The following is a 72,089-nucleotide window of genomic DNA, read 5'->3' as shown; positions in this document are numbered from 1 at the left end:
TCACATGGTTTCTTTGTCAATAGACAGGGGTTTTTGTGCAGTCTACACACCACACAATCACACATGCCAGACTTGCCTGGCACAAAATATTTGCTCATTAAATTCCTGATGAATTAATTTTAGTTATCTTTAGTTTTGATTTATTACTGATCCTTTTTTTCCTTTAAAAGTTTTATTTTTACTGCTTTAAAACACCCTTGAACAATTTCTCTGAAGATGATTGAGCTATCATTTTCCAAACAAGAAGCTCAGGCTTGCAAGATAATTTCAATCTGGGAAGGCTCACAACTCATTCCTCCTCACGAAGATGTCTTACCTGGTCTACTAAAAGAGGACGTATGCTTTTTATTTGAAACTTGACTCTTTCTATAATTAGCTCTTTGAAGGAATAAGTGGATAATATAGGAGGAGACACAGCTGGAATCATTATTGTTTGTTTTATATGTTTGTTTTGCAGACAACAAGGCCCTGAAAGTAATTTATTCCAAAGCTTAGAGGAATCTGGAAGCATGAAGTTTACAATCACCACCATGCAGTTTGAATCTCATTGTTCCTTTCATTAAACACATCCTTGTGGCTAATCCACTTTGTGGAACTCAGAACCACCTTCTTCTCCCCAAATACCCAAGTGTTCTGCCTTGCACTGGGGGAAGACCATCTCCAGAGGTGGACGACATTTAGAATAATCAAGGAAGTAAGCCATTTGAGGCTTTTTTCTTCCACAGTGTTTAAAGAATTGTCAAAATGCCACTTTTGTCATAATTAAAGTTCTTCAAAATACCAAGATATGTCTTTTGAATGCTGTCTCCTTTATTCCATCACAACAGAGCCCTGCACTATAATGAGAGTGTGATGTCCCACACACGCCACAGACTAGAGACAGCAGCTCTGCTGTCAGCCCCTGGTTAGGCCTGTTTTAGACCCTCTCTGGAAGACACTTCAAATCTGGAGAGATTGTGCTGATGAAGTATTTTTGGAACTGTGTTCAAAGAACAGGAAGAATTTAAGTGTCATAGGAAAAGAATCTAGACTTAAATCTGTATCTTCTTCAAGAATTCTTTCCGAGGCTCTTTGGATTGCTTCCTGAAATATTCATATGAGCAAATATCTTGACTTATCATAAAGAAAGTCTGGGATGACATAGTCAAACAAAGTCGTCTCTAAAAGAAGATATAAGCTCCCAGTGGAAACTGAAGTGGCCAGCTGCCATTCAACATTTAGATCTGTTAATAGCAGTAAGTAAATATTAGTGAAAGCAGTTTTTTCATTGACTCCAAGAACTGGGTAAATACACGACCATGGAAATAATTCTCCAAAGAGCAGAGTTAAAAATTTGTGTTGCAAAGACAGAGGACAACTATTTCATGTGGTACCTAAAGCAGGAACAACCTTTGAGTTTCTCCAGGAAATTCACTTTTCCTTTTCTGCACTTAGCTTGCTTTAAAAAAATAAATAGCTTTATTATTAAAGTATAATCAACATACAATAAACTGCATATATTTAAAGTATATAATTTGATGAATTTGAACATATGTGTATACCCATGAAACCATCACCAAAATCAAGGTAATAGACATATCCAACACTTCCAAAGTTTGCTCTGTCCCTTTGGGGATATATATATATATATATATTTTTTTTTTTTTTTTGTAAGAATAGTTAACCTGAGAGCTTTTAAATTTTTAAGGCATAATACATATTGGTGACTTAGGCACTATGCTGGACATCAGATCTCTAGAACTATCCATCTTGCATAACTGAAACTTTAACCAATTAAACAACTCCTCATTTGCCCCTCTCCCTGGCCCCTGATAACCACCATTCTAGTCTCTGCATTGAGTTCATTTGTTTAGGTACTTCATGTAAGTGGAATCATACTGTATGTGTCCTTGTATGACTGGCTTATATCACTTAACAAAATGTCCTCCATGCTCATTCATGTTGTCACGAATGGCTGTATTTCCTTTATTTTTAAGGCTAATATTCCACATTTTCTTTATTCATCTATTGATGACCATTTTGGTTATTTAATAATTTGACTGTTGTGAATAAAGCTTCCATGACATAGGAGTGCAGATATCACCTAGAGAACCTAATTTCAATTCTTTGTGGTTTATGCCTGGGACTGGGATTGCTGGATCATATGGTATTTCCATTTTTAATGTTTTGAGGAGCTTCCATACTGTTATCCATATTGGCTTCACCATTTCACATTCCCAAAACCAATGCATAAGGGTTCCCTTTTCTCTACATCCTTGCAGACACTTGTCTTTTGTTTGTTTGTTTATTTTAATAATAGCCATTCTAACTGGTGCAGAGATTATATCTCATTGTATTTTGATTTGCAATGCCCAGATGAGTGATACTGAGCATCTTTTCATTGGCCATTTGCATGTCTTCTTTGGAAAAAATGTGTTTAATCCTTTGTCCATTTTTAAATTGGGTTACCTTTTTTTTGCTATGAGTTCCTTATATATTTTGGATAATAATCCATTATGAGCTATATGGTTTGCAAGTCTTTTCTCTCATTTTCTTATTCCATAGGTTGGCTTTTCATAATGTTCACTGTTTTCATTGTTGTACAAAACTCTTTAATTTGGCATAGTCCCATTTGCCTATTTTTGCTATTGTTGCTTTTGGTATCATATACAAGAAATCATTGCCATAACCAACGTTAAAAAGCTTTTTCCATATATTTTCTCCTAGGATGTTTGTAGTTATGTTTAAGTCTTTAATACATTTTGAGTTGAGTTTTGTGTATGGTGTAAAATAAAGGTCTCATTTCACTTTTCCATTTGGATATCCAGTTTTTCCAACACCATTTTCATAAAGACACTGTGATTCCATGTGGTTCCACTGTGTATTCTCAAGAATAAAAATATAAAAATAAAAATATATCAATGGCTCAAAGAGCCATTGATTGTATATGTATAGGTTTATTTCTAGGCTTTCTATTATATTCCATTAATTTTGTGTCTGTTTTTATGCCAGCAGTATATATACCTATTCTATTACTATAGCTTTGTAATATATTTGAAATCATTTGCAGTAGCCTCAAAGAGACTAACTACTTAGGAATAAATTTAGCCAAGGAGGTAAAAGATCTATACACTGAGAACTATAAAACATTGATGAAAGAAATTGAAGAAGACACAAATGAATTGAAAGATTAATAGTGTGAAAATGTCCATGCTACCCCTGCCCCCAAATCTACAGAATCAAAGCAATCCTCATTAAAATCTTTATAGCACTGTTCATAATAAAAGAAAGGCAATCCTAAAATTTTAGGGTATCCTAAAATACCCTGAATAGAGAAAGTGAATCTGAAGAAGAAAAACAAAGCTATAGCCATCGCACTTCCTGATTTCATTCTATATCTTTTAATTGGAGAGCTATATCCGTTTATGTTCAAAGAAATTATTGCCAGGTAAGGACTTACTATTACCATTCTGTTAGGTTTTTTTTTTTTTTTTCCCATCTGATTGTGGTTCTTTCATCCTTCTCTCTTTGCCTCTCCTGACATCTTCCTTTGTGATTTGTTGACTTTTCATGCAGTGATATGCTTTGATTTCTTTCTCTCCTTTTCTTTTGTATATCTACTACAGGCGTTTTCTTTGTAACTACCATGAAGCTTATAAAACATCTCATAGTTACAACCGTTTATTTTAGGCAGGTAACAACTTCAATTGCATACGAAATCTCTACATATTGGCCCCTTCCACTTGATGTTATTGATGTCATGCTTACATCTTTTTTTTAAGTATAGTTCAAACACAGTGTCACATTCGTTTCAGATATACAACATAGTGATTCAACAAGTCTGTACATTATGCTATGCTCACCACAAGCCTAGCTAGGGGACCCAGGAAATTTAACAAAAATCCCCTACCCCTGGACAAGCAGAGCAGGACTAACTCCATTTTGTGCTGCACCCGCCACCTCCTGTATGACCCCCACATGACCTTGCTTATTGCTTAAGGTGCTGCCCCACCCTAGTCAAGCTGCTGGGCACACCCTTACCGGAAATCAGCTCATAACAATGTAACCCCGCCTTGTGCCCACCGAAACTGCACGCCAATTCTGACCAGAGTGATAGGCCAGTTCAAATGGTCACTATAGGGTAAATTGTGATTCAATTGGCCACCTGCATGTGGACCGACATGACTGCAACTTTCTATGTGTGTTACAATCCCATTGGCCACTGGCCCCTATAAAGCTGCTCCACCTCTTGGCTTCGGGGTCCAAGTCCCTGCTCCGCTGTGTGGGGTATACCTGGACCCAAGCTCGAGCTTGTAAATAAACCCTCGTGTGTTTGCATAGGTGTGGGCTCCTTGGTGGTTTCTCAGTTTCACAATCTTGGGCACAACACTAGCCACTATCTGTCACCATGCAAAACTATTATAATAACACTGACCATATTCCCCATGCTGAACCTTTTATCATTCATACTTATATCTTTTATACTATATATCCTTTATACTATATATCCATTGGCAAGTTTCTGTACTTGTGGTTACTCTAAATATTTTTATCTTTTAACTTTTATATTAGAGTTAAAAGTGGTTTGCAAGCTTCCACGAGAGTATTTTGTATGTATCTATACACTTGCCTTGACCAATGAGGGCCATCTAAGGAAATTGAAAACAAAGATGGCCAACAAAGAAATGAAAACTAGTAACAACGTAAGTGAAATTTAATGAAATTTAAATCAAACATAAGAGGAATTATAGAAGGAACAGCAGGACACAGGAATGTTGATCCTGTCTCCACTTGAGAGACTCTGAATGTGCAACAAGGGGTATTTACTGAAAGTGAACTTATCAACATAAATGAGGAAAGTGGCTGTAATAAAAAGATAAAGATGTCCCAGACGAAGCAAAGCAGACGAAAAAACTTCACATGAAAGGAAATCTCAGGTGTTTTGTGACATTGAAGGCACAAAAAACACAATGGTGAAAGCTGATCCAAATGTAGAAAGGAGGATGACAATTCAACACAGTGCAGGAAAGAGGCATGTCCATGTTCTAAGTTCTAGGACAAGAAGAAAGTAAGCATTCTTCAAATGACTCTTGACACCTTTTTTTTTTTTTTTTTTTTTTTTTTTTACAAAGAAAACACTTCTAGTCTCAATGTTTCTAATGTTTTACAACTGACATAAGGGAGTTTTTAATGTTTTGATGTAAAGTTTTAAGGGCCATAGAACAATCCAATCATAATATTTTTCCTATTGATTATTCCAATCACTTTGCAAGTTTCAGGCTGGCATCTGCAAAGTGAGGGCTACCTATATTCAAAGGAATTTCAAAAGCTACTAAGTGAATAGTAAATGTGCTTCAACTATGAAACCCAAAAGGAGGCAATTCAAACGTTGGACATCTTTTTTCAATGTATATCAAGGAAAAGGCTTTAAGGCTCTTTAACTAGCTTATGAGTCCCACAGGGAACAGCTAATGGCATGAGAACAGGAAGGTGCTAGAAGAGGACCAGCTTTGGAGAACCAAGAACCAAGAACCTAAATATTGGCTCTTTTGCTCATCATTTCTCCAGTCTTGAGCCCTCATTCACTAACACTTTTGCCTTATCTGTAAAATAAGGATGGTAAAACCAACAGTACAGGTTAGTTCTGCATTTAAAAAAAAATGTGGGTATACATATGAAAAACTATAGTGAATAGTGCTTAGCAGATACTGGGGACCCACAAACTATTGCCATATTTTCTATAACCACAAAAAGCATCAAAACAGAAGTTATAGGGGCACCTGGGTGGCTCAGTGGTTGAGCTTCTGACTTTGGCTCAGGTCGTGATCCTGGGGTCCTGGGATCGAGTCCCCATCAGGCTCCCTTCAGGGAGCCTGCTTATCCCTCTGCCTATGTGTCTGCCTCTCTGTGTGTCTTCATGAATAAATAAATAAAATCATGTAAAAAAAGAAACCAAAAATATAAGTTATAGAAGTAAAAATCCACTGGAGGTAGCAGAGCCCTCTCCCACCCAGCAAGGACAGGAAGCTACCATCTATTACAGGCTAAGTGCATGTCAGGGATTTTGACAGAGAATATCTTACTCAGTACAATAGCATAGCAAGGTGTGACAGAGAATACTTCCAAAGGCAGCCTGCTGATTTAGATGACTCTGAACTTTCTCCTACAGAACACTGCCAGCTCTGGGGGACTACAGTTAGGCCAGTAGCTAGGCTAATCTATCGGGTATCTTGGATTTTCTAATGTAAATTATAGGCATTCCAGGGGTGCCTGTGTGACTTGTCAATTAAGTGTCCGAATCTTGATTTTGGCTTAGGTCATGATCTCAGGGTTGTGAGATCGACCCCTATGTCTGACTCCATGCTCCATGTGACACTGCTTCTCCCTCTCCCTCTGCCCCTTCCCTGCTGTCTCCCCATAAATAAGTAAAAATTTTAAAAAATTACAGGTACCCTAGAAAAAAATTTAAAACTCTACAGTTTCTTTCACATCTAATTATTTTCCCAATTTCACATTCATAGAAAATGTACCTTAGCTTCTCTGCTTCTCATTTTGTTTGAATACACTACAAAGAAAATCAAATTTTAATAACTAGTATTATTATGTGTTTACATATAATGAGGCTATTTCCATGTTCGCACAGATGGTCTAGAATAACTAAACATTATTACAACCAGTTCTTATAAATGTGGAGAGTTTCTACTACTTTCTTTGATCTCTACCAATAAAATGTTATTTTGATATTAATTTTTATAAGAAACTTTTATGCTACACCAGAAATTTGCTAGAATCATAAATTGTTCATGTTTTTTTCAGAGGAGGGTGGGGACAAATGTTTTGATGGTGAGAATGCTCCCTCCTAGAGGTTGAATAAACAGATTTGGGTAGATCGTTAACTGGGTTAATTGGCATCTAAGAGTTGAGTGGATACAGAATCCGCCTTAGAAAGAGCCCTGGGCCTTACTTGTCTCTTCCCCTCATCTCCTGTCACTTAATCACATATTTTTCCTCTAACTCTCCTGAGTTAACAGTCCATGTGCCTAATGTATCATGTTCTTCTCTCTGTGTGTCAAAGCAATGTAATAGTCCAAGAAAAAGATATGGCAGCGGTGGTCATGGCAGAGTGGATGGAGTATGATTAGTAGAGAAGTTAAAGATCCAGGGGAGTAGATCCTGGTACCTTGTGTTCCCCACCTAAATACTTCACCATGACATGAAGACCTTCTGCCGTCTGCCCCTATATCCATCTGCCCATCACCATCACCCACAGTCGCAGGAACTGTGAACTTTGGGCACCTTCCAGGCCCTAGAGATTGCTGCTTGTTCTACATTCCCCTCCCGGTGAGTCTACTTGCCTGACTGGGCTTTCCTCCCCCATCTTGCCTCCTCCATTTCCCAGAGCAAATGTTGCCATACATGGCTTTTCCTAATAGAATTAGCCACTTTTGCTTCATAGTTCAAAATACTCTTTAATATATTTCAGTGATGGTATAACTGGGTAAAAAGAATTGTATTATTTTGTTGTTGGCACCAATTTCCTATTAAGGAGAGAACCATTTTTATTTAGGAAAATACACTGAAAAGCTGCAGCCGACAGCAAATAAGGCCTCAAGAGAAAGCAGGAGCAACACAGAGACAGACTGAAAAACTGTGACCCACAAAAAGCCGGATGCAGCTTGGAGAGAAGAGAGGGCAGAGCAGTTGGGGGATGGGCTGAAGGGATCAAGAAAATGAGGTGGAAGGTGGGAATGTACATCACTAGACTAAGCAGAGACATTGACAAAAAGAAGGATCTGATATTCAACTTAAATTTGTCTACCATGTGGTCATGAGATGCGATGCCCCCGTGCTGTTACTCCCACTCACCTCCAGTGAAAATATGGCACCATGACATGAGTGGAACTTTTCAAGTGTGAAGGAGACAGCTCTGTGACCCCCTGTGTGACTAAGACTGAGAGAAAGGCACGGAGATCAGAGAAAAAAGAATTCTGAATAAAACTGGGTCACCAGAGTTGGCAAGAAAAAAAAAAAAGGAAATAGAAATAGATATACCATCCGTCCCGCATTCAGAATCCCCGCCCAAATCATATACCTCATGTGAACCATATACCAGTAATTTCCCCACCTGTAAAATTAGAGGGAGAAACCAGATGGTCCCTCAGGTGCCCTCCAGCTTTAATATTCTACAAATCTAAACTTTCCACTGAGCTATGGGATACTAATAAAAGTTATGTCCTATTGTAGAAAAATATTTGCTACTCTGAATTAACTTGATTAGTCACCAGAGATGACACAGATAATGACAGTTGTTTAACACCTGGGTGAGGGGGGTATAAAAGAAAATTAAGAGAAGTATCCTCATGGCACCAAACAAAAGCTTGTTCAGATTCTTCTGGCAGTTGTGTGTAGATCTGTTCTAAAAATTACCATGTGTTTTGAAATTACTACTTGAGTGCATACACAATGTGTCATACATTTATGTAATTACATTATTAATATAAAGTTTCCAGTATCTGTGGATACAAACATGCCAACATCAGCAAAAACAGCAGTGTCCCATTCTCTCCAAACTCGGCAATTTAAAGATGGTCAACACAGCCCGTCAAGTAGCGATTGACTCAGAGGGCTTAGTCCAATCGATTGATTAAAATGCAATTATTTGGAAGGAAAATATGAAATTGTTCTTGTCTATCTGCCAGAGGCAATTATCTGATTGTATTTAGGTAACTACAGTCCCAGAGAGCTACCATATGGAAGCACAAGCGTGGGTTTGTTGGTCCTACCCTATTTAAATAATGATGGGTCTGTCTGTTTTGCAATGGGGACAGGGATACAATGAGAGAAAAGATCTATTGTAATCTCTCAACTGAGTAGATATTGATGCTATTTTTTTTAAAGATTTTATTTATTTATTTATTTATTTATTTATTTATTTATTTATGAGAGAGAGAGCATCCCCATATTTATGTTATTAAGTCAATTGGCCATTAGTTGCATTTTAACGGGATGTGTACAGAGCCAGTGGGGTCCTGTGCAGAGGTCCTTGGAAGCCTTTATAAAATATTTGACACCAAGAGTAGAAGTTAAGTGCACAGAATACAGAAAGAGCCTGAGTTCAAGTGCTGACTCCAGGACCCAATGGCTGGGTGACCTTAGTCACTATGCTTCAGTTTATTCTTGTGTAAAACCACGATTCTATTTAATAGCTCCTAACTCTTGTGTTTGTAATTGGGATTCAATGAATTAATACAGATGAAGGATGCAGAACCATGTCGAGTGCACAGCAAGCACTGTACAAATGTAAGCTGTCATTTTCGTTAGAAGATTTTGTCATGAGATTTTAGAAAGAGTATTAATTAGGAGAGAGATAAGCAGGTGTTCTTTGTTATACTATTAGGATAAAAGCAAAGGATTTAAAGACAATATGATGTAATGGTAGGGTGGACACAAGGCATCTGGGTAAACAGAGGATCTACTGTGTCTTTCTTGTCTACTTGACTTGGGACACTATACTAGGCACATTACCTGTGGCAACTTATACAGACTTTCTAACATTCCTAGAAATAGTTACTCTTCTCTCTGCCTTACAGGTGAAGGGATAGAGGGCTCACAACCTGGTAAACAGGCAGTCATGATCAGAATCAAGTCTGCAGACTCCATCCAGCCCCACGGTCGTGGTGCTGCAGGGTGGCACATCCTCTGATTTCGTGGAGGTTGGGGCCACTAAGGCCAACTGTCTGAAGCAAATGTCTTTAAACTCTGTGGTCTCAGGACCACTCTCCCTCATAAAAAAGTATTGAGGACTTAAAAGAGCTTTGATTCCTGGCTTATATCTATCAATGTGATATTAGATATTAAAGCTAAAAAAAAGTTTTAAGTTTGTTTACTAACTTGAAAATGACAATAAACCTAACATATGTTAACACAAATAATGTATATTTCTGAAAGATAACTATATTGACCAAAGCAGGAAACATTTGTGAAGAGAGTGGCATTGTGTGGTTTTCAAAACCTGTGTAATGTCTGAAGAATTATCTGAAAGAAATGATTAGAAAATTTCAGGCAGATGCTCAAACTTGGTAAGCAAAATGCCTGAATTCATATGATTGGACTAGATATAAAACCTATGTTTGAATGTCTTCTAGCTTGGTGAGGGGAGGTATGGCACTAGGGAAACTATGCCAGTACCAACAGTGACTCATGGGCGCTCCCTCATTCTTTTCTGGTTGATGAGTTTTGTTAGGCTCCATCAAAGTCATAGAGTTTTAAATTAAGCTTTACCTAAAAATGACTGATAGGAGGGAAACTTATCTTCAAAGAAAGTTCCAACACTGTGTGATATCTACCTTATGAAAGTTTCTGGACTGCTTGGCAAGAGCAAATTGCCTACAATCACAAATATGAGGAAAGATCTGGAAAAGAAAGAGGAAGATGTGGGAGAGGATAATGCCGGAGATGAGACATGCCGAGTTGGTGACACCAGTGTCTGCACTTGCTTTCCGAACGCCCCAAACTACTCCTTCCAGGTGACTAGGAATCTAGACATTTCTGGCATGTTCTAATATGAAGAACATTGTTGAGATCTGTTTCCTTAGAATTAACTATTTGAGATACAACTGTATATTTTAAGATACACAATCGAGATGAAACTGTGAACAGATAAGGGTATTTATTTACTGCTCCCTCTTCTATGACGGCATTCTTCTTAGCCTATGCAGGGGTCTATCAGATGGTACGGGACACCTGAACTACAAGAGTTTGTGGATTACTACCTTTCATTCACACAAGTGCTAATAGAAAATAGAGTAATATAATATCAGACAAAAATGCTAGCAAAGCATATTTATTTATTAGAGAAGCACTTTGGCCAGTGGTTAAAATTGCAGACCCTGAGACAGATTTCTGAAAGCCAATTCCATTCCTACTGTTTATTACTCCCCATGACCTCGGACGAGTTACATAATCACCCTGTACTTCAGTGCCAGCTCTAAAACGGGAATAACACTAGGGATTTCTAACTTGTAGGGTTGTTGTAAGGATTAAATGAGTTAATATATGTAAAGTGCTCGCAGCCAAGCATTTTATAGAATTTGCTGTCATCGTCATAATCATTACCATCATCATTATTCTATGGTCTAATGGTTCCTCTTAGCTCTGATCTGAAACATCTCCATGACTGTACCTGCCAAGGCAAACACACAGGAAACACTGATGCAGAAGGACAGCCTTTCTAGGAGAAAACTTAACCCTCCAAATCTCTGCTTCTCTAGGATACTTCTGGCACCCAAGGGAATTTTAGATGAGATTCCTCTGAATTCTTTAGTCTGGAAACTGTACATGTCACTAGAGATGAGAGTCCCTTCCAAAAGCTTCTCTGTACTTCATCCATGTTCCTATCCCTAAAGACAAATGATAAGAGCCTGTCTCCATGTTGAAATGTTATCGACATATGCTCTGTTACAACTCCTTATCCCTTTGTTTCATTTCTCATTCTCCTTTTCCTTTCTTTTCTGCCACAAACTCCATATAACCAAATAACTCACAGGGTAACTTTTTATTCTTTCTTGACGATGCCTCTTTTGACTTCGATTTCTCCGCATGTTTAAAACAAGTGATTACCTGTTGGAAAAAACAAAACTTCCGGAGCATCTCCTCTCCAGCCCACACCCTCTGCCCCATTCTTGCCCAGCCAGATGCAGCCTCAAGACACATCCTTGTCTTCCTTATGCGTCAATACTTAATCAAGAGTTCGCCTGTGGCTCACGCTCATTTCAGCAACCTTGGGATATTTTGTACTGAAGGAATGTAGTTGGCAAGTGAAATCATAGCATGACTTAGCAATTCATTTTTATCACAAAGCAGGATTCCAAAGCTGAAATGCATTTCCTACATTGTGGAGAGAGACCCACAGATCCAACACAAACACCACCACCACCACCACCACCACCTCCAGCCAAGACCACCGGCATCAATGCAAACAAGGACCATAAACCGAATGGATGAAGGATTAGCTAGCTAAATGATCGTTTTATATCCCGGTGAGTTTAGCGCACAGATTCCTAAAACAGATGATCCTACTGTTTCCCAAACAAAATCTCCATACACTAGACCCTATCTCTTATGGTTCAGGGGTCCCTTAGAAGCTTCCAAGCCCCGTGAGTTAGGGAAGTGTTGGTTTTGTAAGCCAATAGTGCTGTAATGTTTAATAGCCACCACAGTACTTTTTGTGAAAGACTTCTCTGGATGCAAACCACTCTGATATCTACGGGCTATTCTAAATTGCAAGGTAGGTTAGAAATTGTTTCGCATCAGTGGGAAACTGTGCCCATGTGCTAATTTTGTCTATTTAATTCATATTCCAAAAGGAGAATCGTATTTTATAGAAAGAGATTGTATTTTAAAAATGCATCCTCACTTCGCCTTTCCCAGCTGTCTTTGGCTAAGAGCATTTTAAGCTTTTCATTTTTTCATTTTTTCGGATACTGAGGGTTTTCTCCGAGGCGTTTTTATTTCTAATAAGGTTTTCTATGCCCTCTAGTGGTTGTTTTCTTTCTGGCGTTTGAGGCAAGGTAACGTGCAATTAGGGAGCAAAATTTTGCCTGAGGGGGATAAAGGAGAACCTGCTGTGCACTCATTGTAGTATGTGAAGTCGTTTGGGGATCGTCTTCAGAGAGAGGAAAATCCTAGAACGGCTTCACCTCGCGTTCCACAAAGACAGGTGCAAACTTCCAATTTATTTTTCCAACCTCTTTTCCTGTGCTCCCCAGCACCGGGCTGCGTAAAATTCTGCCTCATTTAGACCGCATTTGATAGTTTATTATAAGAACTGGTTATTTCAGTTGGAAAGCTGACATATTAGGGCCTATTTCTGTCCTGAAACCCTGGCTCCTGGAGAAGCAGCTTCAAAACCCACTCCTCTGAGAAAGTGGAAAATGAATTGTGTCCGTTCTTAAGGCCACTGAGTGCAGCCAGATGGCATTCTGTGGGGTCCTTCCCTCCTGCTTTCAGGTCCGGTGTGCGAGGTAGGGGGCAGGCTCCTCTCACGCTCGGGCTTTGGAAAAGCCAAGGTGATTGGAAAAATCTGTTCTGAGGCGGAACATCTGTGGCTGGGTGGTCAGCGGCAGATTTATTTTGCTAGAGCCTCCAGGCCTCAGTGCGCCTTCTGTAAATTTTGATCCCTAGTAATTATTGGAAATGACACCAACTCTTCCTAATTAACCCCTCTGACATAAACAGAAGGTGTGCTTCGTCTGTGAGTGTCTGTGCAGAGGCCTGCGAGTGGGGAGGGGAACACTCCGTCGCTTGGCTCTCGCCTCCCTTGTTCACCAGGACTCAGAAGCCTGAAAGGATGAGGTGGATCCGTTGAGGCTGGCATTTCCTGTGATCTGAGAGGACATGCTAGCCATGGCTTATCCAATGATAGAAGAAAGGGCCGCTTCTAAGTGTGCAGCCTGGCAGCAGAGGCAGTGTAATATGGCACAAACGTGTCCAATGCAATTGAGATGTGACCACCATCTTTGCCATAATGCTTCCAGAAGATTTTCAAAAGAGAAGTGTGTTAAATGTTTGTATCTTGAAATAGATCTCTCTCTCATACACACACACACACACACACACACACACAGAGTTTACTGTTGAATAATGAGAAAACAAGAACCCCCACGCCCATCACCCTTATGAGGTAATGTCAATCTGCTTTTAACAAATTAATGTGTGAATGTTCTTTCCTAACAGTGCTGTAAGAGAATTACGTCATTCCATCTCCTCACTGCTACTTTGTGTTGTCCAACCTTTGAACACTTAACCCATCTGACGGGAGTGAAATGGCAGCTCTCTGTAGTTCCATTTTACATTTCCCTGAATTCCGAGGAGTTGAAGCAGCTTTCCACGTACCTGTCGGCCACTCATGCTACTTCTGGGAAATAGCTTTTTATGTATTGTTACTTATTGTTTCTACTGAATTCTCTCTTTTATTCAATTGTAAGGGGTTTGTGTGTGTGTGTGTGTATCCTGGCTATGCAGAGTCAGCTGTTTCTATAGCAAATATCTTCAGAGACAGCCTTTCAAGACATTCAATACGTGTTTTTTTGCTCTTTATGGTGTGTTTTTATAAACAGAAACCCCTAATTTTTTATGTATTTGTATTTATCAATTTATTTCTGGGTTGTAACTTTCGTGGCTTGTTTAAAAATCCTCTCCTTTTCAGATTTTCAAAGACAGACTCCTTTACCTTCTAAAGTGTTACTGTATTATCTTTCATATCTGTGGCAAGGAAAGGAAAACTAACTGCCTACTGGCTCCCCCGAACTCATGCCATACCCTTCTCCCCTTTCTGAGGACAGCTACTGCGGGGAAGTAGCTGCTCAGTCAGCAATTAGTTAACTTGTCTTCACAGGGAGATGGAGCCTAAATGACCCGCTCTTGACAATGGAATATGTGTAGAAGTGATGTGGCTGTAATATAAGAAGTGTGTATGCCTTCTCTCTCTCCTCATCCACAAAGGTGCAAGGACTCTGGGATACTGGGATTTGGTGAAGCCACAGATGGAAGGAACAGAGATGCTTGAACCCCTGCACAAAGGTAAATAGCCTACCAACCAGGAACACCTATGTTGGTCAGTCACTTAAGCAAGAAAGAGACCTCTGTTGTATTAACCTCTGGGGGCTATTTTGTTTCATCAGCTAGCATTACCCTAACCAGTATGGAAATTGGTATCTCGAAGTGGGAAGCCCTCTTAATAAACTGTATGCTATATAACATTGACATAATGAGTAGGTGGGAGGCAGCAAGGAAAACAATAAAGCAAGACAGAAATACAGAGAACTCCATTCCATGGTAGCATAAATCTCTGCCTGCTGTAATTCTGAAAATGTATCTGGTGCCTAGTAGATGTGTAGATCTGCAAGCAGTAGTTGGAAGGAGGTAGGAATGTTAGTGTATTGGTTTCTACTCTCTGCTTATAACAAAGTATAAAAAAGAATATGAGTCCTGGCAAGTAGTGGTTGGCTCGAGAACAAAGGCAGAAAGTTATAGAGAGTCCCCAATACTGGCAATACTGTTTCTGCACTCTAAACCAGGATTAAAAGTTAGAATGATGGGTACCTGAGTGGCTTAGTTGGTTAAGCATCTGACTCTTGGTTTCGGCTCAGGTCATGATCTCATGAGTCATGATATCCAGTCCCAAGTTGGGCTCCCGGCTCAGTGTGGAGTCTGCTTGGGATTCTCTCCATCTGCTCTCCCCTACCTCCCCACCTCCCCACCTCAAAAAAATAAAGAAATATTTTTTAAAAGTTAGAATAAAAAGGACTTCGAACAGCAAAAGTCCAGTAGGGGTTCTTAGTTACATAAAGGGTTTTGGCTCTGTGGCAAAGATCGCATCAAGGTTATTTCTTTCCAACTCAAGGTTATTTTATGACATAGCCTCAAGATACTTGTCATTGCATTGAGAGAGTCGACCATGGGAAGTGGAGAGCAAAAAGCCAAGACACACATCAGAGAATTCTATCCAGGGGAGAATTAATATGGTTATTCATACATGGAATTTACTGAAAGCAAATAGATGAGGAATCTAGTAAGTATCTGTGGGAATGATCTTGCTAAATAAACTGAGGTCTGGTTTTAAAAACCCTATGACTATAACTTAGCTCCCATGCCTCCCAATTTGTCCCTGTAGGAAGTTGGCAGTGAAAACAGAACTTTCTCAAGGAGGACATATTCCTCCAGCCCTTTTCATATGGGGCCTTAGGGCAGTGGTTCCCCTAAAGTGTGGTCCCCAGACCAACAGCTTCATCATCACCCAGGAATCTGCTAGAAATGTAAATTACCCAGACTCACTGAATCAGAATTCTAGGGATGGTACCTAGCAATTTGTGCTGCAATAAGCTCTTCAGGAGATTCTGCTGCTTGCTAAAGCTTGAAACCCTTCTCTTAGAGGAAAAACAATCGGGAAGAATGTCCTGTATGGTGGGAACAGCGGAAAGGAAGTTTCTTCTAGAGAACAGAAGTGAGCCTAATCAAGGTAGATAACACCACAGTCTTCCCAATGCCTGCATGGTTGGATTCCAACATTCCCATGACTATCACCTTATTTCTTTTCCTTTTTCTGAAGGAGCTTTTACACTGATATTATCTTTAATTTATTCTGTTTCTATATATTGAGGTGGGGACAGTTGCCAGATAATCATGTCTTTTAATTCCTAAATAGCCAGATAATGAGAATCTCAAGACCATTTGGAGAGAATTGTGACCAGTTACTGCTGATGGAATGGGAGGAAGGTGGTTAAGAGAAGCCTCGCAGGCCCTGGGCAGCATAGACCTCATGAGATGAAAGGTCGAATCACTGTGTGGACACAAGCGACCTCCTGGTCAGGAACACCCACACTGATTTTTTTTTCATGAGTAATAAACTTCTATTATTTTGAGACAATTTCTAGTTCTATTTCTTTCATTGTTATAAGCGTGTTGCATTTTTTATTTTTCATGAGTTAATAAGTTGCTTTATGTCTTAGATGTGTCTCTCTAAAAGAGCACACATTATATTAAATGAAAGGATAGCCCAAAAGTCTTGTTTTTTTAATTGAGATATTTAATATTTTCACATTTATTGTGATTACTGACATATTTGTATTTATTTTTCCACCTTATTTTATTAGCTTCTGTTTGTCCTACGGTTTCTGTTTCTTTTTCCCCTTTCTTGACTTCATTTGAATAAATTGTTATTAATTAATTAATTAATGGCTTGTTGACTCTTTATCTTTTATAGCTTCCAGGTGAAAAGAATTGGATTTATCATAATCCTTGGTTTATGATAGATTTTCATCACTGTTTTTTTTTTTTTTTGACAGTTAGGGGGGGGCAGATGGAGGGAGAGAATCTTAAGCAGTCTCCACACCCAGTGGAGCCCAATATGGGGCTCAACACAGGGCTTGATCTCATAACCCTGAGATCATGACCTGAGCCAAAATCAAGAGTTGGACACTTACCCACTGAGCCACCCAGGGGCCCCTTCATCACTATTCTATGCAAAACCTTCCTTTGTATGATCTATTTGTTTGCTTGTTAAGCAATACAAAAAACACTTGTGACCTAATTGCATGACTGCTTTTACTTTTCCCACATTCTCTTTTCCACGTCCTTTCAGAAAATCTGCTCTTGTATATGTGGGGCTTCTCAGTCTTCCCTCCAGATTTCTTTCTTTTTTTTTTTTTTTTAAAGATTTTATTTATTTATTCATGAGAGAGAGAGAGAGAGAGGCAGAGGGAGGAGCAGGCTCCATGCAGGGAGCCCGATGCAGGACCCAATCCCCGGTCTCTAGGATCAGGCCCCGGGGCCGAAAGAGGCACTAAACCGCTGAGCCACCAGGGCTGCCCCCTCCAGATTTCTTTCTTACTTTTTATTTTCTTGTTTCTTTGGGTTGCATTCCAGATGGGTTTTTTTCTTTCTTTTTTCATTTCCAATTTGTTAATTCTCCTTTTGCTGTGTCCAATGTCCGCTTTTACCAATCCATTGATATTGTTTTTTCAACTTATAGTTATCATTTCTAGAAGTCTGTTTCTCTAAATTTGCTTATTTTATAGTCTCATTTTCAACACTCTTCTCAAAGTTTTCTTAAGTTCTTAAACAAAACACACATTCTATTTTACAACTCAGGCCTGATATTTCTCACATAGGAAACCTTTGGCAACCTGATTCTTTTGTCCACTAACTGATGTATTTCACTCATTGTGCCTTTTTGTTGACACATCTTGGGATTTCTTTTTAAATGTATTTCTCATTTTCCTTGAAAAGTTTACCACAAGGAATTCTTGAAGACCTAGGTTGAAGCTGTGTCCCCTCAGAGAGGTTTCCCATATGCTCTGCCAGTTGCCTGTGGTACTCCCCATCTGGAAATCACTTTAAATGCAATTCTCCACTTGAACTTCAATTTTAACGTCCAGATAACAACAAATTTACATGAGGGCTTGATGCTGACTCTGATTTCTCAGGGGCAGACTTGTTTTCCTTCTATCCAGTGTCAAAATAAATGCAGGCTATTTCACATGCTGCTCCCTTCTGCTTTGTAACCTTATTTATCATTCTTACTAACATGAAGAGTAGAGCCCATTAATATGCAGAGTTTTGCAAGATCTCCTATTGGAATGCCTACTTTTTTGAGCTTCCTACATTATGTCCTATCTCTTACAGTTAGGATGACCATGTATCATTTAAGACACATTTAAGAATAAGAGTGGGTGCTCTTAATAATTAGACCAAGGCAACAGATATTAACTAATGCTGTCTTGGGTGAACCAGGATGTATGATCACCCTACTTATTTCAACACAGATACCAAAACTTAGGCTCAAAACACCAGATACTACTTGGAAAATTGCTGCTTTTGCTGCTTCCTGACTTCTAGTTTCCCATCTGTATATGTATTTTTACCTTTTGTAGATTCTTTACTTTCCTACCAGGTCATTGAGCAGTTTTACGGGTGTTTATGAAAATATTTTATTTAGCCATTTTTGCTGTCTCCAACTGGAGGGTCATGCAGCAGATTTAATTTAGCATGTAATCAGTAACAACAGTCTTCTTCCTTATCTTCAAAGGCAATGCAGAGACTCAGTTTAAGCATGAATTTTCCATACCAGAAACTGGTAAGAATTGGGATTATAAGCAGGTATTTCTTAGTCTAAGAGGGGCTCATTTTTGTTGTTCCATATGTCATACCTTCTAGCACATTGCTAGGAGCTGGAAACACACGTAAATGTGACTATGTGGGACAACTGGGTGGCTCAGTGGTTGAGCGCCTGCCCCTGGCTGAGGGCGTGATCCGCGGTCTGAGGATGGAGTCCCACATCAGGCTCCCTGCCTGGAGCCTGCTTCTCCCTCTGCCTATGTCTCTGCCTTTCTCTCTCTGTGTCTTTCATGAACAAATAAATAAAATCTTTAAAAAAATAAATGTGACTATGTATTGGAGGCATTAAAATCTCTCTGTGGACCAAAAGGACAGAGGGGAGTGGAAGACTGGTAATCCAAATCCTGTGTAATAAAGTGCTCAAAATGCTTCATGAAAAGGAAAGAGAAGTTGTAGGCTGGAGATCCTAGGCTTAGGTAGTTGGAGAGAGGTTCTCAAAGGGTAAACTTTAGGGTACCTAGATGGCATAGTCAGTTGAGTGCCCAGCTCTTGGTTTTAGCTCACACCATGATCTCGGGGTCCTGGGATTCAGCCCAGCATGGATATTGTGCTCAGGACAAAGTATCCTTGAGATTCACTCTCCATCTCCCTCTGTCCCTCTTACTTGTGCGCTCTCTCTCTCTCAAATAAATAAATGAATAAATCTTTAAAAAATGCTGAGCTTCAGCAATACCTTTGTGAATGGTTGAGATTTGAATAGGGCCTTAATATTGGCCTTGCATTAATCCCTTAATATGAATAACATCTAGATTTAGACAGGGAAGCAGCATTATTATTTAAACTTTTAAATGGACTATGTGAATCAGAAAATGTTTTGCAAGAAGAAAGTAGTTTGTTATTTGATACAGAGAGCATCACTTGTGGTGCATATGTAGATTTTTTTGGCTTTCATGGTATAACATTCATATATTTGTAATGGTGCCTCTGATAATGGGATAATACTAAGTTCTTAATACCAAATACTGTGGTATTGTTCATCTCCTAGGTGGATTTAAACAGATAAATGGGGCATTTAAGCATGGACAATTAGTACCCTAAGATATTTCTGTGGATTTGCCACTTAGAACACCCTTCAGGGTTATTGGTGAGAGAGATTTAGATAATTATATATATATTCCTGAAATAATTCCTTTGGATTGAGCTCTTCAGAACATAACTAGAATAATGATAGACTATGATGCAAAATGAACTGGATAAACATTTCACTGAGATTTAAGGTAAATGCAGCATAGCGTAAATAATCAACCTAAAATGTACATGTGAATAATGCAGCTAGTTTGCAAGATAACACGATCTTTAAAAGTAGACTTGCTTACCACTAAGGTTTCTGTCTCCAGAGGGTAGCACAATACTTTGCACATGGTATAGAGGTTTAGAAGATGTTGGTTTGAGTTAACCTGAATAGAGTTAAAAATGATATTGAGTCCTAAAATGCATGCCTCTGTTCTAGAAATCCGTGTACTCAATGAGCAACACTATTAATAAAAAATAAAGAAGATTTTATGCATCTGTTTGATTTTTTAAATGTTTGTAGAAAGTATTGTGATTAATCCGAAAAAACTACATCATTTAGAAACATTAAGGTAGTATTAGTGAGCATTTCTAGAAAGAAAAACAATGTGTTCAGGCTATGAGCATGTTTTCAAATCCCAGAAAACAAATTATATGCTATTATGTAATCACATAACATATACTCTTCTATGATTTCATACCTAATCATAGAGGCAAAATAAGAATAAGGAAATAGGGCAATTTGAAGAAACTCCATGGTTTAGGTGCCCTTAGGAAACTTTTTAGGAAAACCTCTGAAATGAACACAAAATTACAAAAAAATCAGAGAATGCTTCACCTGCACTGAAATCAGGCATTTACTCTGGCATCCTGCTACCAGTCTCTGAGATTTTCTTTCAGTTATCACACAGAATAAATTGAAAGAAGATGCCAGGAGAACTCTCAACTCCCCAGTGCAAAGTCCCTGCCAAGTCATGGGCAGTTAGTGAAAGGTGAGGGGCATGATCCTGCTAATCTCCCCCAGTTCAGTGTTCAGGAGCTCTCTGTTGTTCTTTCAATGGTCATCCCTTTAGAGCCTCCTGGTCTGTCTCCAAGGTGTCTCTGAGAGGATTAATTTATAGGTTTTTTTGAAATTTTCTTATGCTCCCTAGCGTATTTCTGTTTCCCTGCACGCATTTTCCCCTTTTGTTCCTTTTGGGGTCTCCAATTCTATGATGGGCTTTCATCACTTGCCTTGTTATTTGTGGTTGTCCACTGGTTCTGAAGAGTGAGGCATAAAGAAAGGGGGTTGACAAGTGGGTCAACCAGGAGGCAGCCCTGTGAGTGAGTGGGCTGAGCTGTTCCCCAGTGATTAGGATCTAGAATTTTCTCTCCTCTTATTAAGTCAGGAGGGTGTAGTGGTTCTGCAGTAGCTCTGAAGTCAGATTCCCTGGGTGCATGAAGAAAGCAGTGAAAACAGAGCCCACCACATGACTAGTGCTATTAAGTTATATTGGTTCTTGCCATATTTTAATTTCCGTGGAGAAGAACGCACCAATATTCTGCTAGGAAATGCAAACATGAGTTACCAGTGGTATCAGAGCACATGTTTCTATCAGATATTTAGGATCTTGCTTTTCTGTTGCCTTCAGTTGTATCCATTGCCCCCAAGAATCTTCCTGGTTCAGCCTCCCTGAAATGAAAAGCTTTGCATTCTGGTGTGGAAAACGGACAGTCACTGGTTTGCATCGGAGAAAGGAGAGTATCCAGATATGCCATCATTTCTTACTCAGGCTTTAATTTTTTTTTTTTATTTATGATAGTAGCACAGAGAGAGAGAGAGAGAGAGAGAGAGAGAGAGAGAGGCAGAGACACAGGCAGAGGGAGAAGCAGGCTCCATGCACCAGGAACCTGACATGGGATTTGATCCCGGGTCTCCAGGACCGGGCCCTGGGCCAAAGGCAGGTGCTAAACTGCTGCGCCACCCAGGGATCCCCTTACAGGGTTTAAATTAAACTTCTTGGGATGGCTTGGTGGCTCAGAGGTTGAGCGTGTGCCTTTGGCTCAGGGCATGATCCTGGAGTCCCAGAATCGAGTCCCACATCGAGCTCCCTGCATGGAGCTTGCTTCTCCCTCTGCCTGTGTCTCTGCCTCTCTCTCTCTCTCTCTTTCTGTGTCTCTTGTGAATAAATAAATAAAATCTTTTTAAAAAATTAAATAGAATAAAAATAAATTAAACTTCTTGCCACCAGCCCCACTTACAACCCTCTCTGAGAAGTAGCTGGTAGTCCTAATGATGCCTGAGCATTTTGTAGTTAAGCAGATTACATTAGCCTGCCTCTGGATTCTCTGAGGGACCAGCTTTGTTTTCATTTGGCTTCACCATTCAGCCACAGGCTTTCAGTTTCTAAACTTTCCAATATCTTTATAGTTATGTTTCTGTTGTTAATTTTAGTGTTATTTTAGGGGAGGAGATTAGCGTTTCTACCTCCATGTTTATTTTTTATTCTTTTATTTCTTTTTAGATTTTTAAATTTATTCAAGAGAGACACATAGAGAGGCAGAGACATAGGTAGAGGGAGAAGTAGGCTCCCCACAGGGAGCCCAATGTGGGACTCAATCCCAGGACCCTGGGATCATCCCCTGAGCCAAAGGAAGATGCTCAACCACTGAGCCACCCAGGTGCCCCCACCTCCATGTTTAAATTAAAATCTCCCACATTTCAGAAGAGTGAATAGTGGAAAGCATTGGAGAGGCAGGAAGACATCCTACAAGGGCACTGCTCCCTCATCTAGCATAGGTTAAAGTGGAACAGAAGGGACCAGCTCTCCCACTGTTAGCAACAATAGGACTGGACAAAACATATGATCCAATGTGGTCAGACTGGGATCATTGATAAAGCAATACTGTGAGCCCCACAGTCACCACAACTCTCTGTCCATGTGTTAATTTCTGAACTATGCTGCAGAGATCTGAAGTCTAAGCAGAGGACAGCAGTCCAATGGTCCCATTGAGCTAAGAAGGTAGAGGCCAGAGCTTGGCTTTGCTGAAGCATCTGAAATATTTGGAGCAGAGCACCAGGGGTGACAAAATCATGGGGAGTGTAGGGGGAGAAATATATGGAGATTCCCTGTGATTCTTGGGTCTGTATTTGCAAGGAGAGACCATTTGAGATCACCAGCAAGAGGCTATTACGGCATCAGAGAAACGAGTGTTCAAGCAGTTCTAGGGGACATTGCCATTCTGGCCCCGCCAGGAAAGAAAAAATCTCACCAACTAATAACTAATTTCGCTGAGACAGCAGGAAATCATATCTTATTAGTGAAGACCATGCCCCAGAGTAAGTTTTATTTTAAATATGCTTTGGGAAAAAAAAAAAAAAAGCCTAAAGCCAAGTCTTGTCAAGACCAGAGGAGAAACAGAATTTGGTATTTGGATCCAGCTATATTAGAAGGGTATGGAAAACATCTCGGTTTTTTTTTTTGTTTTGTTTTTTTGTTTTTTGTTTTTTGTTTTTTACAAATCTGTTATTTAAAAAATTGGAAAATCAGGTCAACACAATTTTAAAGTGATTAGCAAGTAATTGATGTGTCTACCAGAGAAAAGCCAACAATCTTCATAGGACAATAATAGAATCTAGAGTCTCTACAATGATGTATTCGCAATATCCTATATTCAGTTAAAAAAAAGATTAGACATGCAAAACAGAATAATGTATCTCTCAGCCAAGAAAAATTTTTTTAAAGGGAATTAGAAACTAGCCTTGGGACACCTGGGTGGCTCAATCAGTTAAGCTTCCGACTCTTCATTTCAGCTCAGGTCCTGATCTTGGGTTGTGAGATTGAGCCCCAAGTTGGGCTCCATGCTCAGCAGGGAGTCTGCTTGTCCCTCTCCCTCTGCTCCTTACCACACTTATGCATGCTCTTGCTCTCTCTCACTTACTCTCTTAAATAAATAACTAAAAATCTTAAGAAAGAAAGAAACCAACCAATCAACCAACCTCAGGGTCACTTTACATTGTTACTATTGTGATGTTAGTCAATTGATCTTAAAAAAACAATACTGGTCAGATGCCCAAAAGCCTTCCAAACCATGTCCTTGTCCTAATCCCAGGAACCTATAAATATACTACATTATACAGAAAAGGGGACTTGGAGGATGTGATTCAGTTATGGATTTTGAGATGAGGAGATCATTCTGAGTTATCTGGGTGGGCCCAGTGTAATTGCAAGAGTTATAAGAAAAGGGAAAGCAGGAAATCAGAGTCAGACAGGGGAGATTTTTTAGCTAGAAGCACAAGTCAGAGAGATTGGAAGCTGTGCTGCTGGCTTTGAAGATGGAAGGAGGGGCCATGAGCCAAGGAACAAGGTGGCGGGTGTCCAGAAGCTGGGAAATGCAAGGAAATGGCTTCCCATCTAGAGCCTCCAGAAGTAAGGCTAGGACTGTCAGCTCCTTGAAGTTAGTCCAGTGAAGCTGATTTTGGACTTCTGACCTCCAAAAGAGAGTAAATTTATGTTGTTTTAAGTCACTAAATTTGTCGTAATATGTCACAGCATCCAGAGGAAAGTAATACAAACCAGATGCTAGATTGAACAGACGAGGATGTTAAAGGAGTGTTTAAATATGTTTAAAGAGCTAAAGAAGAATGACTTATTTAGTGAATGAAGAAATTTCAGAAGAGAAGTGGAATTAAAAAGAAATTTTACAATTGAAAAGTAAAGTGACTGAAATAAAAACCTCTCAGGGGAGCGCCTTTGATTCCTACAAAAGCAATTTGTGTCATTCAGGCAAAGATTAATGGATGTGCAAGGAGACAGGATTACACGACCAATGAACATGAGTAAAATGGTGAGCAAAAGAAGCAGAGCCAATGGCTATATGATATTGGAGTCAATAAGCATGGACTTTAAAATAACTGATTGTTCAGTTCTAGAAAGCACAGTGAAAGGGACAAAATAGATCAAAAGACCAAAAAAACAAAAACAAAAACCCAAAAACAAAAAAACAAAACCCTCACGGAAGCAGTAGACTAAAGAGAACCAAAAGTACACTGCATAAATTAAAAAAATACAAAATCTGAAATTAGGAATTCAATGCATGGGTTTCATAGCAGATTGTATACAGTACAAGCCAGGATTAATGAAAGATAAATAGATAATATTCAGACTGAAGCATGGAAAGGGAAATAGAATCAAAAGAAAACAGATCAATGTGCATAATAATATATTTTCTTCCTAGAAACTCAATAACGGAAAGGGCTCTCACCCATCAGGGATTTTTGCATTGGGGCCTTGTATCATTTGATATCACCTGGACTCACCGTGGAACATCAGGTGGACTATATCCAAGGGTCTTGCTAGGTAGAATTTAAGAATAAAATTAATATTTTTTTAAATTTTTATTTATTTATGATAGTCACAGAGAGATAGAGAGAGAGGCAGAGACACAGGCAGAGGGAGAAGCAGGCTCCATGCACCGGGAGCCCGACGTGGGATTCGATCCCGGGTCTCCAGGATCGCGCCCTGGGCCAAAGGCAGGCGCTAAACCGCTGCGCCACCCAGGGATCCCAAGAATAAAATTAGAACAGAAAGTTAAGGTTTACCTTCAAGTGCTACATGGCCTTGTAGTTATTAACGTCTGTTCTACCTCCTTTCAGAGCCTTCTAGGGGAAAGTTAAAGTGCCCTGCTCTGGTCCAAGAGGACACACAGAGGCACCCAGGTAGGTCTGTAGAAGCGAGGCAGCAGTAAGGCAAGCTCCTTCCCCAAGGGTGCAGCTCTAACCCTGTACCTCATACACATGCTTGTGAACCTTGAAGCGATAAAGAAAAATGTGGCCCATCTAGTAAGGCTCCCTCTCCTGGAGGGAGCCCTGGAGGGGCTGCTTACTGATGTCTTTTATCCCTTACTTGTGTCTTCCCAAAGGAGGAGGAGGAGCTAAGTCTGATCAGTGGGTCAGGGTTCAAAGTGAATTGGTCAACCACAGTGTATGGGTTAAAGATCTTTTTCATATATTTTATTTATTTATTTATTCATGAGAGACACACACAGAGAGAGAGACACAGAGAGAGAGAGAGAGAGAGACAGAGACAGAGACAGAGACACATGCAGAGGGAGAAGCAGGCTCCATGCAGGGAGCCCGAAGTGGCACTCGATCCCGGATCTCCAGGATCAGGCCCTGGGCTGAAGGCGGCGCTAAACCGCTTAAGCCAACCGGGCTGACCCTCCTTTTTTAAAAAAAAAAAAAAAATTTATTTATTTATTCATGAGACACACACACACACACACACAGAGGTTAAAGATCTTTACAGAGAAGCTATAATGAACAAAAGCAGAAGAGTGTGAGAGTGGTAAAAAGTCATCATTGTGAAAGCCCTAGTGGGTCCAGACAAGGATAAGCAATGAGTGATAAATTACAAAGTGCAAAGGAGGCTGGAGGTCTCTAGGGTACGAGCATGAGGCTGATGCATCCTGAAACTCCTGCTCAATCGTTAAATGGACAGTGCCCCTTCTGAGGTGGAGAACTGTTCCGGTGGTGAGAAAACAGAAGGAATGAGAGGAGGGAGGGAAGGAAGGAGGAAGGCAAAAGAGAGAGAGGGAGGGGCCCCTGGGTGGTTTGCTCCTTGAGCATCTGCATTTGGCTCAGGGCATGATTCCGAGATCCAGGATCCAGTCCCACATCGGACTCCCTGCATGGAGCCTGCTTCTCCCTCTGCCTGTGTCTCTGCCTCTCTCTCTCTCTCTCTCTCTCTCTCTCGTTCTCTCTCTCTGTGTGTGTGTGTCTCTCATGAATAAATAAATAAAATCTTAAAAAAGAGAGAGAGCAAGGGAGGAGGGCGGGAGAGAAGGTGGGAGAAAAGAATCTGCCTCTAATCTAAACTCCAATTTACACCAAGCACAGGGCATGGAGGGACATGACAAACAGCAAAATGGAATTAAGACAGCCAAATTCACAAAGAGGAAAACTTCACAGGACAAATGACTCAATTTCTTCAGAAAATAGATGACAACAAATAAAGGAAAGGAAATCTAATAGATTAACAGAAATTTAATAGACCTCTCAACCCCATGTGATACATGGGCCTTGTTTGGACCCTGATTTGAAAAAAAAAAAAAAAAAAGTAAAAAGACATGTTTGAGGTAACCAAGAAAGAAAATAAGTTTTCGATACTAGATAATATTGAGGAATAATTTTTAAAAGATCTATTTATTTATTCATGAGAGACACAGAAAGAGAGAGAGGCAGAGACACAGGCAGAGGGAGAAGCAGGCTCCCTGTGGGAAGCTCGATGTGGGACTCCATCCTAGGACCCCAGGATCATGACCTGAGCCGAAGGCACATGTTCAACCGCTGAGCCACCCAGGCGTCCCTTGAGGAATCACTTTTTATTTTGTTTTGGTTTTCCATTTTTTGAAAGAGATAGATGTTGAAGCATTTATAGGTAAATCCATTATGTTTTCTACAATTTGCTTTTAAATACTCTAGCACAAAAGTGTGGAAAAGGATAGGCGAAACAAGAAGAGGATGTTGATCACTGGTGAAATTCTGAAGTCAGGGATACGTGGGGTCATTTTGCTACTTTATCTAATTCTTTGACCATTTATTTATTTACTATTTATTTATTATCTTTTTAAAGAGATTTTGTTTCTTCATGAGAGAGAGAGATGCAGAGACATAGGCAGAGGGAGAAGCAGACTCCCTGCGGGGAGCCTAGTGTGGGACTCGATCCCAGGACCCTGGGATCATGACCTGAGGCGAAGGCAGATGCTCAACCACTGAACCACCAGGGCACCCCTCTTTGACCATTTAGTTTTCCATGATATCCAGTTAAAAACAAAGTGGAGGGCCTACTGTGTTTCCAAAATTTGGAACAGGGTTTTCTGGATTCCCTGCCTTCAAGTGAAATGGGCCTAACTTGAACATGGCTTCCTTACGTGGGGAACAGTCTGAGCAGCTCCCGCTCTGGCAGATATTCCAGACTCTGCTCTTTTGTCCTCATACTTTCTTGGCCTACAAGTATGAGGCAAGGTCATCTGGGTCCCATTCTAGTCTCGAAAGTATCATCAATCTCTTTTTTTGGCTTTGGTTCCAAACACAATTAGCCCAGAACTCTTTACTTTGGAAAATAAAACTGACCCTTTGAATCCAATTTAGCTTGGATCTTTGTGATTATATTCTATCAGCAGAACCCTGGAGGGCAGACAGTCTTCTGCACCTGACCCATAACTGCAGGGAGCAGGCCAGATAAGAGAAGGACAATACAGTCAAATAAGGGAAGGTATTCTGAGGATAAAGGAAAATTATGCATGTTCTCAAACTAAGGTATTAGAAATGTTAATAAGTTGAGAAAGTGGGATTAAATGTCAGAGCAAGGTCCCTAAGAGAGCAGAATAAGGACCAAAGACACAGTGGAAGAATTAGTATCAGAATGGGAAATGATAAAAAAAAAAAAAAAAGAAAGGGAAATGATTTATTGTTCTGTACATTGGTGGGAAGAAAGAAAAGGAAAAAAGATTCTATAGGGACAAGTTGAGATAGACCTAAGGGAAGTGGAGGTAGCTTTTTTTCTGGTGGGCAAAATCTTTGAAATAAGGAAAGATAAAGACAGAGGGAGAGGAAAGGGTTTTGCGTCCAGGGCTAGAATAACAATAGCTATGGTATAGGGACGCCTGGGTGGGCTCAGGGCTCAGTGGTTTAGCATCCGCCTTTGCCTTAGTGTGTGATCCCAGGGTCTCGGGATCGAGTCCTGCATTGAACTCTCTGCAGGGAGCCTGCTTCTCCCTCTGTCTATGTCTCTGTCTCTCTCTGTGTGTCTCTCAGGAATAACTAAATAAGTAACCTTAAAAAAAATAGCTGCAGTATAAAGGCTAACCTGGCCACACATTTGTGAGGGTCCCAGAGCTGGTCTGGGCATTTGGGAGACAGGAGAGGACAGCTACACAACCTCCAGGTTTCCAGTGGACCTCTGGAGGCTGCTCCATGCTGTGTGGCCAGCGTGTGTGAGCAAGTCAAGCCCTCCAGTCAAAGGGTTCATTCCTCACGCTATAGAAAGGCACCAGAAGGTGGATGGTGGAGACAGTGTCATCATCCAGAAACGCCCATATGCGGAGCCATTGGTTTTCATCTTTCTTCCCCCTGCATGCCTGGCACAGGCTCCTAGAAATGTCCTCACTCAGGTCTAAGTCAGATTTAACGTTCTAGAAGCACCTGAAAGTCATAAAGCCTTCCTACGGTACTCCTTCTTCTGTTTGAACCATCTATTCCAGCCTTATTCTAAAACTGACTCTTAAATTTTTTTTTCTCCCTAAACACAGAGAACATAAGCTTCCTGTAAATATGATGGTGGTAAAGCTGCGTTTTCACAGAAAAATATTACCAGCTTATTCAGTGATTCTAAATTAGTTTATTAATTGTATCAACACATTTACTAAGGTTTTAAATATCCAGACTAGGCATTTTCTCAAATATTTACACTTAGGGATAATTAAGCACACACATAACTCAAAAATAGCTCTAGCTGTTACAATAAATAGATAACATATTTTAAAGAGTTACAAAAAAAGAAAGGTATCTAAAGAGAATTGGTGTTTCCTGGGATGGTTTTCCACAGAAATCAAAACAATGTTAGATTTTACTTATTACCCAATATGTACAGGATATTTAAAAGTACTTCTGTTCCCCTAAAGAGGCCCCTCCTTTCTTTCCCAGGATGTGTTGATAATCACTAATACAACTTGGTAATTTTCCTCAGTTCAGTTACAACTTTTAAAATGGTCTACAGCAATAAAGACATAATGCCCCCAAATATCTCATGGGTATGTCAGCCACCTGCATCAAGATCTTTGAATTGTCTCAAGTGTATTGTACTGGCAGGCTTGAATCTACAAAACTGATGAAAGCCTAGTGAGACACACAGTTTAATCATCTCAAAGCAAAGTTTTGAGGAAAAAAAGTCCTAAAGATATGAAATGAAAACAAACAGAATACTGGAAAAGAGACAAGTACTGTCTTGGATAGTCTAAGGGTTCAATACAGACAAGGCCTAATATGAAAGAACAGGAAACCAAGGGTGAGAAGAGTGGATTTCTCCAGTCTTGGCATTAAGTTAACTGGGTCAAGTGTGTGAACTTTCAATTTTTATAAAAGTACTAAAACTAGTAGTTTTCTTTTTTGAAGATTTTATTTATTCATTTGAGAGAGACAGAAAGGAAGAGAGAGTACGAGTGGGGGGAGAGGCAGAGGAAGAGAGAGCAGCAGACTCCTCCCTGAGCATAGAGTCCCATGCAGGGCTCAATCCCAGGACCCTGAGATGATGACCTGAGCTGAAGGAAGAGGCTTAACGGACTGAGCCACCCACATGCCCCAAAACTAGTAGTTTTATTTCTATATAGTAAGTTGGTGAGACTAGATGTTTTTCAAGATGTCCCTGAGTTCCAATAGTTTTGATTCTACATGTGAATCTTCTACTGATAAGCGCATGTCCCATTCTTATATTGACTCTAGGGAAGATCTCAATAAACAGGCTGCCAAGAACTCCTGGTAGCCCAGTCCTAGCTTTGGCACATAGTTACCTGGACATACAATATTTACTGAGAGTCACTGAGAGAGTTATTCTGGACTTCTTAGAAGTTAAATTCTCAGCAGGCCTTCTTCATGGTTAACTAGCTGAAGTACGTCAAGGGTTGTTTGAGTAACTGATTTTTTTTGCTTGCTCTAGATCCCCACTTGCTTTACATCTCACCATCGAGCAGATGGCCTGCTGAAAATTGTCACTGACCACCACGTACAGTAGCAGGTTACCAAAGGTGTTCAGGGCAGCCAAGGGTCTAGAAACAATGTAAGCTTCGTGGATCTGATTCTCAATGGAGCAGCTGATTGAAAGCAGGCGAGATTCGATCCGGATGACCCTCAAGATGTGGAAGGGTAAAAAGCATATATAAAACACGAGGAGGAGCAGAATGGTTAGCCTTCTAGCTTTCTGCTTAAGGCAGCTGTGATTGTGAGGTCCTTGGGTTAGGGTGTAGATGATCATCGTATAGCAAAGTGTCACTATCACCAGGGGAAGGCAGAAAGTAGTTGCTGTCAAAATTAGATTGTACCATTTGATGGTGGTGAGGTCATCCGAACTAGTGAGGTCAAGGCAGGCAGATCTGTTGGTCCCGGTGGTGGATGTGATCAGGAAGGTCATGGGAATGACAGCCACCAGTGAAATGATCCACACCACAGCACAGGCCACCACGGCCCATCGAGTTTTGTGAATGGAAAAGCAGCTCATTGGGTGAATGATCACAAAATACCGGAAGATGCTAAAGCAGGTTAGGAAGAGGATGCTGCTGTACAGGTTGAAATGGAAGCCGAAGCGGATAAACTTGCACATGAAATCCCCAAAGACCCAGTTTTCACCGCTGGCATAGTAGTGAATCAGGAAAGGGAAGCTGGTCAGGTACAGCAGGTCTGTGCAGGCCAGGTTCAGCATAATGACCGTGCTGCCTTTCCAGGGCCGCATTTTGAAAATGTAAGTGGAAATTGCTACTGCATTCCCTGGAAAGCCCACCAGGAAGATGATGCTATAAATAACAGGGAGGTAGTGCCTCTTGAGTGGGATTTTTTCATCAGTGCAATTTCCGAACGGTGCTGCATAATCGGAGAAGTCAGAAGCATTTGCAAAATTGTCTAGTGGCTCATTCATGGCTGTCTCCTTTCATCTTGCAGGAAAACAAGAGTTCGGTTTGGCAATTCAAATCGACTTTGAAATAACTCGCTGATAAAGGAAAATAGAAAACATTAATGATGGGGTAATGAAAACAATGATCTTCTTTTAAATGAAAATTGCTCTAAGATCCTAAATTTGCCACTTCTTTCTCTTTAATCTCAAAGAGACCCTGTGGAGAAGAGATTGAATTTCTAAGAAAACTATTGTGAGGCAAGACATCTAATAATAATATAAAAGTTAAATTACCACCAGAACTAAAATGAAGGATTGGAAAAAACAAATGCAAATAGATGTGGAAAACCATTTGGAGGGATCCCTGGGTGGCGCAGCGGTTTGGCGCCTGCCTTTGGCCCAGGGCGCGATCCTGGAGACCCGGGATCGAATCCCACATCAGGCTCCCGGTGCATGGAGCCTGCTTCTCCCTCCGCCTGTGTCTCTGCCTCTCTCTCTCTCTGTGTGACTATCATAAATAAATAAAAAATTAAAAAAAAAAAAAAGAAAAAAAGAAAACCATTTGGCAAGGTTGCTGTTTGGGGAAGCCATAGGGTGTCACCATTAGAGGCTTCACAACAAGACCCACAATTAATCAAGCGGGAGGCACTGCACCCATCGTGTTACCTCTAAACTTCACAAGATGCTGAGAAGTGTTTCTTATTATCTCTATTTTACAGAAGAAACAAAGATTGAGGGAGGTTTTGCAACCTGTCCCTGGTAAGGCATCTAGTGGCACAGCTGGGGTTCGGACCTGTGTTTGTCTGATTTAGAAGCTCTCCTCTATTCCACCTAAGCTCACTGTGCCCTTTCCAATCAGATTCCCCCAAATGTGTGATGGAACAGGATATGGGAGGGCATGACAAGACAGGATACTGGCCATTTTTTAAATGTAGATCTCATGCCTTGCCCCACCGTATGTATGGTGGATTTCATTTTCAAGTATCGGCTCTTCCAACCTATTTTACTAGCTAACATAATTTGTTCATGGGAGGGCATGTCTGTTTGCTGGGGGGAGGACGAGCAGCAGATTCACGCAGCGGTAAGAGCTTTGGGCTCTGTAGCCAGCCTGCCTGACCTCGATTCTCAGTTTCGCCGCTGAGAACTTGTGTGTCCCTAATCACATGGCTGAGCCCTCCAGGGCTGGGAGCAGTGGGATTTGAACTTCTTTCTTATTACTTATTAGTCTTTTCTAAAATTCTGTCAGTGAACTTCTGCGATGAGAAAAGCATGAAGATTATTCCAAAGAAGAATTCCTGAAAATTAGCTTTTTATTTGGTTGTAAATAGATGTTGGTAAAATGCATCCACTTACACATTTATGGAGTGCCCACTGTGTATTAATTAGGCACTCTGCCAATTCCTAGAGATACAAAATGAATAACACACACAGATGTATAAGCCACTCTCACAGTCTACCAGGGGAGATGGACATGGACATAATTTTAACGAAATATAACCCTACCACATGGAGCTGTCTCTATATATATATATGCAAGAAAAACACATGGTAAGCACTCAATAAATGTTGGGTAGTTGTTCATCACTAAGTCCTTTGATAGATGAATAGAACGAAGCCCCTGAGACCACAAGGAAGCGCGGGGATGGCTACCTGGTGAAGGGGGGAGGGCACTAAAGGAAGGTCATTAGGAAGGAATATTTAAGCTGAAGGTAGCGATAGGAAGGGAAAGACATTCTGGGCAAAGGGAATAGCATGTGCAAAGCCACTGAGATATATGAAGAGTTCAGAAGGCTCAGGGGAGCTCAAGTAGCTCGGCATGGCTGTTGTATTAGGGAGCAGCGGGAATGAAGCCCAGAAGAAAAAGTAGCTGATAACAAAAATAATAGTGCCTCCTGTGTACAAGGCACTACTACTCTAAGTGTCCTACGTGTATAAATCCATTCAGTCCTCATGGTCACCTGGCAAAGTAGTTCTGTGATCACGCCCATTTTACAGAGGAAATTGAGGCAGTAAGAAGTGGTGACTTGCTCAAGGTCACCCTGCTGGTTGGGAGTGAACCAAGACAGACTAGGGCAGTCTGTGTGCAGAGCTAGGCTGCCTCTCACAATGCATAGGCAAGAATTGAGATAAGTGCTCTAAAATCACAAGGTCGAATTTGACTGTATCCCGGAAGGGCTAAGTAAATCAAACATCATAAATTGTGTGATGCCGGGCTAAACTGTCAATGATAATGGTACTCACCTCTTTGGGTTGAGAGAGGTTAAGTGAGTAAATATATTAATGTACATTAAGTGTTTTGAAGGATGCTTGGCACATACTGTTATATCACTGTCTGCCATCATCATTACTATTACCTGGTGCCAAAATCTATAATTTCAAGCTTTCCCTCAGTGTAGTAAAGAAATATATTTCAGACTGGCCCAACTTCACTAATCTGAAACCGGTAGGAGCCTCCCCTGTTTGTTGGCCTTGAATTCACTCTTCCAGCTCCCACTCCAGATGCAGATGAGGATGCCTATAAACATTTATGACTTTATTCCATATGGATTGGGGAAAGACTAGCCTAGGGGTATGAAACACGCCACCGGGCAGCCGTTAGGATCCTCCAGGGAAGAGGCCAGTGCTCGCTGGGACTGTGTATTACAGATGTAAAACAAACATTTCCCTCCTTGTCAAGTTAATTTGCTCTCCCTGGACACAATATTCCTAGCACTATGACCTACACAGTACTGGAGGTGATAGGAGTCAGGCACTGCTGACCAGCAGGGGTGCTCTGAGCCCAGGAAACTGCAGACAGCTTTTTCCTTGGCCAGGTTCTTTAAATGGGCTCATGTGCAAGTATTTAAACCTGAAAGAAAGAGGTCATGGTCAGAGAGTCCCTGAGGCAGCACTTCCAGAAATCACTTCTTAGTAAGTCCTGGTTCAAGCCCACGCTGCTTGTCTGTCAACTCTCTGAAAGCAGAAACATGGAATCACCTGGAAGCCCAAGGGCTGACACGAAGAAAGTGCTCAATATATACTTACTGGAAAAAAGAACAATGAGTGACATCAGCAAAATTTTATCTTGAGCTGAAGGATTAATGAAGTGGCAAATATTATTTTTTTAAAGTTTGCTTCTTTAACCACTTTTTAAATAAGAAGCACAAATATAATTTCTGTCACGGCCCAATAAGCCCCTGGTCATGTGATGGGCCCATTTTAAATAACAATCACATCAGGAAAAGACAGGTTGTAGGTAGAAACAACCACCTCATTGTTTTGAAAAACAACAGTTCAGATTTAATGAAGACAGAATAACCAATTGTAAGGGAGGAGAGGTTGACTAAGAAATGTAACCCCTCTTCCATAAACCTCAGCAAAAGAGTGGTTTGAGTTTACAAAATAAGGGTCAAGTTTGGAACAGTGGACAAAACTGTTCAGGATGTGAGCAAAGTAGAATGAGGCAGGTTCCAGGGTCCTGTGCAATTCCCGGCCACCACCCAGGGCGCCACATGTAAACAAAAGAATCATTTACATTCAAAGGACATTGAAGAATAATGTGATGTGTTCCCTACTTTTTGCTACAACAGTGGATCTCAATCAGAGAGAGGTTACAGACCACCTAGAATTACGGACTCTATAAATGAAAAATAATGATCCATTACGTTTCAACGTAACCAGATATGTGTTTGAACTAAATAACACACAAGCAAAAGCAAACACCAAAGATTTGGCATATTTTATAAAGAAAAAAAAACATATCATTTTGGCTCTAATTTTTTTCTCTGAGATTGGGAAGAGACTGTGATCGCTTGAGGCTAGTTGCAGGACATCAGTGTTTTGAACACACACAGCTTGAGGACTGCTACCCTAAATGCCAACTTGCCCGTGACCCTCAGAGATGGGGATATCAGGCTTCAGCACATATGGAAGACAGGACCAGAAATAATTCTACTCAAGTGGCAGCACAGTCTACTTTATGTCACAGCACACTGTTGCCCGTGAGGTGGGAACAGTGGGATTAATGGTGAAATGCGATTTTTCCAGGGTTATCTGTTAATTTTGCCGTAAGCTCCTAATGCAACTTCCCCGACCCCACCACGTCAGAGTTCCTTTACCTCCCCACACACACCCTAGGTTTTTCTGGTGCTATTTCAAGGCTGAGTTAACATTCTTTCCTCTTCTCAAGCTGCCAGTAAACCAGGGACATATAAACTTGAAACACGGCACCTCTCACATTCCTTCAGAGTCCTTGGAAACTGCAGCTGGGGTTGCATTTGGTTATCAAGAAGAGCCGCAGAGAGACATTTCATTCACAAAGATTCATCTTCCTTTCCTGCTCTACATATCTGTAAACTAATTTGATTTCATAATAGTGAAAAACAGACGAACCCTTAACCCAGGCAAATGTGAGAGGCACATGAATGCTGTCCTCCCAGAATTTGAAGGAATCCATCCCTCTCCCTAACCCCTCCCTCAGTCCCAGCTCTCAAATAAGAACAGGCCACTCAGTTACCCTAAAGACGGTCAGTACTCCTAGTGTTGATGGGGCCCAAAGCTCTGATTTTAGCTATTTGATCTTTAAATAAAATCTATGGATGCTCTCCTGGGAAAACTACATGTAGGGACACACAGAAATTTCACAAAGAATTTGGAGGTTTAGGGATAGTACTTAACTTGATCATTAAATCCCCGGCACAATAAAGCAAAGAAAGGCCTAGAGGGGAGGGGCTGTTCCTTTACTGGTCAGGGAGGGAGACTGTGGGGCAGTGTCTTTTTATGGACTTGGCTAACACCAGGAAGATGCAGTAAGAGCTAGGGAAGCATCCAGAAGCCACAATCAACCAGGTCGGAGGTGAACTCCTGCCCCAAAGCACCTACCAAGGACACCCATGCTTGGTCCTGGAAAAGGCACAAGATGGGACTGACAGGCGGGAACTTCTTGGGATGCACCTCGGGCCCTCCTGGCCTTTCGTCGTCCCTGCGGGGCTGCGGGGTACTCCTGCTGCCTCCCCGAGGAGGCGTCGGCCCCCTCCCCGCCCCCGCCTGTCCCCCCCTGGCCGGCCGCAGAGACGTGCCCAGGGCTGCGGTCCCCAGGCTCGGGGCGCCCCGCGGCCCTCCGGGATCAGCGCAGGCGCCCGCCCCGGCTCCCTCCGCCCTCGGGCAGCTCGGACCTCCGCTCACCTGCACCGGTGCGCGGCCGCCTGTGCCCCGCGCGGCCGTCGGAGCGCGGCTGCGCCCCCGCGGCTGGACCCGCGAGCGAGGCCGCCCCGCCCCGCCCCGCCCCTCCCACCCCCGCGAGCCGGGCGGCAGGTGCGCGCGCTGGGTCCCGCCCGGCAGACCGCCCCCCGCAGGCTCCCTCGCCCGCTCGGGGAGGGGGGCGGGGACGGCCGCTGGCACTCCCGGGGACCCCTGGACATCCTCCACGCCGCAAGGGGAGGGGGTTTTGCAGAGCTGGGCTCTCGCCCCAGGAGGGCTGGGGTCCTCTTGTCTGGCCCCAGAGCAATCACCACCGTCGCCGGCTTGCCCGCAGTTCACGGCCTTTTATCTAGCTTGGAAAGGAAGCAGCTCCAGTCCGACCCTCTAAATGAAAGACTTCCACTGAAGTGTCTTTCCACCGTATCCAATTACAGGCCTGTCCTCCACCACTCTGCAAAGTCGTTTAAAAATAGTTTGGAGCTGTGAGAAGAGCATTGTCTGGATGCCCAGATCTAGGTCGAAGCCCTCTTGCCATAGGACTTGGGAACAGCCTCTTGCCTTCTCTGAAACTTAGCCACTTCCTCCAAGATAACGGGGCTCTGAGCCATTGGACTCCACGGTCCCGGTCCCCTCCAGCATTAAAGACGGGTTTCCTGCATTGCCTAACGGAGAGGGGTGGAGAAAGTGCCTTCTGCACTCTGCCACGGATGAGCATAGAATGCCCATTTGCAATTCCATGTTGGTGGGCAGTAAAACAACCAGTCCATTCTGTGGGCATGCAAGCCCGGTGAAGCAAGAATGGTAAACCAGGCATTCCAGAGCCCAAGGAGAAGACTCCCCGCTAGCTGATGGTTGGGACAGCACTATAGTAGCCTTTTAAATTTTATGCTTATCGTTATTATTATTTGAGTCCCGGCCTTTCCAGGGAAATACTTTGCATTAGGATAAAAATTATTCTCCAGTTTTGCTGTTTTTAATCACTTTCTCAATTCCTCATTTGGAACTATTTGACCCTGTTTTATGCCAATCCATCCACACATTTCATTCATCAGACATTTGCTGCTTGATTATTCTGTATCAGGTATTGAGGAGAAAAGGAATAAGACATGATCTCTGCCTTCTAGAAACTCATGTACACACACACACACACACACACACACACACACAAACCAGTCAATTTAAAAAGTGATTAGTGTTGACACGGTAAATAAGGGTGCTAGAAGGTGCATAATCCAAGTATAAGAGAAAGAGAGGTCAGGAAAAGCTTCCAAGACATTGGAATAATTTTCTATGATGAGTGGATTTCCAGGTAAAGAGGAAATGGCTGAAAGAAATTATTTAAGAACAAGTGTTAGGTGCTATAATCTTAAATGTGCAAGGGACATTTAAAAATATCCAGTTCTGGGAATATAAAATGGTGCAGCCACTATAAAAAAAAAACAGTATAATGGTTCCTCAAAAAATTAAAAATAGAATTACCATGTGTCCAGCAATTCTATTTCTGGGTGAATACCCAAAGAATTGAAAGTAGAGAGTCAGGGAGATATTTGTACATCTATGTTCATAACAATATTATTCACAATAACCAAAATGTGGAAGCAACACACATGTGGTATGTACAGATAATGGAATATTATTCTGCTTTAGAAAAGAAGGAACCTTCTGATACAGTCTATGACATGGATAAATCTTGAGAATATGATGGTAAGTGAAAAAAAAAAAAAAGCCAGTCACAGAAGGACAAATACCATATTTGTTCTGCTTGTATGAGATACTTAGAGTAGTCAAATTCATGGAGACAGAATAGAGCCACCATTTTATCAGAAAACAATGTGTTATAATCTGACACTCTAAATTGGCTCTATCAACAAGATGATTATTATGAGTGAACTGCCTTTTCTTTTATTGTTTACCTGTAAATATAACTTCTTACTACAATTCAAAATTCTCACCTACAAAGTAGTCATTTGCAGGGAAAAAATACTAACCAATATAGATCTTAATCATTCTCTAATCAAAAAATATATCATTTACACATCTTTAAAACAATTTGAATAAGAAAATGATATCACTAATTTAGACTATGCTTAAGCTTCAAACTTAGGTCCATTTAGCAGCGTAAGTCAAAGACCTACAGGGTGAAATTAAACTTCCATTTAAAATTGGTCTCTTGCCCAGATTCAGAAATGCACTTTCTTCTTTTAAAGAAACATTCAATAGAACAGGTTTCCAGCACTTACATTCACAGTTATGTGAGCAACACAGGTGCCACTTGCAATGTGCTGCAATTGCTCCTTCAAACCAGAGGATGGGACTTATCTTCAAGAAAATCTGGATTCTCAGAATTTCTCTAGTTAAGAAGCACTGACACCTTAAAGCCTCCTGCTCCAAAAAGCTCTGCAGAATTCTGCAGAGAAGGTAGATTCAAGTAGCATTCTCTGAAGAGCCATTGATTATTGAGTAGTGGGCTGGCAGGAGAAAGGAGTAACACATTAGCACTAGCCTTAGCTCTTACTCAGTTGGGTGAGAAAGGGACACGTGGTTGGTGACAATACAGACCATTCCATTTCTTTCTCCCCTGGTTATCCTGACCCAAATGTCAAATGATCATGTTTCCAGCCAGTGTTTCAACTATGGCTGCTGAACTTATATTTCCGGACCATTTTATTAACCATGTGTTTTATTTCCTATATTCTGATGTTTTGACAGTAGGGGCTTTGCTGACCTGGGAGAGATTGCCTCTCCCAGGGTTAGGCAATTTTTAGGGAGAGTAAACTCACTAGAGAGTGTACTTTCAAATGCAGAGCAGTCAACCCAGAGCTCATATCCTCAACTACCTCCTTTATCAGGCTCTCAACTGTGGGTCACTATCCCTCTGCCCTAATCATCCCCAAGACCAGGTACCAGACAAATAGGGATAGCTCCTGTGCTCTAGAGCCCACTGAAATTATTCAAACTAGCCAATCCTAAATCTGCTTCCTCTGCCTTGCCTGTTCCTTCCCACAGAAAATGCAGTAAAGTTCCTCCTCTCTTTTTGCCTCCTGTCCAACCCCAATGCTTGCCTGTGTGTCCCAAACCCTAGTGTGGTGTGCTCCCTCCTCTTGGGATCTGTGAACATAACAATCTTTTCAATCATTTCCTGATCTACTGACCTCGCCATACCTGAATAATAACAAACCTGTATTTTGAAACACCCTTTATAGCCTTGTCAGACTTTTTTGTAACTTCAGACACAATATATCTTGGTATGATAGCAGTGTTCTCATGAGATTAATTGTCTTGATTTTAAAAAATGGTTAACTTGTTTTCTAATGCCTTTAAAATGGATTGCTCAGTGAAAATGCGCTGTTTAAATAAAGCAGGTTTTTGATCTATGCTCTACTAGGCAACAAATTCAATTACTGTGATGCCTTCCAGATTCCTGCAATATTTCTCCAATGAAGAAGACATTCTGGTGTGGTGGACAGAAGCCCAGAAGTTTGAAGCCTGAATTTCAGTGTTTAGAAAGCAACTCAATTATCTGGAAAAAGAAATTCCCTTTGTGGGCTTCCATCCAGGAAAAGCAGAGGTTGGACAAGACATTCTCTATGGCCAGTTCCAGATTAAAGGGATCTTAGTTGTGAAAACCTAGGAGACGCTCAAAGCGTTGTTTCTTAGAAAAGCAGATATGACTTTGCTATGCCAATGTGAGTCATCTGCTATGCTTCTCTGTGAACATCGTTGGATGATTTTTAAGTGTTTTCAAAACGATGCATTGTTGTGAAGACTTCTTTGAAAAAGTGGCTTTTCTGGGAAATTTGAGACTCTTGGGAAAGAAATTGACTAGATTATCTATCTTTAGATCTAATCCCAGTAAAATTTGGAAGATGGGTAGGGTCTTCTGAGTGGATAAAGAGCCAGGCAATTAGTACAGGTAGACTGTTGGCCAAGCAGAGGATGGGATTGTTACTCTGCTCAGGAGTTTTAATGTGAAGTATGGTGACCAGTGGAAATAGAAATGGAGATTAAAGACAAAGAAAATATGGTATAGAAGAGGAGTATTAAACAAGCCAGAGAGAAAGGCATCATTAAAAAGCATTATTTTGCCTTTCCTGGTACAGGGTCCCTATATCCCATCTTTCTGACCATACTAACTACTCTATGACTCAGAAAGACATTAAAAGACTTAGAGATATGACAAGATTTACAAAATACTAACTACTTTATGAGTCTCTTTGCCCGGAAGTACTTTTTTTTTTCCTGGATACTTGCTGTACTTGTAGTCAGCAAGATTGTTTACTAGTTTAATAAACTGTAATTGTTTTTATTAACTTGAGTCTTGCCTAAGTCAACAAGATTGTCTCCATCTTGTTGGAGGGGACTTTATAGTCTCCTCTTTGACTCTCCAACAGCATGTTACATAGATACATAGCAGGCATTAACAATTGCCTATTGTTTTGGCAGTTGTTACTATAACCATGAAACTGATTCCTCATTTGATCTTAATTAAATACTAAGTTCTTTGGGCTTTCAGTTACAAATTGAGACCAAGCAGTTTCCCACTGGTGTCTGTCCAATCAGTTGAGCATATGAAAAGAACACAGAGAGAGAAAAAGGCCAAGATATGAACAGAATGCAAACTAAGTTGACAGATTGAATGGGGTGATGAGGAAATCACTGCTGACCTGAGAACCATCGTAGTCACATGATAGGGGCTGCCGCTATTTTGTGCAATGGGTAGAAGAGTAAAACAGGAGGAAAGAGATGAGGATGGAGTTTGAAGGCTGACATGTTTAAAGGAGAATTCTTTATTTATTCCTTCTTTAGGCTTAAGGTACTCTAAGCATGGTGTTGACTGAGGAAAATTTAAAAAGCCAAAGGAGAAAAGATTGGAAAGATAATTAATGGACAGGAGATAAGATCATGGTGAGGAGGTATGACTCAGCAAATAATAAATGTGTTTGAATCCTGGCTTCTACCTTTACAAACTGCTTAGCTTCTCTCTCTAAACCTCATTTTGTTTATGTGTCAAACTGGGATAACATGATTGTTGTAAGACCTAAATGAGATCACAGATGGAAGTATATAGCATACTGTAAGCTTTCATAAAATAGTAGATACTATTAAGTCAGGAGCACAAATGGAATGGAGAAAGGTCACCAATTCCTCTGAGATAGAAGAAGGGGATACGAGAATACCATGAACTTGAGGTGGAATTCCATAATTTCTGAAGCTAGTCCAAAGGTTCTCGACACTGGCACAATATCAGAATCAACTGGGGAGCTTTCAGAAATACCATTGGATTCCTCCTACCCCACACCAATTAAATCAGAAACTCTGAAGTTTCTATAGCAGCATGTGTACTGGTATTTTTAAAAAAACTCTCCAGATTAACACACTACATAAAGCTGAAAATGATTAGGATAAATTTCGTTTCTCAAGTTTGACTACACATTTTTGAAGTAAATACTTCAAAAATTTTAAATAATGCTAATGGTAGCCATTTTGAATCTGAAAAACATTATGTTGAGGGGCTCCTGGGTGGCTCAGTGGGTTAAGCATCTGCCTTTACCTCAGGTCATGATCTCTGGGTCTTGGGATGGAGCCCCATGTCGGGCTCCCTGCTCAGTGGGGAGTCTGCTTCTCCCTCTCCCTCTGCCCCTCCCTGCTCTGCTCCTGCTCTGTCTTGTGCACACACTCTCCCTCTTTCAAATAAATAAATAAATAAATAAATAAATAAATAAATAAATAAATCTTTAAAAACAAAAAAACTGAAAAAATCATGTTGAGCAAAAGAAGCCAGAAACAAAGAGACTCACTTTGTATGCCATCGTGATTCCATTGAGATCAAGAAAAAAAAATCCATGAGGATAAAAGTTAGAATAGTGTTTGCTTTTGGGAGAGGAGGAGGGTTGGCCAGAATGAACAACTGAAAACCTTTTAGGCTGATGTAAATATCTTGTATCTTGACTGGGGTGTCAGTTACTGAGCTAAATACATTTGCTCAAACACATTGAACTGTATATTTAAAATCTGTGAATTTTATTACATGTATTTATATCTACTTATCTAATTACACATGCAATGGCAAACCATTAGAAGTGGTTGAGTGGGGAAGTGTAAAGTGTAATAAAAGTTATTTTAAATGCATTTAGTACCTTATTATCCACTAGTCTTTCTGTTGAGAAGGCATTTAGTTCAAATCTTTTATCAGCAAGGTTCTACTACATAAAAAGGATATCCTAGAAAACTGTTGAGAGAAAGGAACCAACCTATAGTTTTCAGTTTAAAGATTTAATCTTTGGTATTTCTTATATTATTTATATGTCATTATATTTAGTATATGTTATATTTTGGTTATTTGTTCAAAATTTCGTCTTCTGGTGTTTACTTCTGTGGTTAAGGTTTAACTTCTTGTTTTCTTCTTTGGACCTTTGAAACAATGGAAAGAAGTTTGGGCCAGAATCACATGGTTCCTCAAGCTATCTTCTTGTTTTATGAAAGACAAGTAGATTTAGGGGCCAGCGCTAAGTCTCTCACCAGGAAGAGGAAGCTTAACTATACCAGCACATCGCACAGACACGATCTTTGTCTTTACGTCTAAGAATGTCCCCCACCCACCCATGCACACACAGACACTCAGCATATACAACTACCTTCATGCTCTGTCCTCTGCTCAGGCACCCAGAATGCGATGTGTGGCTTTTGTGAGTCCCAGTGGGCACTACGATCAACCAGCACAAGGTGGTTAGTGTGAAGCAAATAGAAGAAAATTGTCCCAGCACTGGTTTTACCTTCTGATTCCCCACTTTTTTCCATTTGCCATGTGTACGGAACATTAATCACACTTATACCCTAAAGGAAGTTCAGAGACTCAGATTCTTCCATGCTGAGGTAATGGTTGTTTGCATGTTCTATAGCAGCCACCGGTGATTGCATTAACTTCACTCCACACTAAAAAAATAATTTGTTACCAGAGGTTCCATTCCCTTCCTACCTCCATTCAGACTTCTCCTGTTTCACCAGGCTCTGTAGGGAACATTAGGCCATCCTGAGCTGTTGAAATTCATCTCCCTCCCTAGCTAGTGTCTTATGTCTTATGTCAGAGACCATGCTGAGCAATGTTGTCTTGTTTTCTTTGTCATGCTTCTGCGTTTGAATTAAAATGCCTCGGAAACACACATAACAGGCTTATATAATTTCTTTATTATAGCATTTTTCAATTACTTTCTTTTGACCTTTTGATAATGCTTTCATGATTAATTTTTGTCTAGGGCCCTGTTGACACAACAGACCACTGTACTAACCTATTAACCTTTGAGAAATAAAAGTTGAAATCTGATTTGAGTAAGAAACCCAAAATAGTTTCTAACTAGCCTGAGCTTTCTGAACAATAAGCAGACATGTTCATCTCTGTGATGGACAGGCTCTATGCTCAAAGTTGCTGGTGAGTAACAAGAGTTTGAAATGAAATGAGATGTAACGATAGCATCGTCTTTAATCTTAGAGAGGCTCATCTGAGTCCTCACTTTTAGAAAAAGTAAAAACACAAGTGATTTAACTAAAGAAGCTATTTCTTCCTTTCTCTGACTTTTCAAAGACAGACCTTGAGAGTTTGCCCCTTCCACTATGCACACTGATGTATGATTGCCAGCTGAAATCAGTAAGCTATTTCATGTTACTCCCTTCCAAATTATACCATATTGGTATTTCATGAAATTAAATTTAAAAATGAATCCCCTTTAATTGTAAATCCTACTTTAATCCCAATTGTGAGTTTAATTGTCTTCAGACTTATATGACATCCTTACCACTGTCCATTGATAATCAGAGACAGCATGTTCCATTTGGTTAGTCTACACTTTGAGAACAAATGTCTCACTCATCTATATCCCATCTTCAAAAGTGGTCTGTGCCTGGCCTTTGCCATCCTCCCCTACCTCCTGTCCATGTCAAATATACTGATCACCGGTCCTGTGGTTTTACGTGGCTTTTGAGTCTGCAGAGCTGACCTTTCTGTTTTATTTTATTTTTAACTCTGGGCAAATAGATCACCAAAATCTGAAAGTGATACATCCGTAGTTGGTAATTTTATTACATATTTATCTAAAAAGGAAATATTGCCATTTAGGTCCCTCATAACTGCTTTCAAACCTGTTTGCTTTGTTCCTGTGTTTATTCTACAGTGACAGATGCCCATATGGGTGGAGCAGGGGCAGGAGCCTGGGAAGACCCCAGGCCAGTGCTGGAAGTCTCTCCTCTTGAGAAGTACCCTGCGGAGCAATCATGACCAAAGAGCAGCTCTAAGGAAGCCTTCTTATCATCTGTGCACCAGGGGCTTCAGCCACTTGCCCTTTGAAGGCTGAGCTCTTGCACGATATTCTTTCCTGACATTGTCACCTGGAGTGGACATTTACAGCAGTCTCTCTTTTGCATGACAGATCTTGAACAGGATCTGCTATATAATCCACAGGGTCCACTACAGAATGAAAATACTGGGCTTCTTGTTAAAAAGTGGAGAGTGCTCGCTTCGGCAGCATATATACTAAAATTGGAACCATATAGAGAAGATTAGCACAGCCTCTGCACCAGGATGACATGCAAGAAAAGGAAAGAAAGGAGAAAAAATGTCTTTAAAGCTATTAAAATATACAGCCTTTCCGTTTTTCTGAGGTCTCCTTTTGCTTTATTATAGTATTTGAGGTTTTTTAAATTTCCTATTTAATGTCATTCTAAATCAAGAAAAATCAACATTTTAAGTGATCAGCATGAAATTTACTATTCATCTTTATATGGTGCAATACCAGTTTTAAATGCAAATAGAAGAGCATTTGACTCATACGTAGCATCCTCAAAATGATACAAGCCATATTTCGAAGCTTATACGTGTGTGTGTATTTCGGTTTTATCATGACAGTGGACACATTGCACAAAACTAACTCAGCTTTTCATAGCACACATTCCACCAACTCTATTTTCAGCTTACTGAAGGGTGAGGAAAGACCGAAAGGAAAATAAACCATTGCCCCATCTCTTCGGTTCTATGTCTTCATTTCTAATAACATTGACCGATGCAAGAAAATAACATGTGAAAAAATGGTGTGATGGGGCTCCTTGGTGTTTATTAGAGGGCCACTGTCTTCTGGGTCCGAGGCAAGTTCTGGTTTAAACAGAAAGCATGGCCAAGAGGGGTTGTCAATGACCCCTCTTACCCAGTCACAGACCCAACATACTATACTTGCTTGGAGTCACTGAACTGCCATGCCTCATGGGTCCATGGGAACACTTGGCTATCTGTAAATGCCATTTGTAAACAGGGTCGCAAGGAATGGCCGTGCACTTGCGTGCAGCCTGTAACTTCTCTGTTCACACATGTGCATTTTCTATCATATTTCCTTTACAAAACACAAGTTCAAAGGTAGCATCATTAAGTATGTCAAGACAGGGGATCCCTGGTTGGTTCAGTGGTTTAGCGCCTGCCTTTGGCCCAGGGCGTGATCCTGGAGTCCCGGGATGGAGTCCCGTGTGGGGCTCCCTGCATGGAACCTGCTCTTCCCTCTGCCTGTGTCTCTGCCTCTCTCTCTCATAAATAAATAAAATCTTAAAAAAAAAAAAAAAAGAATGCCAAGACAGCAACCACACCCCAGTAGCCAAACGAGGGACCCTTTTGAGGCCATGGGCCCTGGGCTCCTGCATAGGCTACGCATCCCTGAAGTCAGCCAGGCCCTGAATTAGGAAATCACTTATTTGACCGATTCTGGTTCAACCTTGGAAAAGTTACCAGAGTCAGGGATATTTTCGGAAGTGTCAATTAGGAAGAATCATTTAAGTTACGATTACGTATGTGTGTGAACCATCCCAGATATCAAACTCTGGTTACCTTTGAATGAGTTCATGGGGATAGCTTCCACTGCCTCTGGTTGCCCGTTCTGTGCCACAAAGGAGTTCTATAAACTGTGAATGAAATGCATTGCCTCTGGCTTCAGATACAGTTTCATCTCTGAATGGCTTTGGGCACATAAGCCGAGGCTCAAGGTTGCAGAGCCACCCCCTGCTATTCATTCTGGGTCATTCCTTCTCAGAGTCTTGACTGATGATGTCTTCTGGACACACATCTGTGATTTATTAAAGGCTTTGATTCCAGGTGGACTTTATCAGCAACGGCTGCCCCTCCATCCACAATGGACAATAGGTAGATGATTATGCCTTGAGAAACAAAAAGGGAACTGTGGAAAAAAGAAAAAAAGACATTTGCCCAAAGGAGTCATACAATCACCGCACAGCATTGTGTACACACACACACAAACACACACACGCAGAGCCGGGCAGTGAGGAAGCAGTAACATGGATTTCTTCCTCAAGGACTGACAGAGCAAGTTATTTCTTCTTAGCTGACATTTTTAAAGGTGGCTCTATGCACAATTCAAGCTTTTGTCCTTTTAAATGATGGCAGGACAGTTGGACTTTGCAAACAACCTGTTTTCCTTGGACACATCAGGACAGCTGCCAACCACTCCTTACATCTTTAACTTCTCTCAGAGACTGAACATGTTGCAAATCAATGGAAATAACCATGGGGCTGCATGCACACGGTTTCCTAGGGAGCTGCAGCCAGGTTGTGTCACCACATTTGCACCAGGGAGGGCAGAGACACTCCCACACCCCTGTGTCCTTTTCCTGCAACCAAAGAAAAAAAGCTAGTCTGTTGGCTACAGGGGCCTGGGCTGCTCCACAGTCAGAGCAGCAGAGACCAGGCTTCTTCTCTTTGCCCTTGGACACTGACCTCAGCCCTCTGCGTCCACGGGGATCAACAAAGACTAGTTTGGACCTGCCTCTGCTTTTGCTCTCGGTATGTCTCGGTGACCTATCCTTCGGCCACAGTACACAGCAGTGTGCCAGGAACATTGTGCCTGAAGCTGAGGGAGTGGAGTGGCATGGCCTAGTCTAGAACGCTGTAGAAAGGTACTGTGTCTTCTGGGCCTCAAAAATTGTCCTTAAGGATCCTCTCTGAGCACCCATCACTCACCATGACTGTGTTGCTAGCAATCAACCAAAACAGACACAAGGCATTAGCTGAGGGCCTTCTCAAGAATCTGCTGGTGAGGAACAGGGCAGCTGCTGTACGGAGATAATAAAAACCACAGTTCAGAATTTGCCTTTGCGTATTTCTAACCAGATAACCTTAGACTGGTTGTTTGGTTGTAGGCTTTTGTTTTCTCAATAGTTTACTGGAGCACGAAAGTACCTCTTTGCCTACCTCACAGTTGAGAGACTGAACAAGGTTTAAAATTGCACATATGATATACAACGGAATACTACTCAACCATCAAATCTTGCCATTTGCAACGACATGGATGGAACTAGAGGATATAATGCTAAGTGAAATAAGTCAATCGGTGGAAAACAATTATCATATGATTTCACTCATATGTGGAATTTAGGAAACAAAACAGAGGATCACAGAGGAAGAGAGGAAGAAATAAAACAAGACAAAATCAGAGAGGGAGACAAACCATAAGCGACTCTTAATCATAGGAAACAACCTGAGGGTCTCTGGAGGGGTGAGGGTGAGGGGATGGGGTATGGCATATGGTAGCCATTCAACAAGCTGAGTGATGGACATTCAGGAGGGCATGGAATGGAATGAGCACTGGGTGTTATAGAAGATTGATGAATCACTGACCTCTACCTCTGAAACCAATAATACGTTTTATGTTAGTTAATGAATTTATATTTATAAAGTTTTAGAAGTGAAATAAAATAACTTCATATCCTTGAAAAAAACCTGCACATATTATAACACACCATAAGAAAGCTGTTAAAGTCTATTGCAATGTCAGGCATTCCTATCAGGTGCCTAATACCATGCCAGGTGGTGTGGAACAAAAGAGAAGTAAGACTGTATGCTTCTCTGAAATAAGCTCACAATCTGGTCGGGAGGCAAGGCTTTATATGTGGTACAAATATGTGCTTTTAGAACTCCACATCATGTATTGTAAAGAACAAATAACACTTCTGTCTATAAAGTTGATTCTGTGATTATTTCCATCGTACATGTGAGGTAATGAGATGCAGTGATCCTGCATAGTGCTTGAAGGTCACAGGCATAGCTGCAGGGAAGACAGCAAACCCAAAATATGAAACCTATGAAGTCTAAGTCCAGACTCCGAACTTCACCTTGACACCATGCCATGTCCTTTTATTAGTATTAAATATTTAGCATAGGCAATAATTAAGCAGACTTAGTTGTGAAGGAGATCAATATGATAATCCTCTCAAAGACCCTATGTATCTTTCCCTGCAGATCCTTACTTTTAGCTTTATGATAAGTTACAATAATAGTTTAATCATAAAAATTAAGCCTTCTTACTGTGCTCCCCTTCTGAAAGTTCTCGAAATCTGTCAGCTTATTTAAAATGTGGAGCTTGTGATGAAGGCCTTTATGGGATGCTCAGACCTAAGCTTCTAAGGCTGGTGGAAAGGGGATCTTCAGGAAATTGCCAAGCACGTTCTATGGATGTCAGAGTTCTGCTCACACATGTGGCTAATTCTGCCGATGAACACCATATTTACTAGGATATTTTATTAGGACTACGTCATTGTGTGTGCCCTTTTGCTTAAAAATATTGAACTCTAGCATAGTTCCTTTGAAACAATATTGGCCCCATGCATAATGAAATAGAATTTAATAGCATTCCTGGCTCTTGAGGGAGCAAAAGTGTATGTTAGATTATAAAAAGCAATTTGAACACACCAAGGTAGCACAATTTTAAAAAGAAGAAGAAGAGGTCTTAGTGAGAAGGCTGATCTGGAGTAGAATATGACAAACTTAAGAGCCATCCCATATTCCTTCTTCCGATATCTGAGAGAATTCGCTGGTTCCTGAAACCTCACTTACATCTTTTGATTCCTCCTTCCAAAACTCATAAAATCTTGATGTGACTGCTCCTAATTCTGACTCTGCTAATGATTATCTTGTGTTCATTTCAGCTCTGTCTCCCTTCACTGCCACAAGAAACATAGAAGCCATATTCTAAGGGCTTGGGAGAGCAATGTGAAAGCTCCATAGATTTCTTGACATCAGAAAATGAGGTATTTTTTCCTGAATGGCTTATTTTTCAAGAGTTTCCTTCCTGAGATGTCATTTAATGTTAAATGTTGAGGAGCGGTCTCTTCAGTCACGGTCCCAGCACACTGTACTGAACACCAATCCTGTGCAGCCGAACTTGGTGTTCGAGTGACCACTTACTGATGGACACCCACCATTAGAGATCTCTTGGAGATCTGTGCCTTTAGCAGAGTGCTCCCTCAGAACCAGGTATCACAGTGGGAGGATTGAAAACCAGACAATTTTTAGAGCACTTTCTTAGGTGAGTTTCTAAGGGAGATAGAACAAGTGGACACTGACACTTAGCCAGGGATGTGGTCAAAGAACCCATGATGGTCAGCAGGAGTCAGACCTGCAGTTGCAGCTACATGATGCATGCTGAGTTTTGGATGTTTGTGCTCCACAGAGCAAGCTTTGGACTAAGACATGCCTTTCAAGGATCTAATGAGGAACCACAGGTCAGCCCCAGGATGACCTAAATGATGTGTTATCTGGAAGTTCTGAAAACAGTGAGATGCAGAAGGATCATCACACATACAATTATTGGTCAGGGTTTTCTTTCCCTACTAGGCTATAAGTCCACATCTTGTCAATCTCTGTTTGCCCTGTGTCTCGTACAGACTCTGGCATATGGTAGCCATTCAACAAGCTGGACCTATTTCAGGCGATGTATATCTCTAGGGACCAAGCTACAGGATCTGACCCAGTGACACATCCTCAGGACCCAGTCATTGCCCTGTAATATACACAGTATATTAGTAAACCCCAGTTTTTCATGCTGCCCCTCCCCTTGGAATCAACTCCTGTGAATTCTGAGCATAACCATGCCTCAGGAAAACAGAGATGAATCTCTATTTCTATAGCCTTCTTAAAGTTGAGCAAACTTGACCTAACTGGTCTCTTAGAAGGAGTCTCAAATAGTTTTCATTGTAAGATGTAGGTCATTAACCTAAATGGAAGTGAGTGAAGCAGATGACCACTCACCCTTTTTATGGGAAATGTGCTGTGGGTCTGGGAGCAATACAAATTTACAACCCAGACGAGTTAGAGGGGGCAGAGGCACTTTCTTGAAGAACTAAAGGAGCCCTGCGTTTTTGATGTTGGCATCATTGATGTTTGTTATATAACATCCCTTTTATTTTAAATTGACTGCTCTGTTCTTCACCTCAAGTTCAGTTTTTTAGTAGGGATGCTGAAAAGTTAAATTTGTTTTTTTTTTTTAACATTTTATTTATTTATTCATGAGAGACAGAGAGAGAGGCAGAGACATAGGCAGAGGGAGAAGCAGGCTCCCTGCGGGGAGCCTGATGCAGGACTCGATCCCAGGATCCTGGGATTATGGTTTCAGCCGAAGGCAGATGTTCAACCACTGAGCCACCCAGGCACCCCCCCAAAGATTAAGAGTTTAAGTTAATCTTGGTATTTTGGGGAGTTATTGCAAATGTAGCATCTTTTTGTGGGGATTACACATGGATTGTCCCCACCTCCAGATGCTGGGGCTTTAAATTGTCACAAGACCTGACATTTTATTGTGCTATTATTTCTCCAAAGGAAAGGTGAGCATGCCATAAATTCCTTCAGAAAATCAGGCACCTTTTCCTTTACTTTCAACTCTTGTGGAAACTATTAAATATACAAAGAGACATCTTAAGTGGTGGGGTTTTTTGGCAAGTACGAAAATAAGCCAACCACACACATTTCACAAATAACCTCACAACACCACCTCTGAGGCCCTGTTGTACTATTCTCCATCTTATATGAAAGGAAATGAGCATCTTAGAAGCTTTTCGGCTTGTCCAAGTTCTCCCAGGCTGCTTCTGTTATTAGTTTAGTACCTCTGAGCTCCACACAGCATTCTTTATTCTGCTTTGTGAATTGAGGACCCCAAGAACCTCATTTCTCCTCGCCTGACCATGGGTAGTCGTAAAGGGAGCCCTGCAGGCTACAAGAAGAAGGAGAGCAGGTTTTCTCAGACTGCCATAAGCTACCACAGACCGGGCGACTTACAGCAACAGAGGCTTACTCACTCTTGGTTCTGGATGGTAAAAGTCTGGAACCAAAGTGTGGACAGGACCATGCTCTCTCTGACACCGGTAGAAGAGAATCTGTTCCAAGCCTTTGTCTTGGCATCTGGTGTTTGTGGCAGTCCTTGGTGTTTCTTGGCTTATAGATGCCCAATTCCACACATGACCACATGGCCATCTCCCCTCCGCGTGTCTGTCTTCACATGGCACTCTCTTTGTGTGTCCGACTCTGTGTCTCTGCTTCTCATACAAGGACACCAGCCACATTGGATTAAGGACCCACCATACTCCACTCGGACCTTATCTGATCCTACATCTTCATGACATTTGCGAAAATCCTCTTTCCAAAAGAAGTCATATTCACAAGTACCAGGGGTCAGGACTTCAGTATATCTTTTGGGGGAATGAACTCTATCCACACAGGACTATTTTTTTCTTTGATTTTGTTTTCCCTGGGACATCCACTAACAAGGCAGCTGTGGTCCAAGAAGAGTTCATGGCACGTCGGTTGTGGCTCTCAAGCTCCAGAAGCAGGTCATCTCCAGCGACTTTCTTCTCTGAGGAGCCTGTCTGTCCACTGACCACTCCTTCAGCCCAGATACCTGAATTTCATCTCTAAAGGGCCTTCCTCAATATTTCCAAATTCCTTCCTTGTCCACTATTCCCTCCACCATGATGGTGGTAACTGCCGTCCACCATCGCTGCCCCGTTAAACCTGAAAGCTCTTTTTTACTTCTTCTTCTTCTTCTTCTTCTTTTTTAAAGATTTTATTTATTTATTCATGAGAGACACAGAGAGAGAGGCAGAGAAATAGGCAGAGGGAGAAGCAGGCTCCTTGTGGGGAGCCCAAAGCGGGATTTCATACCAAGACCCCAGGATCAAAAAAAAAAAAAAAAAGACCCCAGGATCATGACCTTAGCTGAAGGCAGATGCTCAAGCACTGAGCCACCCAGAAATCCCTCTATTTTACTTCTTCTTATAGTTCATCGCCTTTTATCCAGTCAACAATTCTGTTGAATTCGATTCAACAAATTCCCTCTGTTAAAATATTGATCTCCTGTCTGGGCCCTGATACGTGGGCAGTGGACCAGGAACTCATACCTCAGGTGGCATGGTGTCATGCTTACACAGCCAAGCTGTGTCTTAAGAGATAGCACTGGAACTTTTAGCAATCCTCAACTTTCCACTGTTCCTGTGAAATGACATGGATGAAAGTCCCCCATTTGAGCTAGCTTTGAAGCTGAGATAGGTCAAATACATTGAACAATCTTCTTTAAAACCTTTTCTGGTCTCTAAATGTCTGCAAGCAGTGAATAGCACCACTGACATCCCACTTCTACTTATCATCTGCAATCCACTGCCTTATCGTCACTAGGGCTGTTTACAGGTACCTGATTTTCATCTGCTGGGAACATGGCAGCATTGCTCTTGCCTACCTTTTTGAAGTTAACTGTGGCCCTGACTTCCTTTGACCAACGAAATGTGAAAGGAAGCAGCCTGTGTTCTTTTCAAACAAAGCTTTAGGAGCCAATGCATGATCACACCTTCCCCTGTCCTGCCAATCCTGAAAGCACGTGTCAGAAAAAAACTTCCACCAGCCTCTGTCCCTGAGCAACTACAATGAGCAGGGCCCCCAGCTAACCCGAGCTGCACATGTAGCATGAGTGGGAAATGAATATTTGGTGGACCATTTGTTCTGGCAGCATATTGGGCCTGTCCTGATTAGTACACACAGACTCCCATGTCCAGGGGCAATCTCTCAAGCTCATACATTTTTTATAGTTTATTCATTTGCTTCCTGGGACATTGTGCTTTCCTGGAATTCCTTCACCCTCATTGGTTTCTCCTTTTTTTGCAGCTTTGCTGGATCCTTCTGCCATTCTGTCCTGCAAACACTGAAATGAGCCAGGGCTCACTCCAGTCATCTCTTCTCTATCCACACTCTTGTCCTAGAAAATCCCATTCAATCCCACAGAATTAATTCACATCTGCCCGGAAATTGACCCTCATTACCAAAAGCATATAATGAACTATGTATTAATAATCTCCAACATGATGTCTCATGAACCATTCTACATTCCAGATACCCACCAGAAATTCTGATTCTGCTACACATCTGCAAAATCTTCTCCATCCCATTATCATAACACCCAACTGGTCAGACCTCAAATCCTGAACTCATGATTCTACTCTTTCAACCTCTTCTTCCTGGTGCCCACCAATGTACCAGTAGATCTTATCGGCTCCAACTCCAAAATGCTTACCTAATCTGATCCCTGATCACCAATCTACCCACCTGTGTCTGAGCCCCCTCTGACACCTAGTAGGCTTCCATGACCTCTTAATCAGTGTTTCTGTTTTCACTCTTAGTTCCCAACATCCACTTCATAGACAGCAGACGTTGTGTTCTTTTTAAAATATGAATTATATCATATTGCTCTCCTGCTTCAGAAACCTCCAATGGGTTTCTGCTACAACTAAAATAAAATCAAATTTCTGTAGAAAGAGTAAATCATGAACCCTACATTCGCTCGTTCAGAAAAAGTAGCTGAAGCTGGAAACCACATGCCTGCCTTCAGAGTTTAGTAAGAAATTTTCAAATATTGGAAAGAAGACAAACTATTCAACCAGCATTAATTGTTGCTAGATATATAATAGGAGAATGTAGCTAATCTATATACATACTCATTACCCACAAACTTAAGTGACATCTCTGCTTATTATTTGGTCTTTGTGAGTGAGCGTCCATCTATTTGCTGAGGAGGTCAAAGGGCTCTCCTGTTATCTTGAAAGGGTTCTTAACAGTTCCAGGACTTGGTTGACATGTGTCCTTGAGACTAAAATGGTCTACTATAGGAAATCACATTTGTAAGATTGTTTTGTTGTTAAAAACAAAACAAAACAAAACAAAACAAAACAAAACAAAACACACACCATGTTCATTCACCTGAAATTGTTAATTGATTTTTTTTATGGGAGATGGATTTTGTCCACCAGTCTCATGATAATTATTTCACTCTGACCTCTCTCCTCTCTCTTTAGTGAAACTGACTCACATAAAAGGACTATAGAAGATTCTTGTAAGCCTAGGAAGAAATCTAAGAAGCATTTCTTATAATAATTCATAAGTAATAACAAATTATCTTAAAATTAGCTGGCATCAAGGCATATTACTTTGTGTCTCAATCTTTCCCAGGATCCCGTGCAAGGCCATGTGGGATTGGACCATCATCTACCTCATTCACTACTTCCAGGCCCTCTGGCCTTGTTGATATTTCTAGACCACAGTAAGCTCATTTCCAATGTAGGCCTTTTAGGTTTGTTGATCATTCTGTCTAGAATTTTTTTTGCCTGATATTCCCATAACTCTCAGTATTCAGCATATTTTGGTTCAAATGCCACCTCCTTCAGGAAGTCTTCCCATATCACTGTATCTAACCTCCTGCCCTAGGCCCATTAAGTCATTCTCTCATTACCCTGCTTTTTTCCCTTTATTTTATTTATTAAATGAAACTGTGTTACGTTACTTATTTATTTGTCTTCTCCCATTAGCACACAAATCCCATAAAAGCAAGGACCTCATCTGTCTTATTCATTAGTTTCTCCCTCACATCATGAACTTAGTGTCCTTTATAGTTGATCATATAAAAGAATGTGGTATAAATGAGTAAATGTTTATAACTTCAAAAGCATTTTAACGGATAGTAATAGCAGTCTTACACTACATATTTAGGTGAATTAGGGCCAAGGACAATTCTATAATAAGAAAAGTGCCTGGTTCAGGCAATACTTTAGCATGCATTTTTTGCAAGCTACAGCTGTAAGTTGGTTTAGCTGATGTGTGTGCTTTATAAAAAAAGACCACTTGAAAATTGTCTGCATTGGATGAATTAGCCAGAATTCAGCCCACACTTCCCAGGTTGGAAGGTGATTCTTACTGCTTTACATTATGGATGATAGACTGAGCTGGTGTAGGACATAACGTGAATTTACTGAAATAATAGGGTTCATAAAACCCTCCTGCTAAGAAACTTCTCAGGATGTCTATCTACAGATCAAGAACTGTATTCTATCAAGAATAAAGTCTGACAGATGCAGCCATACATCCGCTGGCTTTAGTTGGATCAGCAGCTCTGACAAGGTTCACACCTTCCATGTTCAGTGGGTTGAGTAAAGGACACATAAACCCAGGCTGGTGTTACGGCCTTGGATATGGATGCAGGAGTCAAACTCTAAGCAACTAGTTGTAGAGAAAGTTGGGATAATCTTTCAGTATGAGAATTGATTATTATTATTATTGATTATTATTGATTTCTTATTGATCATTATTACTAGCAGAGATTCAAGGATGGCTACATGAAAGACTAAAAAGAATCCTCGATTTCTATTTTTGTAGAAGGCCGTGAAGATTATCTGTTCTTTAAAAACATGGTGGAAGGGCGCCTGGGTGGTTTAGTGATTTAGGCAGCCCACTCTTGATTTCAGTTCAGGTCATAATCTCAGAATCCTAGGATGGCCCATGTCAGGCTCCATACTCAGCAGAGAGTCAGCTTGGGATTCTCTCTTCCTCTGCCCCACCCTCTGCTTGCACTCTCTCTGTCAAATAAATACATAAATCTATTAAAAAATAATAAGAATAAAAGCTTGGTGGGATGTACTTGTATCCCCACTTGGTGGAATACAAACTTTTTGGCATGTGCTTTTGATTACTACAATGACAATATTTTAAATGGTTTTTAGCCCATTTGTATTTTCTGTTTTGATTTCTCCCTGTGCCATTAAAAAAATCATTTTTTGCTAGAAATTTATCTTTTTCATTGAGGTTTTCAAAGTTATGGTAATTTAGTTGTATAATATATACACATATAGATAATATTCTGTATATTGTATGTTTTTATATACACACATATATGTATATACAAAATACTCTATGTATGTGTGTACATGTCATGTATTATATATATTTAAAGATATATATATATATAATGTAAAATTTTTGAAATATTTCAGTTATCTCTCTCTTTTGATTCTGCATTTTATAGAGCTGTATCTTTCACCTCTCTCCTGGCATCTGCAGGGCTGGTCAGAATGAGCCAGAGAACTGACAACCTGTGCTTAGCTGAGCATTCCATCTGGGATAATTTTTGCTTGCTTTTAAAAAAGTTTTGCCAATTGTTCTATTTTTACTAGCCATTGAATATACGCCTTCCCAAAAAAAATTTCCAATGAACAAAGCAGTGACTGCTGGCATGTTTGGAAGTAGGGCTGCCATCACTAATGGGCCCTGCCTGCAGACACCTGCTTGTTTCTCCCATTTGAAAGCGACTTTAATTAGAACCAGACAACAAACTCATGCACTTCAATATTTCACCATGAAATTCCTTACAAATTGATCAGAATCATTTCATACATTAAGCAAAAAATAGTAAAACACCAAGTACCTCACTTCGATGCTTTCCTGCAAATACTGTGAACATTTGGATTAACCTCAGTCAATCAGCTGTTTAAGCTTGTGCTTGGAGCACATTAAAATTCGGTGTTTGAATTTTTTTATGGGACAAGTGTTTTTTGATAGGTTGTTTCTCTATCTCTCTTTCTTTTACTTGAAACAGATTTAAAGTCACTTTAGTATAAAACAGCATCACTGTTTGCCCTTTTACATCAGTTTAATATTTCAAAGTGATTCTGAAAATGACCTGAATCATTCCGTTAGATAAAATGGAGCCATGGAATTCAAATTTTATTTGTGCATATGTTTGATAAAAACTTAGAAAGGCAAAAAAGAATAATAATAATAATAATAATAATAAGAAGAAGAAGAAGAAGAAGAAGAAGAAGAAGGAAAGAAAAGAAAAGAAAAGAAAGAAAGAAAAACTACTTAAATTGTTCATTTTAAAAAAAGCGTTGACAAGGACCACTGTTTCCCTGTGAGTCTGTATACCCCCAACATAGTTCTGTCCCCGGGATATGTGAATCTCTGTTTGTTTGTTTGTTTGTTTGTTTGTTTTAAGATTTATTTACTTACCTTTGAGAGTGAGGGACACGTGGGGGAGGGGCAGAGGGAGAGAGAAACCCAAGCAGACTCTGCACTGAGGGCAGAGTGATCTCATGACCCTGAGATCAGGACCTGAGCCAAAACCAAAAGTTAGTAGCCTACCAACTATGCCACCAGGCACCCCAATGAACCTCTGTCTTAAAACAACAGAGATGTATAGTCTAAATTTGCACTGACCTTGGGTAACTCTTTCTGTTATTATGGTAATAGTTCTGAATTTTTTTTTCTCCCTCTTCATGTAGGGGACAAAGTATTCTTAATTCTTAATTCATGCCTTGTTTCAAGTCTCAAAACACTACTGTAGTGGTTTCCTATATTAGGTAAAGTTTCCATTAACGTGATTCAAATGATGCCATTTACCATATGCTAGTCTTGGGGATCTGCTTATATTTAAGATAAGATTTAATATCTTGCTCATCTTGAGAGTATAAAGCTACTCTAAAATTATAAAATAAAACCATTCATTTGGAATTCTAAAAGAAACAGAACTCTATCTTTATGCAAAAAATGACTTCTTATTTTTTTTCTTGATCCTTTTCAGTATATCCACTGGGCAGTAAAAAGAAAATAATTTGTGAAACTTCAAAACTGCAAAAAATTTCTAGTTTTACATTGGCAAAAAGGTCGGTAAATTTTAGGATTGCCTGGCTGATTCAGTCTGATTTCATGCTGATTCTGATGAAATATTTAACATTTCTTGAGTTGTTTCTTTTATTTCACCCCTACGTGTTCTCCAGATAGTCAGGATTAATATGGAACATTTAATAACACTATTTAAATAAGATAATGGTACTTAACATTCATAGAGTCCTTACTATATTTTAGAGACCATTACTTGCACATATTAGCTCATTTAATCCTCATGACAATGCTATGAGGTAAATATTATTATCTTTATCCTCACTTTGTAGATAAGAAAACTGAGCCACAGAGAAATTTACTTGCTAAGGTGATAGCTGTTAATTGGCACAATTGGGATTGGAACGCAGACTCCATAGCTCTAAGAGTCCATATGTCTAAGCAGGATTCTACATCACAATGGTTGAGTGTGATACAGATTTGTTGTTCATTTGTTTGTTTTGTGTCTTTGTAGAACTGGAAGTGGAAATTTGTCCTACATAGTATCAAAACATCTGGTAAATTAATATTTTTCAATGTAATCTTAAGAATGTGGGATCCTCTAGTCAATTCCTTGACTTGCTCACCCATTTTTTTGTATTATTTTTTTATTGGAGTTCAATTTGCCAACATATAGTATAACACCCACTGTTCATCCCATCAAGTGCCCTCCTCAGTGGCCATCACCCAGTCACCTCATCCCCCCACCCACCTCCTTTTCCACTACCCCTTGTTCATTTCCCAGAGTTAGGAGTCTCTCATGTTTTATCACCTTCTCTGATTTTTCCCACTCATTTTCTCTCCTTTCCCCTATAATCCGTTTCACTATTTTTTATATTTTCTATATGAGTGAAACCACATAATGATTGTCTTTCTTCGACTGACTTACTTCACTCAGCATAATACCCTCCAGTTCCAACCACGTCGAAGCAAATGGTGGGTATTTGTCGTTTCTAATGGCTGAGTAATATTTCACTGTATACATAGACCACAGCTTCTTTATCCATTCATCTGTCGATGGACACCGAGGCTCCTTCCACAGTTTGGCTATTGTGGACATTGCTGCTAGAAACATCGGGGTGCAGGTGTCCCGGCGTTTCACTGCATCTGTATCTTTGGGGTAAATCCCCAGCAGTGCAATTGCTGGGTCGTAGGGTAGCTCTATTTTTAACTCTTTGAAGAACCTCCACACAGTTTTCCAGAGTGGCTGCACCAGTTCACATTCCCACCAACAGTGCAAGAAGGTTCCCCTTTCTCCACATCCTCTCCAACATTTGTTGTTTCCTGTCTTGTTACTTTTCCCCAATCTCACTGGTGTGAGGTGGTATCTCATTGTGGTTTTGATTGGTATTTCCCTGATGGCAAGTGACGCGGAGCATTTTCTCATGTGCTTGTTGGCCATGTCTATGTCTTCTTTGGTGAAATTTCTGTTCATGTCTTTTGCCCATTTCATGATTGGATTGTTTCTTTGCTGTTGAGTTTAATATGTTCTTGGATACTAACCATTTATCTGATATGTCATTTGCAAATAGCTTTTCTGTAGATTGTCTTTTATCTTATCTGTAGTTTGTCTTTTAGTTTTGTTGTTTCTTTTGCTATGCAGAAGCTTTTTATCTTAAGAAGCTTTTTATCTTAAGTTCATTGCTGCTTTTGTTTCCCTTGCCTTCATAGATGTGTCTTGCAAGAAGTTGCTGTGGCCAAGTTCAAAAAGGGTGTTGCCTGTGTTCTCTAGGATTTTGATGGGTTTTTGTCTCATATTTAGGTCTTTCATCCATTTTAAGTTTATCTTTGTGTTTGGTGTAAGAAAATAGTCCAGTTTCATTCTTCTGCATGTGGCTGTCCAATTTTCCCAGCACCATTTATTGAAGAGACTGTCCTTTTTCCAGGGGATGGTCTTTCCTGCTTTGTCAAATATTAGTTGACCATGGAGTTGAGGGCCCATTTTTGGGTTCTCTATTCTGTTCCATTGATCTATGTGTCTGTTTTTGTGCCAGTACCACACTGTCTTGATGATCACAGCTTTGTAGTACAACTTGAAATCTGGCACTGTGATGCCCCCAGCTCTGGTTTTCTTTCTCAATATTCCTCTGGCTATTCGGGGTCTTTTCTGATTCCACACAAATCTTAAGATTATTTGTTCCAGCTCTCTGAAGAAAGTCCATGGTATTTTGGTAGGGATTGCATTGAACATGTACATTGCCCTGGGTAGCACAGACATTTTCACAATATTAATTCTTCCATTCCATGAGCATGGAAAGTTTTTCCATCTCTTTGTGTCTTCCTCAATTTCTTTCAGAATTGTTCTGTAGTTTTTAGGGTATAGATCCTTTACCTCTTTGGTTAGGTTTATTCCTAGGTATCTTATGCTTTTGGGTGCAATTGTAAATGGAACTGATTCCTTAATTTCTCTTTCTTCTGTCTCATTGTTAGTATATAGAAATGCCATTGATTTCTGGGCACTGATTTTGTATCCTGCCACATTGCTGAATTGCTGTATGAGTTCTAGCAACCTTGGGGTGGAGTCTTTTGGGTTTTCTATGTATAGTATCATGTCATCTGCAAAGAGGGAAAATTTGACTTCTTCTTTGCAATTTGAATGCCTTTTATTTATTTTTGTTGTCTGCTTGCTGAGGCTAGGACTCCTAGTACTATGTTGAATAGCAGTGGTGAGAGTAGACATCCCTGTTATGTTTCTGATCCTTAGGCTGCTCACCCATTTTGGTTAGAATCTCCTGTAGTTACTGAAATAGTGAATATTATACACTAGACAGTAAAAATATACAATACTTTAAAAATAAAATGATTTTTACCAGTCAGGAATGAGATCTGTTCTTATTGGGTAATGTTATCTTGACCTGACTGTAGAGTTTCATAAACTCTGAAGGAAAAAAAAAATAGTAGTTCCTGGAAATATTTCCCTTTACCACCAGATGTCACTGTTGCCTCTCAGCAGGAATGTTCAGCATCCACTGGAAATCAACATGATGGAGAGAGCATGAGAGTTTTTTTACTAAAATCTCTGAAAGTCATTGGGTACAACCATGTTGCTTTGGCATAAAGACAAAGAATTATGCTAAAGAAAGAGAGAACATGTCTCCCCACTTCTACAGAGCACAGAGGAAGTTTCAGACAGCCTGGTGCCTTCCTGATAGGTCAGAGGCAGTAGTCCCGGGAGGGAGACTGAGGAATTAGGGGTGAAGAGAAGTGGGGGGGTGGGGTCATTCTCATCTCACATAGCCACAAGGGCTCAACAAGAGCATGAGGTTCTAGAAATAGCCAGAGCCACAGGATAAGAGTGAAGAGAACTTATTTGTGGGCATGTGCAAGGCATACTCTAATACTTAAAAATAACCAGGAGAGAATTTGCAGAGGCTGAAGGCACTATTATTTACAGGTGGGACCAAAGGCAATGGAAATGAGATTCACACAAAGTCCTTCGGAGCATCTCTGCTGGGTCTGGGAATGCAGAAGTAACCAGACAGGGTTCAGGCCCTGCCTTCACCATAAAGGCAGAGAAAATGCACAAACCACCCTGGTAAACCAGAAAAATACGGATGTGATCTTTGTACACTTTTTTTTCTTTAAAAAAAATCCTACTATTTTGAAACTTTGCTGTGATTACTGCTTTCAGCAATTATCAGGGTAAAATCATTAATTACTTTAATGATCCCATAAGCAAGTAATGGGATACCTTAAATTGTAATTGTCTTTAGATGCATCAATTATTTGGATTTTTAAAAATAACTCTTCCTTGAAAATGTTATTTTATATTCTAGTAAATTCTGTTTTGTTCAGTAGTCAGGACATAACTGGGAAGTCTGCATTTTTACTTAATACATCTCACCTAAATTATATATTTCACTTAAATTTTAAGATGTTGTTTTAGGGTACATTATGGAACTTTTCCAAGATCAATCAGTACACTTTTCTTACTTGGTCCTGTGATCTCAGAAGTTCCTTTGATAAGAAGGATATGATGACAATCTTTGCTTCTGGATATGGACTATGTTTTGGTCAAAGTGGTTGGCAGTAGGAAGATAGCTAGAGGGTGACACTCCATTGCTATGAGGGGACCAAAGAGTACTCTTCAACTTACACGGATATTCAGAATTATATCTCCTGAGGAACATTAATTCCTAGGTCACAAATAGTTGAAACTGCATGGTGAACCCATACATTCCAACTGCCTAAAGAATGTTACCATTTGGAAGTCTCCAGGCATCTCAAACTCATAGGGTTACCAGATGTATTAAGTAAAAATGCAGACTTCCCAGTTAAGAATGAATTTCAGATAAAAAGGAATACTTTTTGGGATGCCTGGGTGGCTCAGCAGTTGGGTGCCTGCCTTCGGCTCAGGTCATGGTCCTGGAATCTGGGGTCAAGTCCCACATCGGGCTCCCTGCATGGAGCCTGCTTCTCCCTCTGCCTGTCTCTGACTCTCCCCCCACCCCCCCACCCCTGTCTGTGTCTCTCATGAATAAATAAATACAATCTTTTTTTTAAAAAAGGAATACTTTTTTAGTATAAAATATTCAACAAAAATACTATATATATAATATGTGCTTAGATTGAGGTACTATAAAAGTATGCACATTCCACAAGTATACCTTTTTTTATATTGTAGATTCATTTTGCTAATATTATGTTAAGGATTTTCACTTGTAAGTTCTTGAAAGATACTGGCTTACAATTTTTCTTTTTTGTAAAATCTTCTTTTTTTAGGTTCTGGTATCTACACGCTGATAGCCTCATAAAATGAGTTAAAAAGTTAAAAACTCATAAAATGAGTTAAAAATGCTGTTATTTCATCTGTGAGTGTTTGATAGAATTCACCAGTGAAACTAACTGAACTTGAGGTTTTCTTTGGGGAAAGTTATTGATAGCAAATTCAATCTCCTAAATAAAATTTTCTATTTATTTTGCATTGGGTTTGGAAGAATTTATTTTTCATTTGAGTGTATTAAACTTATTGTCACAAAGTTATTCATATTATTCCCTTTTTCTACCTTTTTAGTATTATAGAATCTGAAGTGAGATGCTCTTTCAATCATAATATTTATTTTTTGTTTTGTCTTTTTTCCTGTATAGTACAATTTCTCAATTACATTTATCTTTTCAAAGAACTGTCTTCTGGTTTCAATTTTCCCTATTGTTGCCTTTTCCCTTTTACAATGATTTCTACTCTTATTTTTACCATTTCATTTCTAATTCATTAGATTTAGGTGCTATTTTGGGGGCACCTGGGTGGCTCAGTTCATTAAGCGTCCAACTCTTGATGTCAGGTTTTAATCTCAGGGTCATGAGTTCAAGCTCTGATTTGGGCTCCATGTTGAGCATGGAGCCTATGTTTTAAAAAAGATACTGTTTTGTTTCTAGCTTTGTAAGGTGCATTGAAATCGTTGATTTTAAATTTCTGTCCTTTTCTTTTTTTTTTTTTAAAGATTTTATTTATTTATGAGAAACACAGAGGGAGAGGCAGAGACACAGGCAGAGGGTGAAGCAGGCTCCATGCAGGGAGCCCGATGCGGAACTCAATCCCAAGACCCCAGGATCACACTCTGAGCCAAAGGCAGACACTCAACCATTGAGCCACTCAGGTGTCCCTGTCCTTTTCTAATATAAGCATCACCCACTTAGTGCTGTGTTAGCAGCATCCCTCAAATTTTGATATATTATCTTTTTATCATTATGCAGTTTGAAATGTTCTCCAATTTCCTGAGATTTCTTCTTTGACCAGTGGATTCCAAGTATTTGGGTTTTTAAAAACATACACTGTTGTCACTAATTTTAACTTAGTTGTATTACGGTCAGAGAACATACCCTGTAATCTTTTGAAATGCTTTAAACTTTATTTAATGGACCAGCACATGGTCTATCTTGGCTAACATTTTTGTTCTCTGGGAAAGATCAAATGTTCTGCTGTTGTGAGTATAAGGCAAGATGAGTAACACTGTTAAAATCTTCGATAAATTTTCCAACTTTTTGTCTGGTTCTACCAATTTTGAAGGGGGGGGGTTGTTAAGTCTTGAATTTTGATCGCATACTCTCTATTCTCCTTTTCGTCTCGTCAATTTTTGCTTCATGTATTCTGGAGCTCCATTATTGGGCATATACATTTATAGTTTCATGTACTTCTGATGAAATGACTCTTTATCATCATGACATTTCCCTGTGTACTTCTGGCAATACTTGTCTGGAAGTCATATTAGCTTTCTTATTTTTAACATTTCCAAGGTATAAGTTTTCCTATATTTTTTTCTTCCAGTCTACATGTGTTCGTTTCAGCTATACATTTGGGGACTGAGAATATTAGCACTATGTGATCCGTGGACCCACTGAGAGCTGGCCTAGACCAGGACTCCATTTATCAAGCTACCCTATCTGTTCTTACTCCAACAGGGGCCATGATGATGCTTCTTGTCTGTATCACCATCACCCTATCCTTTCCCCAAGAAACCTGGTACCATTTACAAAGGTATCTGTACAGCCAAAGAGGGGAATACCCGGACATCTCTAGGACTACAAGATCTTGCAAGAATGACCTTGCTCACCTCTCTAAACTCATGTGGATACTCACCCCTGCAACACTGTCCTCCAGCCACATTGGCTTCAGCAATAGGGCTGTCTTGTGTGGCGTAGTGCCCTGCTGCCTGGGTCTTTCATCTCGCTCATCCTGTCCTGGGATCTTCTTCCCTAAGCACTATTTCACTGGTGTGTTTTATTCATAGGCATACATACACATCCGCTTAGTTGTCAGAGTTTTTACTGAATTGAGCAAAAATACAAAGACCAGTTTTCCTTTGTCTCTTTATTTTTTAATTTAAAGGGTTGCCAAAGTTTTTGGTTCATTTTTCAGATTTTTTTTTTTTTTTGCTTCTTTCATCAGGTCTGCAAACAATTATTTGAAGCCTCAATCTTGTTTCTGGAAGGTTCAACCATAAACGTAGACCTGTCTGCCCCCTAGTGTCAGGCCCTGCGATGTCCACAGAAGCTGAACGCTTCTGCAGAGGATTTTTGATGTCGCTGCCACAAAACGGCCCTGTCAGCCTGTGAAAGTCCTGCCTGCTACAATCACAAGCCAGGAGCCCCAATCCATATCAGATCTTCACTCTACACAGAGACTACTTTCACTTCCCTCTTTGTCCATAATTCATGTCCATGAATTTATTTATTTATATGAAGTCTTAATTATCTTTGGGATGAAAAAAATGAAATGAAAAACAACTTTTTAAAATAACTTTCATAACAGCTTTGGTCTCAAGGAGGTCTGTCCCATGAAACCATTGTCCTAGAGGAGTTTGGGACCTATTTTAAAATTTATTATTAATACAATAATAATATATAAAAATATTTTAATAATGGCCCTTATTTATGTTTCCAAACTGCAGAAGAAATCTTTTAAGATTGACTTTGTTTCCTCTATGGTATGATCATTTTTGTGCTCCAATCATTGTCTTTGGACCGGCACCAACCCACTTCCTGGCATATCTCCAATCTAATGAAGATTTTAAATGGGGAGTCTAAGTGGGTAGAGGGTCTCCCTTCTCAGATACGTTTTTCAATATAGTTCTAATGCTTGGCTCATCCCGAGAAGCATGAAAATCTCAGCATCTTTCCTCCCTCCTAGAGATTCACAGCTGCCTTTCAGAAAGAATTTCTCTCCAAGATGTATAGCCTTTGTGTTATATGGTAAAACAATAACTTATTTTCTTTTTTAAAATACAAACTTTTGTTGATTGTTGCCTTGCCTACCCGTGACCTCCCCACTGTCACAACCTAAAGTATATCACTCTTACTACATTAACTACAGATATCTTGTCCTTTGCTGATCTCAGAAGATTCTATGCATGATCCTAAGCAATATAACCTGCATATTCTCAGGTACCATGAACAATCTGCATCTCAAGTCTGATGTCTTTCTGAAAGAAATATTTCATTTTCATGCTACATTTGTTTCTACTTAGTATATTGATCATTGGGCATGGCAGACACATGACTACAGCCTTTATGATGGATCTGCCACATGATGCCTGACCCCATGTTGTTTCCATCACTACCCTGGCAGTGAGATGAGGCTGATAAGGGATGACAAGGATTGAAGGGCACCTGATTTGCACAGTAGTTGGTCAGTGCTAAAGAGTTGAGAATTTAAAACTTTTTTAGTCGGGGCACTTGGGTGACTTAGTGGTTGAACATCTGCCTTTGGCTAGGTCATGATCTCAGGGTCCTGGGATGGAGTTCCACATCGGGCTCCCCGTGGGGACACCGCTTCTCCCTCTATGTCTCTGCCCTCTCTCTGTGTCTCTCATGAATAAATAAATAAAATCTTAAAAAAAAATAAAACTTTTTAAGTCATGTACATAGCTACTGATGTAGACATTTCATGTAAGCCAGAGATTCAGCTTCTGAGAAGGTGAAAGTTTCAAATATTCCAAAACTCAGCTAGTTAATTCTTAAATTTCCCAAAAAAAATAGACATCTTTTGGGGGAGGAGGAGAATGGAAACAAACAAACAAACAAACAAAAAACTTGTAGAGGAGTTACTTAAGATAATCTTTTAAACTTTATATTCCAAATTGCACTCTGCTTAAAGTATAAATCTTAGCCCACTGAACATTGGAAAAGCTACAGCTAGTTGAGATAATTAATAATTATTAAGTGTGTGGGGAAGGGTATAGAAAATGCAAGTGAGGGTTCTGATGAAAGGGAATGATTTGGACAACAAATTTTAGGTTAAATCAGTGAAAATAAATATTTCCAGTAGGAATTTTAGTGCTCTATGCCTAATGATACATGTTATAGCCGCAAGGGGGAGACATAACACAATCTTCCTTGTCTCATTTTGCTGAGAAGGAAATAGAAAACTCAAAAAGAAGTTTTTGAAGCAAGATGACTCTGTTTCTAGGTTCATAAGAGGTTTCCTCCCTGTTTTCCCTTGGAATTTGATAGTAAATTTTGACTCCTGATACAGAAAATGTGCTCATCAAAGAAAAATATTTTTGAAAATTGCTTGCTTTTAAAAATAATTTGCACAACATGGCAACCAAAACTTGCTTCCCAGACTTACCCCAAGTGGAGGCTATAGAATCCTGGAGTCAGTGTGTCCTAGGTGAAGCCTTGCTGTACGACCTTAGAAGCTTTAGCTCCTGGTTAGCATTCTTGTGTTATCCAACTGAGGTTCTCTCTTCGTTCCTTCCAAATTTTTGTATGAACTTCTCATCTTTTATATTATTTAATCTAAGAGTTTTTCAGAATATTGAATTTAAACATTTTGAATAATGATGTACCAATTTCTTTTTACCATGGTGACTTTTCAGTTAACAGTCTAGAATATACTGACACCTACTGTAACCTTTTAGAATATCAAGATGTATATGTTATATTTATGAAATATCTACATAAAGTTGCAGATAGTTATTTCTATTTCATATGTATATATTCAATATATGAACATGCACTCCATTCTCATATAAGCTTATAAAAACAATATTTACTGATAAATTCATCTATATATAGCTCTGAAAGATAAACTGCATCATCACATAAATAGTTATGTGTAGCTCTGAATAAGAATGTGTGTGTGTGTACATATGTACCTGGAAATTTTTGTCGATATTTATAAATTTCTAAAGCAAACTTTACATTTATCTAACTGCTCAAAACATTTCCAATTGAATATCCTCTAAGCATCAAGTTTAAAACTTGGAACTCATTACCACATCCTCACCCCCAACCTCTTCTTATATTTCCCTATCTCATTGTGTGGTCCTACAAGCCATCCAGGGATTGCCCAGACATCTTGATCCCTTCCTGTCCTTCACCTTGATCCTACTATTGATCACTAAGTCTGATGGACCTGCCTTCCAAATATTTCTCAATCCCACCTCTTTCTCTTGTCCTTTGCAGAAACTTTCATAAAGTAGGCCTTCCACTTGTCCTCTGGCCTCCTTTGAACCCATCTCTGACATGGCCATCAGCCTCATCTATGTGAAGTGTAGATCTGGTCATGTCTTTATCTTAGTTAAACTTTCAGTGCAGTTCCCACCCTACTGCCCAGCATCTAAATTCTGGGCACTTATGAGGACCCACAAGGCTCTGAATTATAGAGCTGATCAGGTATATTTATTCCTTAGCCTTTGCTTGTTCTGTGTTTTCTACTGAGAAAATCTGCCTTGATGAACTCACCTTTAAATTACATTCAACTTTAAAATAAATATTAAATGTTAATTTAAAATAAATATATATTCTATGTGCATATATTTTCATTATATATCTATAAAAATTAGACATATAATAACTGGGCCTGTATTAATATAATAATGAAGCAAAATTTCTGCTTCGCCCTGGCAATAATTCAGCCCTGTTACGTATGCTCATTCATTTGTTCAGCAAATGTTTACTGAATTCTCACTACATGAGACATGTTTGGGAAAGATTATTAAATAAAATGGGTAACAATTCTTGGCCTGGTAAAGCTTAAATTCTGAAATATAAAACATTTTTCCTTGTCTTTAAAAAAAGCCATTTCTCAATCTTTTAATAGTGAACAGATCTTAATAAATTTTATATTAAGAAATTGAAACTTTCAATATTTACCTAAGTCTGGAGTACTGTTACTAAACAAATTATTTGTTCTGAACATATATTTTTGTTTCTAATCTTCAATTTCAGACAATTATAAGTAATTGGTTTGTATATATTCAAACATATAACATACTCAGTATTCATCATCTAAGGAAAGTCATTCTGGGTATATCACACAGGATTAGATTCAGTAGTGTGATAGAAAACAGAAATAACTGTAACCTAGAAAAGATAGTTTATTTTTCTCTCATGTGTAAAGGACTCTGGAGGCAGCCCATCCAAGGCTGATGCAGCAGTACTGTTGCTTCTAGATCGCCCCTGCACCCAGTCAAGTGTTTGAGCCAATTCTCTTATGAGATATAAAGAGGAGCTGTGATTTAAAAAAAAAAATTATCCCCTGTCGGAATTATACCTTTCATGTATCAGGTCAACCAGTAGGCAGTAGGAATTAACTTGAACACTTGCACATCAGCTGCCCCAGAAGAATCTTTGACAATAGTGGATATATTTTGGTGACTCTGAGGTCTGATGAACATTCCCTTTTCTTTAAAGACTATTAAATGGAAAAGAACATAGTTAAGAACATGGACTATCTTTTAGCAAGATTTCTTTGATTCATAACAATTCTTTCACATAGACTAACCAGTCAGAAGATAGGAATCATGCGTTGTTCATTTTTTTTGCATTTACATGATCTTCTAGCGCAAGATCCTGCATGGTCCCGTTCTTGTTTACCTCTCTAGCTTCCTCTCATCATACTCTTCCCTTCCCTCCATTACCTTTCTCTTGAGATTCTTGGAAAGAGCACATGGCCTTCAGTATTGGAGAAACTTCTAGCCCTTAGAGAAAAGTCATGCAGATATTGACTCTCAGGGGTCCCAAAACAAAAGCAGTTGGGTCCCTGCACTACAATGGTCCTTCTCACATTTCCTTTCCTCCTTTTCTATCATGGAAAGCATCTTATTAAAAAGGTAACACAGATGAATAAAAGTCCAAGAATCTTACAAAGATACTGCTCTGGTCATCATTGAGCCTCTATCCACATGGCCTGTTATATGACAAAAATCCTAATTTTTATATTCTTGATTGTGGATAATCTGAATGTATTCTGAATTGATAATCCAACATATGCTTATTAAGAATTAGAGAGGAAAAAGAAAATAGAAGGAAGAGTATTATAAAGAAATTCCAGAACAGAAGGACATAGGTCTACAGATTTAAAGAGGTCATTAAATACCTAACACAATAAAAAAAATGAAAACTTAATAAGCACATCATCAGAAACTTCAGAACACTATATATTTTTTAAAAAATCTTAAAGCTAACAGAGAGGAAAAGAAAATCAGTTACAAAACTTTAGGAATTGTTTTGGCATTTGTCTTCTTCACAGCTCTGAAAGCTAGACACAATGAGGCTATGTCTTCAAACACTTGTGGAGGAAATTACTGCTACAATAGGATTCTGTATCAGCCAACCTGGAAAAACAAGTGTGAAGGTGAACAATATTATTTTCCTATATTCATGGTCTCATACTTGTTGCTTCTTGTGCAGAAAACTCCAGTTGGAAGGGGGACCAAAACAAGGGGGTACACTCAGAGAAAAGACCTGGGAACCAAGGAACAGAGTCTTGGACTGGAAGAGACAGGCAAAAAGCACTCACCAAGAAGGTAATGAGAGGTCCCTGGAAGAAAGTGGGTCAATGGATCTGAGCACAGCTCTTCCATACTGGAGCAGAACAACAGAAGTCACCAAGAGGGATGTCCCCCCAAAGCGAAAGCAATGGTGTTTAGCCAGAGGAATTGTACTGTTCTCCTGGAGAGTTTCAAGAAAAATTAGCTGGACAGACATGGCCAACTCAACAAACAAAAAATAAAATAAGGCAGTGTTAATTACAGGAAAACAGAAAGATGTGCAAGCAAAAAATTATAATTGCACATCATGGCTCCCTTGTGAATATTTATAAGTCACAATAATAGAAATGATGAATATTGACTTAATGAAGAACTGTGGTATTTTGGGAAAATGGAGAGAGAGGTAGTAGGGGGCTAACTTTTCATCTATCATTGTGAGAATCTATAGGTATCTAAATCTATGAATTGAACAAATAATATTTTGACACCATATTTTCAAACATGATGTAAATTCCTGTAAAAATGACTTAAAGATTTTTAAATGAAAGGTATCAGAGGGTCTGGACAGAAGATCTTTGTTTTTCCTCTTTGGAAATTTTAACTTACAAGAGTATGTGCATGTTTTATTTTGCTACTAATTGAACTATTATTTATCCATAAATAACTGAGGAAAGCATGAAAACAGATCTTCTCAAGTTTCAATAAAGAAAACTGTAAAAGCAAAAATGATTTGTCTCCATGTTTTGATTTTATGTTTGTTGCCATGGTTTGCGAGCAAATATTTCTGTATGGTCTGAAATGGGTCTGCTAAAACCCATTATAGAGATTAGGTGTTCTAAAACATGAGAAAGGTTTCTGACAGGAGAATTTGAGCACTGGAGGAGAAGAATTTTCGCAAAAAACTAAGAAATCTAGTAATCTGTACAGTAAATTTTCTGTTAGTTCATACCCTTCCCTTCTTTGGGATAGAAAATTATAAACTCTCAAAAAACTTTCAATTAAGGGATGGTCTTCACTTTTTAATATTTTTTTAGTCAGTTGACTATAATAATTTTGTAAATTTTGTGAGCATTCATTTGAAATACCATTTTTCTGGGGGAAAGATTCCTCATGAAAATTTGGCTGTTGTACTGGAATATAAAGATCATTTTTACAATAAAATTATATTAACATTATGAGTTTCTGATAAATCTTATGGCCATATTTTAAAATAAAATTATATTTTAAAGGGACTGAATGTGTATGTATTGCATGTGCATGTGTGGGCAGATGGGGTGAGTATATACGTGAACAAATGAAATTATTTCTAAAGTTGTTCTTTCAATTTTAATTAAAAGAAAGACCTCTAGATAAACATACTAGAGCATGGCACCACACAAGTCAGAATTTTTCTTGTACTTTTTGTTTGAATCAATTTATGTATGCTCCCTGGCCCCCTCCATTTCCCTTCTTCTCTTTCTTCTTTTTATTCCCATACAAAGTCAAACTTTAACTCTGTATTAAGGGTATGTTCAAAAATAGGATCATGCATATAGCAACAGTATTAATTATCTTAGCTAATCACCTTAGTAAAGACCGGGTTGGTAATCCTAGTTAACTATCTCC

At 39.9% G+C, this 72,089-nt stretch overlaps 1 protein-coding gene and 1 pseudogene across 1 annotated transcript; one reads left to right on the top strand and one right to left on the bottom strand.

Moving 5' to 3' along the window:
• Nucleotides 1-29,918: 29,918 nt before the first annotated feature.
• Nucleotides 29,919-36,557, bottom strand: OXGR1 (oxoglutarate receptor 1). Its single transcript, XM_041731240.1, has 2 exons — nt 36,471-36,557; nt 29,919-31,403 (listed from the first exon to the last, which is right to left on the bottom strand). The coding sequence occupies exon 2, from the start codon at nt 31,329-31,331 to the stop codon at nt 30,318-30,320; it is 1,014 nt and encodes a 337-aa protein (XP_041587174.1). The 5' UTR covers nt 31,332-31,403; nt 36,471-36,557; the 3' UTR covers nt 29,919-30,317.
• An 8,428-nt stretch (nt 36,558-44,985) lies between these two features.
• LOC121477209 lies at nt 44,986-45,099 on the top strand (annotated as a pseudogene).
• The last annotated feature ends 26,990 nt before the right edge of the window (nt 45,100-72,089 follow it).

Source organism: Vulpes lagopus, chromosome 16 (genome assembly GCF_018345385.1).
Source record: "Vulpes lagopus strain Blue_001 chromosome 16, ASM1834538v1, whole genome shotgun sequence".
In the NCBI taxonomy this organism is placed as follows: domain Eukaryota; kingdom Metazoa; phylum Chordata; class Mammalia; order Carnivora; family Canidae; genus Vulpes; species Vulpes lagopus.
Note: the sequence above shows the minus strand (reverse complement) of the source record. Positions and strands in the feature narration are given on the sequence as shown.

Excerpts from the sequence above, each read along its gene's own strand:
- OXGR1 (XM_041731240.1), bottom strand. The coding sequence starts at position 31,331 with ATGAATGAGCCACTAGACAATTTTGCAAATGCTTCTGACTTCTCCGAT.